The sequence below is a fragment of the Rhinopithecus roxellana genome, chromosome 5 (assembly GCF_007565055.1).
Source record: "Rhinopithecus roxellana isolate Shanxi Qingling chromosome 5, ASM756505v1, whole genome shotgun sequence".
Classification (NCBI taxonomy): Eukaryota; Metazoa; Chordata; class Mammalia; order Primates; family Cercopithecidae; genus Rhinopithecus; species Rhinopithecus roxellana.
In genome coordinates, this window is record NC_044553.1 from 159,402,007 (window position 1) to 159,472,085 (window position 70,079).

Consider the following 70,079-nt stretch of genomic DNA (forward strand, 5'->3'; position numbering starts at 1 on the left):
AAGCCCTGTGTTGTCTGAGGAGGAGAATGAGTTATTCTTGTTCCCCGCTGTTGGACAGAGCTGTGGATCTTGCTTTTCCAAAAGGGAGAGCAGCAAGGCTGTCAGGAGACAGAAGAGGCTGGGAAGACCTGAGCTCACTGGGCAGAGGACCCCTTGGTTCTGTGGCCCCTGAAGCGACTGTCTCAGTGGGATGAGGTTTTTGGGAAAGTGGTGTCTATCTCAGGGGAGAAGTCATAGCTTGAAGAACTCTCCTCTGCCCTTGACTTGCCCTACCTTCCCTGGGCTCTTTGTCATATTGTTTGTGTCAATAAGGGTGGATCTTATCCTCTGTTTGAAGCAAGAAAAGGAAGTATCTGAGTGGTTAGCCCTGAGGGAGCCTTTTCCTTTTGACCTTTAACATTTGATCTGTTGCCAGCGATGGCAGGAGGGAGATGACTCTACAGGACCTGGCATGGCAGGGCCCCAGTGCTGGACCTACTCGTCCTCTCAATGTCTCAAGTCAGTCACTTCCTTTGGGGCAGGGGAAGGAGGAGAATGACCTGGATGGTCAGAGATTGGCACTATTCAGTGCTCCCATAGAGAGCTGGGGCAAGTCTCTGGGCCTCTGTGAACCTCCCTTGAGGCATCTGTAAAAGTGGAGGATGGAAGCTCTGTTGGGCAGGATTTGGGGATAAAAATAAATTTTAAGAGGAGTCCCAAACTAGTAGCATGGGGAGCCCTAAAGAGCCCTGCTCTCCACTGGATGGAGAGCTGGCCCTTCCCAGGCCCCAGGAGGCAACACCGACTTTGCTGAGCTCCAAGCCTATTGTGGGCTCTCCCACACAGCCTGGGGCGAGGAGTGGAATCTGCTCAGCCCAGGCTGTGGATGGAAGCAAACTCCCCTAAGGAAGGTGGTATTCGTCTCCCTGGCCATTCCCAGTTGGAGTTGATTTGTTCCTTTAAGAAGGGGAAGGATTCTCGAGCACTGGAGTTTTCAGGTCCCTTCCCAGTCTTGCGAGTTTGCAAATGACTCTGTTTTGGGGGAGGGCTGAGACTGAAGGCCTGTCCATCTCCATCCTCTGACTCTGAGACTGGAGACTGGGCTTTAGGACCTGCAGAATCCACTCCATCACTGCCTGAAGCCTCTTGAGCACTTCTTGCCAGCCACATGTACCCTTTGAGCAAATGAAAAGGGGACTTGGGGATGCACAGATGTGTGATTGGGCTGCTTGGTGGCTTTGCAAATAGGATCGAAGAATGCTTTAGTCTCCCTATCAGTGATTTCAAGCCAGCGGTGGACTGCGGCTGGTGCACCGGGGCCTGCCAGTCTGCTCTGCTGTGGCTCAGCAGGATTCACTGTTGCTGCCCCACGGCCCTGAGGTCCCATGGTTGGTGATGCACAGGCACCCGGTGGCCATCACTGTGGGGTTGATGTTGATGATCTTTGGGCTGTGATTTGCGGTGTCCCTCCATGATTCCTGTGGCAGCGGGTCCGGAATGGCATGCTCCTCCTGGGTGTTTGCTGAAGAGTTTGAATGGAAGCTGCCACAAGCCTTTCTCCCGAGTTAGGGAAACTGAGAGGCCCCAAGACCCAGCTCCTCTGTGGAGAGTCAATTCGAACTGTGATTTCTGCATTGAGCCGTGTACACCAGAGAGCAGCTAGGGTACCGTGACGCCCCTTTCCTGAGCCAAGTGTGTGTATGTGTGTGTGTTGGGGCGGTGGCGGGGGCAGTGCTTATGAACCTTCTCACAACTGAAGGGAGAATGCTAACTTTCCGATCAGGAGACTGTGCGCAGATGACACCCCAGCTTCCTTTGGGGTTCTCTGTTATCTGTGTGGCCAAGAGCTCGGTTCAACTCAGTTCACTGGACCTGAAGTTTCCAGTGTTCCTGCCCTCCCAGCGGGCAAAGGGGATGGAAGGATTGTGAATCCAATTCAGCAGGGAGATGCCTCTGGCACAGATGCCAGGGCTGCTTCTTGCTGGGTAGATCTGTGCCTCAGTTTCCTCATAGGTAAAGCAGGCATGGTCAAGTACCTACCTCTTGGGTGAAGATTAAATGAGCTATTAATAAGTATAAAAAACTCTTCAAACCCTGCCTGGCGCATACTAAGTGCATGCTAAGTGCTGTGCTCAGTTTGCAGACTGATAACGCCGTGCTGGATGTCCTTGTCGCTCTGCATCTCTTTGCGCTGTGCAAGTATTTCTGTAGGAACAATTTCTAGGAGTGAACATCTGGGCTGAGACTCATGTGCATTGAAATGCTGGGTACATATTGCCAGAATGCCAACTGAGAAGTCACACCTAGTTAGACTGCAGACATAGTGCAAAGTTGATGAGAGAAGCTTCGTGGGATGGTGTGGCCTTCTAATGGTATCTTAAGGAACTAACAGAAGTTCCGCCGGAATATTTTGATATGGTCTCTCCCAATCCAGCCATTCCTCGGACCAGGTGGCTCCTGAGCCACCCCGGGCTGTAGGATGGGCGTGAGAGGTGCTAGAGAGTCACAAAACTGAAGTTGCCTGAGCTGGGGGCCTAAAGCAAACACAGCCTCCGCACACGGTCTTGCTGGGGGGATTTGAGTCTTGGTGTAGAGTGGGAGGGATGGGGAGTTTCCACTTTATTTAAAGGGAACATGAGTTCAAATGTGAATATCTTGATCTAAGGGAACACAGCTCAGCTTCTGTGCTCTGTTCAGCAGAAACTTTTACTTGGGGGCTTGCTGGCCAGGCTGATCTCAGATCTCTGGCCCAGGGACCCCTACCCCAGCCTGCCAGGAATGTGGCCTATGGGGATGAGGCCATCTTGACTTGGCACAAAGCATTCCTAGAAATCATTCAAACCCTGTTTCTGCCGTTCATTGCCGTCCCCTGGGTTCAGGACCCAGGTGCGGCATAGACTTCATCATATGCAAATGAGTGATGGTTTCCGCCGAGCGCCCCAGCCCCCTTCCCCAGAGATCTAAGCTGCAAAGCAGAGGGTGGCCCAGGAGGTGCTCCAGAAAAGTTGTAGGCTAAGCTGCTTCCTTCCTGCCTTCTGGTCAAACACATACCCTCACACAGTTCTTGTGCCTTCAAGTTCCTAATTCACAGAATACACAAGGACTTGGGATGCAGCCAGGAGGAGTGACCATGGGCTGCCCTGCGTCTCCCAGGTTCCTGGAGCTGTGTGGCTAGGGGCCTCTTGGAGCCAAAATAGTTTCTCATTGGGATTTCTGACCCATAGGCCTAGAACCCCCATTTCTCCTGGCCCAATCACTCACCAGGGAGGACATGGCACACGAAGAGTCAGCACGGCCACCAGGTTCCAGGCCCTTGTTACATCTTCGCCTTGTTCATTTGGGGTTGCTTATTTCAAGCCTTTCCCTCCAGGAAGCACTACCTTATGTTCTAAATAAGCCCCATGATGCTACGTGTATAATTTGAGATGCTATGATTGGGATGTGGGAGATGGAGCTAGCGCCTGCCTTCTTCCCCTTCCTGGCCCACATTTCTGTGGCCCTGGGATGGGCAGGAGGGCGCCTTCCCATTCCAGGTGGACATGCTCTTCCCCTTAGCACAGGATGGGAGGCCTGCGGAAACCCCTGCCAGGGAAGCAGTTACCGACATGGGAGTTGGAGAGGTCTCACCAGGGAGTGCTGGTGACCTTGGCCCCTTCCCCTTCTCCCCTCGTCTTCCTCCCTCTACCTCCTGCCACCACCCTCACCCTAGCCTCCTGCACAGCCTGGTGGGAGAGGGAAGCTTATATAAGGTTCCCTGGCCACTTCCTGACCTCCTCAGTGGGGATTTTCAGCCTAGGTCCACTCAGATTTCTACAAATTAGGGCCCCAGTATGAGCTGTGGAAACCAGCCCTAAGTCTGGGCCTGGGTCATGCCTGCTGTTCAGGGTTTACGGGAGGGCCCTTTGTATAACTCCAAAGCAGGGGTCTGGTATTACACACTCAAGCCTTTCAGGAACAGCTCAGGCTGGGCAACCAGACAGTTTTGCTTGGATCTCTGGGGCGGCCACGTGGCCATACATTCAATGCTCTGAGATGCCTTTGCCCTAAGCTAGACAGGAAGTGACTTACAGCTGAAAACAGGATTTGAATGACTTCTGCTCCAGGGAGGCCCCTCAGTATAAACAGTGAGAATTTCTGGGAAATGTACAGAAGGCCAGACTCGCGGGAATGGATGCGGGCCCAGATTCCCGACGCTCCCACTGAAGCGAGGGGTACCAGCTCTTCCTGAGCATCCCAAACCTCTGCAGGCTCTCCTGGTGGTTAAATGACAATGTCTTACTTCTCATTTCATCCTCCAGAGAGAGCATTCACTCAGTCTCAGGGCCTGGGCTGAGCAAGCTACCCATCTAAGCTCTAAGCAGAGGCGTGCAGAGTGGAGCCTGAACACACTAGGTGTGCAGTTCAGCCCCCTTGTTGGCTCTGAGCTCAGTGAGGCAGGGTGCTTGTCCCATCACTTGTCATTTTATCCCTGGCCATTGGCATGTAAAATAATGCCAGCCTTAGGCACCCAGGAAGTGTTTCTTGAATGGAATGAATGAATGGATAAGTAAAACAATCTGGAATTGTCTTTTAAAGTTGACAGAACTCAGGCTAAACATGCAAACGCTCTGCTGGTGTATTTTGGAGGAGCCCGTTCTGAGTGTGCCTGGCCTGGCTTCCCTGCCTATGTTCCCTGTGCCCCCTGCTCCAGAGTTCCACCTCCCTAGCCCTGGACCTTGACCCTTAATGTCCCTATTTAGTTGGGTAATGTGGGAGGCTTTTAGAAAATAGTCTGTTGCCAGGCACGGTGGCTCATGCCTGTAATCTCAGCACTTTGGGAGGTTGAGGCAGGAGGATCTCTTGAATCTGAGAGTTCCAGACCAGCCTGGGCAGCATAGAGAGACCCTGTCTCTTAAAAAAAAACACAAACAATCAAACAAACAAACAAACAAACAAACAAACTTGATGTGGTGGCAGGTGCCTGTAGTCCCAGCTACTTGGGATGCTGAGGCAGGAAGACTGCTTGAACCCAGGAGTTTGAGGCTGCAGTGAGCCATGATTCCACCACTGTACTCCAACCTGGGCAACCAAGTGAGACCTCGTCCCAAAAAAAGATAAATAAAAAGAAAACAGTCTGCTTTAGTCTGTGTTCAGAGCGAGTATGTGGCATAAATATCAATTTTCCTGTTTTTGCAGGGGGGAAACCTAGGCCTGGCAGGGTGAAGTGGGCAGGACCCTTCTCAAAGGGCCAGGGTGCTAGTAGCCACTATCCCTCCCCCACCACCTCCAGGCCCCCATCCCCCACAGTTCACGATTGCAAACGCAGCTTTAGGTTGGGAGCTGGTGGAGCAAAAAGGCCGTTCAAAGGCAGCCTTCATTTGCTTTTCCTTATCATCGCATGTGTGAGGGCAGCTCCGTTTACCTAGAGGCAGTCGTCTTTGAGCTCATCCTTTCCGCAAACACCTAAAGGGTATGTTGAACATTTGAGCCCCTGTCTCAGAGGGCGCAGCGTTTGCACAACATAAGCCCCGGCAGCTCAGTAGACGGGTGTGGGGGGTAGACTCAGGTTTCTGGGCGAAGCACTGAGAGCCAAGGTGACTTGCGGTGTTCTGGGATGACCTTTGGTGGCCTTCGGTCCCGTCCAGTGACCTGGGGTGGTGAAGTTACCCCAAATGGGAGGAAATGAACTCTGGGTAGGCTGAGGCTGCAGGACGTGTTGGCATGATGGCTGTAGAAAGTGCATGCATCAGGGGCTGGTGCACTTCTCGGTTGCTCTGAGAATCTTCCACTGCCCCGGCCTGGGATTCCCAGGAAGGGCGGGTGGTGGAGGCTGGAGAGGCGCACAGCGCTTGTCAGCCAGGCCTGGAGCTGTTCCTGCAAACAGGAGACTGATGTAAAGGTTCTGAGCTCTGCATTCTTGTGGAGTGGGTGGCACTGTGAGGCCTGCTCTCCTTGGGGCAGCGGGGGCTGTCTGCAAGAGGAGGGAGGATGCCACTTGGGTTACTGAGCACCTACTGCCTCATTTAACTTTCTCAACACCCTTGGGGGGCAGGTACTATTATCCCTGTTTTGCAGGTGGAGAAATTGAGGTGCGGAGAGGTGAAAGGATCCCAGCCAAAGTCAAGTAGTGGTATCAGAATTCAAGCCAGGCCATCTGAGTTTGGAGCCTGTGTTCTCACCCGCCTTGCCTGATGGCCTCCTCACTGCCAAATGTCCCATGCCAGGCTGCAGAGTCCCCACCCCAACCAGGAACAAGAGAGTCACAGGAAAGACGGCAGGGGCAGGCCAAGTGTCCTGGGAATATTTTTATCTGGAATATTTGTTTTCCCACTGAGCTTGTAAATGACATCTCAGATTCCACACTCTGAGACAGGAAGTCTTAAATAGGAAGACAGCACCCTACACAGCCCTTGTTGGCCACAAGAAGAGAGGGCGAGGGACCAGGCGGCTGTGTTCAGGTGGTCAGCCTGGGCTGCTGACGACCAGCGAGGCTCAGCCAAAAGGCCTGGAGTGGGCACACTTGTTTCTCTTTTCCCTCTGACCGATCATGGGGACTGGCGGGGCCTGTCCCCAAAACCTCAGCGGGGCGCAGCTGTTTTGCAAGGCATTTCAGAGGAAGCATTCAAGGCTGTTCCAGACTGTCCCACATCCGTGGGAAGGGAAGGGCAGCAAGGCACCCATGGCACAGGCCTTTGCTCATGGACCTACCTGATACATTGGATTAACTATTTTAATTTTTTTTTTTTTTTTTGAGACAGAGTATCACCCTTGTTGCCCAGGCTGGAGTGCCATGGCACGATCTCGGCTCGCTGCAACCTCCTCCTCCTGCGTTCAAGCGATTCTCCTGCCTCAGCCTCCCTAGTAACTGGGATTACAGGCATGTGCCACAATGCCTGGCTAATTTTGTGTTTTTAGTAGAGATGGGGTTTCTTCATGTTGGTCGGGCTGGTCTGGAACTCCTGACCTCAGGTGATCTACCTGCCTTGGCCTCCCAAAGTGCTGGGATTACAGGTGTGAGCCACTGTGCCCGTCCAAACTTTATTTATTTATCTATTTATTTATTTATTTACTTATTTTTGAGATGGAGTCTCGCTCTGTCACCCAGGCTGGAGTGCAGTGGCACCATCTCGGCTCACTGCAACCTCTGTCTCCTGGGTTCAAGTGATTCTCCTGCTTCAGCCTCCTGATTAGCTGGGACTACAGCCACCTGCCACCATGCCTGGCTAATTTTCGTATTTTTAGAAGAGACGGGGTTTCACCACATTGACCAAGCTGGTCTCGAACTCCTGATCTCAAGTAATCTGCCTGCCTTGGCCTCCCAAAGTGCTGAGATTACAGGCGTGAGCCACTGTGCCCAGCCAGATTGACTTTTACAAAATTACAAAATAAAATTTTTCTTCTTACAAAATCAATGCAAACTACATGGAAGACAAGAAGGTCTCTTCATCCCCACTCCATGTCATGGCTGGGGCCTGCCATGAGGACAGCACACGTTTTCCCCCATTTAATCTTCTCAACTGAAGAAGGTATTTTGTCCCCATTGTACAGATCATGACAATGAGGTTCAGAGAGGTTAAGCCACCTACCCAAGACCACACAGGTAGCAAGTGGTCTCGCATCTGCAGTCTGATCTTGGGGCCCAAACCTTCAATCACCAGGCAAGACTGCTGGTCGCCTTGCGAGCTGCACTCAGTGGTTTGAAAGAAAGACTGCAGTCAGCATTTGTGACACTGTGCTTATGGGGTGGTCAGCCCGCCCGCCAGGTGCACGATGTGTGGCTCGGTAGACTCTGAGCAGCACAGGCCATTGCATGGAGTGGCACTCGCCCTGCGCTGCCGTGTGCCGGCCTCTGTTTGATTCTCATGTCCTTTCAGCATCAGAAAACAGTGGCAGGCAGCGGTGGCAGACAGCGGTGGCAGACAGCGGTGGCAGGCAGTGGTGGCAGACAGCAGTGGCAGGCAGTGGTGGTAGGCAGGGATGGTAGACTGCCATGGTAGGCAGCAGTGGTAGACTGCCATGGTAGGCAGTGGTGGTAGGCAGTGGCAGGCAGAGGTGGCAGGCAGTGATGGTAGGCAGTGGTGGCAGACTGCCGTGGTAGGCAGTGGTGGTAGGCAGTGGTGGTAGACTGCCATGGTAGGCAGCGGTGGCAGGCAGTGGTGGTAGGCAGTGGTGGTACAGTGCCATGGTAGGCAGCGGTGGCAGGCAGTGGTGGTAGGCAGCGGCAGTAGACTGCCGTGGTAGGTGGAATGCATCGTGCTATCTCCCAGGTATTGTCACTTTCCCTGGACCCCTCATGAGCTTCTGAGTGACTCTATGAAGCAAGAGTCCCGTGGATTTGGGCTTTTTGGAGAAAGTTAAAGGAGATTCCTACCTTTGCTGGTACCCTCCTCTGGGCGTGGGCTGTGACATGGACATCAGCAAACTTAGGCTCAACGAGGGAGGATTGTGTGCCCTCTGGAACCCCTGACCACTGCCTCTCTGTGCACGGGCCTCTAATCACAGTGCATCTCCTATGCACCCTTGGCTCCACCAGGAGTTGGTGGCTTCTGGGTTAGCTCTGAGACAGAGGTATCACCAGGCTTGGCTCAGGGAGGCCGACTTGTGTGCTCTGGAGCCATCCAGACCCTGAATGTTTAAATTGAAAGTGCGCCCAGCATCGGCCCCCTTCCCTTCGACATTAAGACTTAAGACATTTCTAGTCCTTGTTGAAACCTAGGACAAATGCCTCCTCTAGGAGCCTCTTGGGTGGGGTGGGACTTTTTCAACTGTCAGCAATCTTTTAGTTAAAAAAAAAAAAAGAAAAAAAGAGCAAACTTTCCAGTCCTGTTCTACCTGGAACACATTTTCTCCTCTGGGGCCCCTCCCCAGGCCTCTGCAGTTCTCTGTCAACACAGCGAAAGCCACCCCCTCCCTAGCCGCAGGCAGTTGAATGGAGCAGTTCTTTGCTCCACCGAAGGAAATATTTCCATGGAGTTGGGCCAAGAAAACCCCTTGCTTGAATCTGGGGCTGGCCCACACCCAAAGCCAGGGGGCCCCGGGTCGGGGTGGGATGGGGCAATGTGGCTATCTTTTCCTAGTGTCAAGATGTGACTTCTAAAATCCCAACCCATGGCAGTGGTCTGCTTCACCAAGATCCCGTTCTTGGCCTGCTTTGTCTTCTCATAAATAGATTTCTCTAGGTCGCTCCAGTAGGAATGAAATTATTGAGGTGCACTTTTTTGGCTTTTACCAGCTTGGAATTTGTTCACCTCTGTGACAGGTTCAGGAGAGTCCTTCCAAAAATTGGGCACAGCTAGGGGACTGCCACTGGCACCCATCTCTGTGCTCACCCCACATCTACCACCCATGCATGAATGCCACTGTCCAGGAACTAGGCCTTATGCTATGCAGGACATGAATCCTGGGTCTCTTGATTTTTATTTACTTAATAAAAAAAGATTTTTTAATTGAGGTCAATAAAGAAGAGGCTAAAATGGTCACTTTTCTTGTACTGTTACATTAAAACGATTTTTTAAAAACAGTTATGTCACCCAGGCTGGCCTTGAACTCCTAGGCTCAAATGATCCTCCCCACTTCAGCCTCCTGAGTAGCTAGGACTATAGGCACATGCCACTATGCCTGGCTTTGGACTGCAGCATTAAAACACACACATACACTCTCTCTCTTTCTCTCTCTCTCTCCGAGGAATACATGCAAGTAAAGGAATTCGTAAAAGCAGAAAGGAAGAAGAAAAATCACTCAGAATGTATTCATCCAGCACAACTAATGGTACCATCTGGGGGCATTGCATTCCAGCTCTTTTTCAATGGCACTAGTTATAAAAAGTACTCCCAAAGAGCAATGTCCCCTGCTTGTCCACATACCACGCTCCTCCAGAGGCTGATGAGGAAAAGGGCAACTCTGCTGTTGAACATTTACTCTTGGGTTACTGTTGGTCAATGGGGAACGGCTGGAAGTCTAGCTAGCTCAAACACACAGATGCGCTGCCTTGAAACCCAGCAGTCTACCTGGAATTAAACTTCATCCTTGGCCTTCTGTGAAAGGCGTTGAACTTTATTTGTCTTTTAGTATCTACAATTTGGCAAACTCTTCTATGCAAGGTTGGGGCTGAGCCCAGAACTCTGGTTTTAAGGGGAGCAGAGTGTTCCCGGCACTGGGAGCTGGGGTCGGTGTGTTTTCTAGAAGAGCTGCTGTCAATTTCAAGGTCCCAGAAGATAGGCCTGGTGTGTTTGATCATTTCCTCCAAATCCTTGACTACTTGATGTCAAGCCTCACCTCTTATGAGAGGCAGAAGTTGTACTTGACAATGACAGGCTTCCCCTTGTCCCACAAGAAGGAAAAACTCAGCCCCATGGAAGACTGCCCATGTGCTCAACTGCTTCTCCGACTTGAGCTGAGGTCTATGGCAGAGTGGGAGGGGGTTCAGCAATGTTCAGGGGTTTGGATGACCAGTGGCTGGCACTAGAACTGGGGATTGGGACTGCAGTGGCAGTTTACATACGAGGATGCCCAAGCAGCCTCCCTATCCCTGCAGCCCCCTGGGGGGAGTGCGGAAGAGGGGCTCAAGAGATTTCTGGTGCATGCTAAATTTCAGGGATACGCGGAAAACTGGGACATTGGCTTAGAGGGGGAGGCACTTGGGGTTTGCTGTTTGTAAACGTTTGGAGTATGCTTTTTGAGAAGAGAGTGCGTTTAACCATGCCTGGGACATGGGTATAGGAGGACCTTGTCTTCATTTCCTGGCCGGCTCTTAGGAGGTTTGTCCCCTTGCCCATAAGTATGTACATGTGGATAGGAGGCTGCTCACACGGCTTTTGAGGGTTCTCAAGTATGAATTAAAAAAAGAAGAAAAATGTGTGCTTTGAATTAGATCTATGTGAAAAAAAAAAAAAAAAAGGCAGCGAGCTAAGCCATGCGTCTGGGACACTGGCTCGCCTCCAGGATTTCAGGAGAGTTGGGTTTCAGCATGCACAGAGAGAAAGTGCTCCATTTCTCAAACCTGGGTTTCCTTGTCTGTTTTCCCCTGTAGATACAAATCTGAGCCCTTGAATGGCCTTTCTGAGCGAGGAAAGCATGTATAGCATTGCTCAGATTGAGAAATAGTTCAGATCCAAATATTACCATAGGTTTGGCTCCTTCAAGAATTCTTCCACTGCTTTGGACCAAGAAATATTTAAAAAGTTAGGTTCTGAGCTCCAGAAAAGCCAACAAAAACATTTAAACATATGGATTTTTTTTAAATTGTGGTGAGACCATGTTCAGTGGAGATTAGTTTGCAGCAGTCTTTTCTTTCTTTGTCTCACATTCCCGCCCCCCCCCCATCATTTTCTTTCTTTCTTTTAGGAAGCCAGAAGGGTAAACATGTTGCCATGGAGTTCTGTTTAAAATAAAATACAATGGAAAGAAAAGCAGCATGATGAAGTAACCACATGGACTGCAGGATACACCTGATACTAATTACTGTCATGCAGAATGCTCTGGAAGACATTTGACTCGCCTGATGTATACATTCAAATCAAGCAAAGTAGGACTGGAAGACTCCTTGGGGACCATCTTGTCCAAGTCTTTCCTTTTTCCAGATGAGGAAGTAGGGGCCCAGAGAGAGGGAGGGCCTGGACCTCAGCCTCCCAGCGCGGAAGGAGAAGAGCCGGGATTCAAACCCATGGTGCTTTGTAGGAAACCCATAATTTCCACGTTCTTTTTCCTTCAGCTGTCAGTAAGGCCCTGAAATAGAAGAGTGGGGTTTACTGTGAACCTCGAAGGAGCAGGCTCAAGAGCCAGAGGGCCCAGAATAGGGCAGGACTGGCTTCTCACTGGGAGGCTCAACTTCCCGCAGGGGGGCCAGGCCTGGAGGGGAGAGACTGGACATTGGGCGTCTGGAAGTTTCTCCTTCTAGAGGCTCCAGGAGCACCCCAACAGAGGCCTGGGGCTCCCACCAGAACGTCAACTCATGTCCTTTTGGGGCTGCAGGGCTGACGCGGGCTGGCACTGTGTCTACGACAGCCCTCCGGGCCCCCGGGTGCGTGGCTGCGGATGCTCTCTGGCGGCCACCACAGTTCCCACGCGCGGAGGGTGAATGCGAGCCCCTTGTCAATACGCGCCCCTCGCCTCTGCCCCCGAGAGGCTAGCAACCGGGCCTGCCGACGTTTGATTGGCCGTGGGGGCCTGACGACAGGGGCTCCTGGTTGCTGATTGGCCCCGGCCAGCTCTGGCTGTTTCTTAGCTATTAATACTGTGGCTAATAAACGTTCTCCTGTTGACGCGGGTGCTCGGAGCCATGATTTTTTGAAGCGTTCTTGACGTCTGTGGCTGATGCGGGCGTTTCTGCTGTGCAAGGCCTGCTTCCGGGGCTCTAGTCCCTGGGGTTCCTGGCAAGCTCCACAGGCTGAAAAGGGGGTGTTTTCTTTCTCCCTGAAAGAAAACGCGTTACCTGACATATTAAAGCAGCGCCCCACGAGGACCCCAACGTCCCACCTCTCTATCTCCCCAACAGTGCGCCTGTTTGTGCAAAAATGAGCCCCCTGCTCGCCCTCCCAAGGCTCAGCGTCTCCAGTGACCTGACGGTCAATGTTCACTTCCCTAGTCATTAGCTGTGGACGTAGAAATAGCCTTTCTCCCTTCTGTTCAGCCCCGGAATCTCCCGTCTGATTTACAGTCACCTCGTGGGATCGTTGGGCATGGGGGGCTCCCTCTGACGCCACTTGAGCCCCCCAAAGAAGTGCGGGGGAGCGGTTCTGACTTGATGCCCTCGTTGGGGCCTCTCTGCTGTCCTCTTTGGGGCCCCTTGCTCATCCTCACCCGCTTTCTGTCACCGGGCACTCCATCCTTGTCCTCCCGGCTGCCACCCACCTGTCACCCTAAGATAGATCCTCGGTCCTTTTCAACAGCATTTTGACCTTTGCGAGAGGACATTTGATTGACGGCCCTGCACGCTCTGCCATTCAGAGCCGGGCAGAGCTGCCGAGGGCTCCCACCTGTTAGGGATTAACTCTCATGTGCCAGCCCCGGAGCCGAGGCCGCGGCGGGGCTCGGCGCAACATGTGTCGCTGCCTGTTTTTCGGGGTGGTGGTGGCGGTGGGGCTCTTTCAAAGGGCATGTGTGTGGGGATCACTCCAACTTTGAGGAGTAGCCCAGGCATCTCCACATGGGACACAGTCCGCCCTCTAAAAGTACTTTGCTTAGAGGGCACGACTCCTGTCTGGATTCTTATTACAACCCTGGTGTGTGTGCAGGGGGTACCCCTCGTTAAGGTGGAGGAAACGGACCCCGTGGAAGAGCAAGGGGCATAGCGGGTTCCGTGAACAGGAGTTGTAAGCGGCAGAGCCCGGGACTCACAGCCAGGTTTTTCTGACTCGGAGACGCGGAGCTCTGTCTCCAGTGTCAAAGAGAACCAGTCAGAAATGCATGGGTGGGCTGGGAGGGGGTGACAGCCTCCGGCTTACATCTGGGAACCAGTTATGTCGCCCGGGCGTTTTATTTTCCTGAACAATAAGAGAAAGCATAATTTTCTTTCGCTAAGCCCGCATCCTCCGATGGATGTTCCGAAACCGCCAGGTGTGGAATCTGCGCCCCGACAGCCCCACCTTGGCCCTCGGCCGCCTGAGGACGGCCAGCCCTCGGGACCATTCCCCCCACACATTGTGCCCGAATTCACCCTGCCTGGCGAGTCGAGCTCACGCAGGGAAAAAGCACCCGTGACCACAGGGTGTTGGTCATGGCGGCCAGGGGCACTGCGGCAGAATTTTTTCCTCCCTTCTTTGCTGCAATCTGGGTGCGGCTAGAGCAATTTGTCATAGAATCTGGGGGGCTCATTTTTCCGGCCAATCACTTTTAGAGAAATGAGCGCATTGCAGCAGAATGCGCTGACGTCAGAGACCACCCCTTCTGCGCCTCCATATAAACCCCACCCAGCCAGCCCCTAGCGCAGACGGCGGAGAGCGGAGAGGGAGCGCGCCTTGGCTTGCTGGCCTTGGCTGCGGCTCCTCGGGAGAGCTGGGGCGCCCACGAGAGGATCCCTCACCTGGTGAGTGGTTGGCCATCCTTGCTGCAAAGGATGTGCCAAAGGAAGACGGCATCCCCTTCTGGGATGGGCTCTGTCCTCCTGGACACGCCGAGAGCCTGATCCCGGGTCCTACTGCTGGAGGCGGCCACTTCGCCTGGTCCCCGAGTGTCCGCAACAAAATTTTCAGAAGGAAAATCTTGAGGCACATTTCCCTGGGGGGAAGTCAGGGCTCTTCTCTGGGGGGTCTAGTCCTTGAGGGTGGGCTGGGTGGTAGGGACTTCAGAGGAGTGGGAGGAATCAGACGGAACCCCTCTTGGATTCGGGTGTGTGGCAGTCACTGGGGGGCGAACCCCGGATTTCCTGTATTGGAAGCCGCCTCTAGAATCGCGTTAATAGTGGGAGATATGGCGGCGATGCCTTTTGCATGCCCCATGAATTAGGGGGGGAAGCACCCGAATAGAAGGGTCTCCCGGGCATATTTGCCTTGCCAGCTGTTGGCCAGGTTTTTGGTGGATCGTGGGCGGGAGGAGTGGAGGTTCCTCTTCACGAGGTTTTCCGAATCCAAATACACAGGTTTAGTGCAGTGTGGACCCCAGGCAAAATGTAGAGTAAAATTTCTACCCGATATCATCTGGTTCTGTCCTGATCAGCCACTTTCACAGTGGAGAGAGATGGCGCCCAAGTGCAAACCTGCCAGTAGCCCCCTAGGATCAGTCCCTGCGGAAGGGGGTCGTGGGATTGGGGACACAGGCAGAATAGATGCAGGGGGTGGGTTGGGGCAGAGAGACGGCCGTATCCTTGGGTCTGGGAAGAGGGAGGAGAGAAACGCAGAAAAGAGGTGTGTTGCTGGGGTCTGGATGCTGGGAGCTGGGGATGGGGGGCCGCGGGGGTCTTCAGAGCGTTGCGTGGTGGTCACTCGAAAATCCTGACATGTTGCAGGCTTGGACTTTTGGTCAAGTTGCCTTTTGCCATTTCCTTTGTCCGAGTCAAGCCCCCCGAGGCCGCCCCCTCCCACCCTGGGCTGGCGGGCCTGGTGGGGGCGCAGGCGGGTGGCTACGTGGCAGGTTTCTGGAAGGTTTCCTGGCTGGCCGCGAGAGGGCGCTGGCGGCACTGCGGAATTTTGGGGGGCGGGGTGGGGAGGGGAGGTGGCCTTTGTTCTGATGGAGGGGGTCGGGCGCGGGATCCACTGGAGGATCCTGAATTCATTTACCCAAGAGGGAACAGTTTCGAGACCCCCGGATTCACTGAGGAGCGGCCGCAGAGGCTGGGGTCGGCCTTGGCGCCGTGGCTTCGGGTGTCGTGGAGGCGCACAGAGGCACGTTAGTTGATTTCCAGTGGTTTTTTATTTCGGGGGTCTTAGGAAAGTGTTGCTTATTTGAGCAGGATGGAGAGAGAGGCAGTGACAAGGTCAGTGAGGCGCCATCACGCGGGGTCTAGAAATTGTTGCTGTGGCGAAGGAGGGAGGCACGACTTTTAGGGGCGCGATGTCGACGCCTGGGGGCGAAGGCGGGGAGCGGCAGGGTGGCCCCCTTTGCGTTACTTTCCAGCGATGTCACAGGTTCTGTCTCTCGTTCCGAGACCACCCACATGCGTGACAGCGGTGTCTGGAGGACTGGGTCTTTCTGACTTTAGTGAACGTGTGTTTAATTAATTGGATTGCCGAAGGTGGGAGTTGGGATTTCTGCGTTTCCCTGTAGCAGGCGGAGCGGCGCTCCAGAGGGGCCTGGCGCGGTCTGCTGGGTGACCCACGTTCCTCCGGGGCTGGGGCCGGGTGACTGGGGGCGCAGGAGGCTCCTGGTGCGGGCGGGAGGCGCTGTGCCGCGGCCACAGGTGGGCTCTGGCTGGTGTTGACTGGAGAGGTGTCGAGGGGGCGTAGCGACCTGGCGCGGTGGCCTGGGGTGGGCTGTGGAGCCTTTCCTAGCCTGAGACCTGCTGGGCACCCCTTGTCCATCCTGGCCCGCCGGCGCGGGCGGGGGCGCCGCAGGTGGCTGCGCTCCTGGGTTACGGTGCGGGCCGCGCGCCCCCTAGCGGTGTGTGCCTGCCACGCTAACTTGGGTTTTGAGTTGCGCACGCGCACACAGCTAACACTTGTGACTTGTCAATCAAATCATCCTTACCCCCTCCCACTCCTCTCCTCCACCTCCCATTTCTCCTCTACCTCCGCCCTTTCTCATTTCCTCGTCCCTCCTCCCCCTCCTATTTTTCTTCTCCCTCCTCCCTCTTTCATCTTTCCTCTTCCCTCCTCCCGCTTCCCCCCTCATTTTCCTTATCTCTCTTTTCCCCTCCTCCTCCCTCCTCCCGCTTCCCCCCTCATTTTCCTTATCTCTCTTTTCCCCTCCTCCTCCCTCCTCCCCTCTCCCTGACCCCCCTGCTTCCTCCCTCCATACCCCTCCCTCTTCCCTCCCAGCCCCTCCGTAAGCCTTCCTCACTCCTCCCCTTTGCCACTCCTCCCTGCCTTTCCCTCCGCCTGCCCGCTTTGGCTCTCTGCTGTTCCGGTGCTGGCCATTAGAGGTCACGAAGATGGTTTCTAACCTGCCGCCCTCCCATGCCATAGGGTCTCTCCTCAGGGATGACATCATACGTCCACCTCCTTGTCTTCAAGGACCACCTCCTCTCCATGCCGAGCTGCTACCAAGGGGCCTGCTGCCCATCTACGCCTTATGGTACCTCAACCCTCCTGCTATTGGTTCATATTCAACATGCTGGGTAGAATCTCCCAACCCCGCCACTGTCCTTGCACCACCCCCAGACCCATTAGCAATTAAAAGACAATTTTAAATTTTAACTAATCAGCTTTAATTGTAATTAATTAACTTAAACTGTAATTATGATCTAGGCTTGGGCTTTTAAGCAGGTTCTCTAACCTTTGATCAATTGCAGAGGGCACTAGGAGCACGGATTCCTGCATCCCACCAGCATACAAAGCAGCCACCGACTGACCCCCAGGACCAGGATGGCAAAGGATGAAGAGGACCGGAACTGACCAGCCAGCTGTCCCTCTTGCCTAAAGACTTAAACCAATGCCCTAGTGAGGGGGCATTGGGCATTAAGCCTTGACCTTTGCTATGCTCATGCTGTGACTCTGAGTACTTTCCTATAAGTCTTTGCTTGTGTTTACCTGCTAGCAAACTGGAGTGTTTCCCTCCCCAAGGGGGTGTCAGTCTTTGTTGACTGACTCTGTCATCACCCTTACGATGTCTTGAATGGAAGGATCCCTTTGGGAACTTCTCAGGAGGGGGACCTGGGCCAAGGGCTTGACCAGCATCCTGCTGGCAACTCCAAGGCCCTGGGTGGGCTTCCGGAATGAGCATGTTACTGAATCACCAAAAGCATGCCCCACCTGTCTGGAGATCTTTCTGTCCTTTTCTGGGGAATGGGGTCGATGGGAGCAACCTCCTAGGGTTGTTGTGAGAATTAAATGAGCTAAAAGAGACCTCAGGCAGGATCTGGCATAGAGGAGGTGATCAGCAAATGTTTGTTGAAAAGGTTTGGCAGGTCAGTCCCTTCCCACCCCTCTTGCTTGTCTTACTCATCTTATTTATTCTCCAACAGCACTCCAGGCAGCCCTTGTCCACGGGCTCTCCTTGCATCAGGTAGGGGCTTTGCAGAGACCATCGACGGGCTGACTTGAGTAAGAACACGAATTATGCATGTGGCCATTTCCAGAGCACTTTCTATGTGACATGAACATGTGATTTTTATGTAATACGTGTATGTAAATGAGGCAGCCTCATTTCCAGGTGAGGATGAATTTGTTAGTATTGATTTGTGTAATTTAAAAAAGCTGAAAGGAAGAGAGGACCCCCCCCCCCGTCCCATGGGGTAGGACTTACATTTACATAAAGAAACTGAAACTTGGGGGGAGGTGTAAGTATTTGGTCACATAGCTGGCAAGAGAAGGGGTTGGAGTTGGACCCAGGGTGCCACGCTAGCTGCCCTCACCCCTGTTTCCCTTCTGGCCCAGCATTATACTAAGAGTCCTTTTATTTCAAACCAAATGTTTGACAATGGGACAGTCTGTTTGAAATCCCAGCTGCCTGGGGTGGTCTTGGGGGTCTGGGTGGCCCCAGTGCTGGTACCATGTGCTGGCTTCACCTTTTAATAATGATGTGACCTTAAACAAGTCGCTTAACTTCTCTACGTTTCAGTTTCTTTCATGGTCTAAATGGAGATTAAAACACACACACACACACACACACACACACACTGACACACACTCTCACACACACACACACACACCCGTGTATCTACCCCACAGGGCGCTTTTGAAGACCAAATGCTGTAACTACTATGAAAGTGCTTTGTAAATTGCTGTGGAAATTGCAAGCTACTTAACCACCCGAGGCTGTCCCTCCTCGCTCACATGTCCAGCCCTATTCTCCCTTAGTGAGAACAGCACTGAGTAGGTGCTGTGTGTGTTTGTGTTCAATTAAGAAATTCCAGAATAAATAAAAATGAATTAATTCAACAAACATTTTCTGGAGCACCAACAATCTGCCCAGTGTACCAGGCTAGGTATCTGGTACAAAGATAATGAAAACAGTCTCTTGGAACCTAATTGGGGTCCTCATTTGACTAGGACTTTCTTTCGTCCCCTTTTAAGCCAACCAGTTTTGTCCGGACAAGACAAAAACAACTTGGGCTGCTTTAGAGAAGCCCAGCTCGGTGTAGACAATAGCTGCCCAGCCTCTGAAAGGGGCTGATTGGATTATGTGGCAAATGGAGGTGCAAGGATGACTTGGACGGTGACAAACGAAGTGGGTGGAGACCTGCTTTGAGTTAATCCAGGCTATTAGGAGGGGACCTTTTGTCTTCCAGAGACTGGCAGCTTTTACCAGTGGTTTTTACATCCTTAATGTTCAGGACGAATAATTTATGGTCAGTGAAAATCCAGGCCCCAGTGAGATTCGAGTGGGCTGTAAAATCGAGAGTCCTGCTCCCAGTGAGTAATGGTAGTGAATGTTTCACTTTTTGCAGCCGTCCATTCATTTGATCCTCACAACTCCCTGTCCTGAGCCAGGGCTGGCCACTGCCACTCCCAGGGAAACAGAGGCTGTCAAGAGGCTCTGTAGTTTGGGCCCCACTGGATCATTGAACTCCTGTTCCCTGAGTTCTAGAGGAAGAATTGTACCTGTCTCAGTCCCGGCCTCCTCCAGAAGGCCTCCCTCTGCATTTCTGACTTTGCTCTGCCCACAGCCTGGAGCCTCCCAGGTCCCTGCTGTCATCTTTTCTAGCCACTACAGCCTCTGTCTTTCCTTTCACAGCCAAGCTTCTTGAAAGGCCTGTCTACACTTGCTGTCTTCCTTCCTCACCTCCAATTTCCTCTTCAACCCACTGCTTCCTGACTCGCTCTACTCCGTGGAGGGGCTCTCACAAAGGTAAAGACTTTTCTGTAGCTTAATCCTTGTCATGTTTTCGGCTCATGGACACAACGACACATTTTCATGCCTTCTCTCACAGGGCTCTGCGGCTCCGGTTCACTTCTGTGTCCTCACGCTCCCCTTCACAGAGACGCCTGCTCCCCCTTCTCTCATTCTTAGCGTCCCCGAGGAACTTGCATACCCAGGTCTCTCGACTTCTGGACCTGCTTCTTACCATGCTGTCTTAAGCAGTCAGGAGTCGCTGACCTGGGTTTGAATCCTAGTTAAATTACTTAGTGCTGAGACCTTGGGATAGGTAAACTTTTCCAAGCCAGGTTTATCTCAGTTTCAAAATAGGGTTAATCATCTTTATCTGGCAGGTCAGGTGGGATGTCTCACAGGTAAGCACCAGATGCTATTTGAAGGGCTTGAAGCAAAGTCAATAAAGCATTCATGAGAAAAATACAACTGGAGGCACCGCTAGATTTTCGTATACATCAGGTTCCCATGGGGAGGACTAAAGAGAAGAAAGAAGTGGAAAGGGAGGGGCGTGGAGGAGAGACAGGAGAAGAGAATAACTAAACAAAGGCATTAAAGACACAAAACAAGGAGGAAAGGGAGACTTGGAAAATATTAAAAGCCAAAAACACATCCAAAGACGGTTTCCCCTTACGTTAGGTTGGCCTAAAAGAAAGCAAACGGGAAGAAGGGTTTAAATTGATTATCCCAATGACAAATCCCAGGAAGCTTTCACATCAAATCACCCTATTTTGGGTTTTTAACTCCTTCCATTGAGTTTAACCTCTTTACCTCCCACATCCTGGTAAAAGCTGCCCCCTCCCCACCGCCCCCTTCACTGGTGATTAAATCCTGAAGGTACACGAAGTATTTCAGTGAATGAATGGTAACAGAAGAGGCCTCCCCTCCCCCTTACCCCGGCGGTGTTTCTCAGTTTTATTCCACTTTCCGTCCTTTTCCCTTAATGAACACAGGGCTAATCTTGGGCCTTGTCGAAGGAAGAGGCTGCAGACGTTAATGAGGTTAGCTGCTGGATTCCAATATTCGTCGCATAAGGAGCCTTCTTTGTCTGCGAAGGAAAAACACACTGATTATCATAATGAGGTGAACTGGCCACGCCGGGCCGGGGCGATGTGGCTTCTTAAGCCACACTTCTAATTTTGGTGATGGAGTCGACGTTTCTTTTGCTCCTCATTTAAGTCTTTGCCTCTGTCCCAGTGCGAAGTCCATTCAGTGGGGTTGAAAGTTGCAGGCAGCTTTGAGAAGGGGGGCTTTGGACAGGGTTGCATTGTAGAAAATGGCTTTGTTCCATCCTTTGCGCAGAGGGAACTGGCCAGAGCATTCGTTCCCTCTCTCCAAGAGCTGAGGACCCGGGGGCCACTGGTGATCAGTTCCCAACTCTAGCTCTCCTCTGACTTGTCTCAGGACCCACTGAGGACATCCCAAACTCACTCAAGATTAACAAGTGGTAGGAAAGTAGTAACTCCTAGGCATGGCCCTAGGGGAGTGACTGCAAAGTGAGTACGCGTGGAATGCCTAGCCAGGTGAAGAAGTGAATATATGTTGGCATCCCAGAGGGCCCCCCATAAGAGGGCATAGTTTGGGGTTCAGATTTGACTCCAGCAGACTGTTGAAACTGGGACACAGGAGGCTAGTGATTAGTCAGGATCAATCAGTGGAGAGGAGATTAAAACTCACATCTGGGAATGTGGCATCAGAACTTGTAGTTCTTTTTTTTTTTTTTTTGAAACAGAGTCTGACTTTGTCGCCCAGGCTGGAGTGCAGTGGCGTGATCTCAGCTCATGGCAACCTCTGCCTCCCAGGTTCAAGCAATTCTCCCACCTCAGCCTCCTGAGTAGCTGGGATTACAGGTGCCCGCCACCACAGCTGGCTAATGTTTGTATTTTCAGTAGAGACGGGGCTTCACCATGTTGGTCAGGCTGGTCTCGAACTCCTGACCTCGTGATCCACCTGCCTCGGCCTCCCAGAGTGCTGGGGTTACAGGTGTGAACCCCCGCGCCCGGCCTGTAGTAGTTCTTCTTTTGCCCCTTAATATCCTCACCCACATGTCCTGTACCCTAACTGAGCCCTCATCCTCTTTTTGTTCTGATCTTTGAGCTCCCTAGAGCCCATAATTCTTTAGAGCAGGTAGGTCCTGAGTCTGAAACATGCCCTTATTTGTCCCAAGCTCTGGACATTTCTCACCCCAAGGCAGATCAATCATGATTAGATCACTCCAATTAAACTTAGGCTCCAGTCGGACCTTTAGCCAAATGGAAAAAAACTAGGGGATAAGGCGGGTAGTTGGAGCAAGAAAATGTTATTGGTTGAAACCTTATGGGGCCTTCCTTCCTTGGTGAGTCTGTTGGCTAATGGTTCTCCGACATCGTGAATTAGAAATGGATACTGTTTCCAAGTTAGCAAAACCAACTCTACCCCAGTGCCCCACGAGAAAGAACGTGGAAGGATCTTCCATTGGCAGGTTGGGGCAGAAGCCTGAGGCAATCTTTCATCCCCTTTTGCCAAGGTGAGACTTTCCCAGTGACCGTGATGTAGTTGGCCACTCTGTCTAGGGGAGTGTTCAGATTACGGGTGGACTGGGGTATAGACCTCTGAAGCTGAGATCACACGAAAACCTGGCCTCCCCTGCCATGTAGCTGTTGGAGAGTAGAAAAATAGAGCATTCCTGATTCTAAATGGGAAGACTTTCTTCAACAGTAACGAAGAATCGATGGCACCCTCCTCACCCTCAGATACACGGCAATCATTAACATACAGGCCCCAAAGCCACTGTCAGTACTGCAGTAGCTCCTGTGGACAGTCAAAAGCCTGGAGAGGGTGTGGAAGAGAAATCAGTTAGCCCTGGGCAGGTTCTCTGGGGTTTTGTGCCCAAGGCTCCTGTAGCCTTAACAAACTTTTAAAAGTTAACTCCCCACATCCCCATCCTGCTTGGGTTTCTGGACTTTTCTGAGGCACTGGCAGAGGGATCTCATTGCTTCCTTGAGTGTAGGGGCAGCCCCTTTAACCTGGCTCCTTGAGTCACTGCTTTTTCTGCATCTGTTGCCTTCTTCCTCGCCTGTCCTCTCTCTCAATGTCTCCCTCTCTTTGTCCCTCCCCAATTCCTGACCTGGCCCTCCTGGGGTGCCCTTGGCCAGCCCCGTGCTTCCTCAGGGTGTCCCAGCACCAGCCTGGCACAGAGTGGGGCTCAGTTAGAGTATGTGGGATGTAGGGTTTTGCCAGGTGAGTGGATGGAAGGACTCGACCACCACAGCTGAGCCCCCAGGTGGGCCACGCGAAGAGTTCTAGGTACAAAGGCTGGAGGGTGGAATTCATTTTTGAGAGGGGTGTGAGCAGTTTCCGACCCCGGCCCCACTTGAACGGGGGCCTTGCTGGTCGCGTCCTTGCATTCACCTGCGCGGCCATCCATCATCCAACAGTTGATCCTAACTGAGCACATCCACAGCCCTGGCTCTGGCCTGGGCACCTGCCACCGTAGTCCATCCCTTGATGGCCTCTGTGTCCCCAGGAGGGCGGGCCGGGGGGTTGCCCCAGGGGCTGGAGCAGTGGACTCTGGCTCCGTAGAGGTCAGGCTGGAGGGTGTGAGGGCAGATTCAAGCTATCCCCAGGGCTCTGCTCTGGTCGGAGCCAGCACCTTCTCCCTCTCTGCCTTCTCTGCCCCATCCCTGATGCTGAGCTGTTCTGGACCCCGGCCCTGAGTCTCTCAGGACCAAAGTGGGCATGGGAACAGCTGTAGTGTGTGCCCCCGGGCTTTGGCCACAGGTCTCCCTCTCGAGGTGTGGTTGTGACTGCGACCCTTCCCTTGCCATGATGCCTTCCTCCCCCGGGGCTTGGTCCAAGCTCCTTAACCCTCTAGTAGCTGCTGGGGCCCGTGTCCCATGCGGAGGACCAGCAGGGGAAACCTCCAGGGAGCATCTGCAGGCTCTGCCTCTGCCCAGCTGCTGACTTGGCTCTCCCTGGTGGCTCTCCAACGGCCAGGTTCCTCACCCACCCGGCACTCCGCTTGCTCTGTCTCTTGAGGTGGGCCTGACCCACCTCCCCTTCTCTGCCTCAATCCCTGGGCTCCAGGGCTCAGCTCCACAGCCCTCTGCCTAGCAGTCTGGTTCTCCCCGCCAACCCCATACCTGTGGTCACCTGGCCTTCCTGACGTCTGAGTATCACTGCCCTGACCCAGGAGCCACTCCCACTCCAGCTGCCTGTTTCCAGCAGGTTCCCAGTGCCCCCGACAAGCCCCTGCTGGTGTCTCCATCTCCTGCCAAGCATCCTCCAATGCCTCCTCCTGTGGGCCTGGCCTCCGGGCTATGGACAGACTCCTCTCCCTTCCCAGAGACCCCTCGTGATCGTGCCCTGGTGGGTGTTGCCCCTGCCTGCCTTTGTCTCCGCCATGGCCCTGAGAGTCCTGGGCTCTGCCCTGCCTGGTCCCTTGCTCCCCACTCGGTTCTGGGTTTGCGGCTGCCTCTAACCCAACCCGTTGCTTCTTTGCACCTTTTCCTGTCATTGGGCATCCCCCACTAGTCACCCCACTCCACTGAAAAACAAAAAACTGCAGGTGAGGCCAAGCCCCGTGTCTTTCTTGGGTGTGTTTGGCTTTTCCGGGATGCTTGTCTTGCCATGATTCTAACTGACTGCCCTTCCCCAAGGCACGTGGGCCGTGTCCCGGCTGGGTTGGCTGAAGAACTGCTGATGGAAGCGGCGGAAGAGGCCCCGATGGGGCCCACCACCCTGGACCCAAGTCTTCTTCCTGGCGGGCCTCTCGTCTCCTTCGTGGTTTGGGGTGAGTTTCTTGCTTTCTTGAGACACCAGGATTTTATTAGCTCAGCTCATGTCTCTCGTCTCTGATCAAGAGTGTCAGCATTTAATCTGGGGAGGAGGCACCCTGCCAAGGTGAATCCTCTTCACATCAGCCCAAGGGGTCTGGGGGCCGGAGAGCTGCCCGGAGTGGAGACCCTTGCTATACCCAGCAAGCAGGTGTGGGGGTCCACCCTGGCTGATGGCATGCTGTGGGCCGGCGATGGTAAGTGGGGAGTGTCCACCTCCACTCTAGACCCCCAAGAACGGCTCGGGCCAGGCACACAGGAACCCTCAGTACGATTTTGCTGAACACATTGTCAGAAGGGATCCAGGGGGCACTTGCCCTGCCCACACCCGACCCAAGGACCCATTCAGAGAGGAGGAAATAGGAACGCTTGCCTGCTCCTCAGCTAGGAAGACATATTTTTCCACCAGCCATGGCAGCGTCACTCTCTGCGAGAACAGTGGTTTCTCACACGTGAGGCTTTGATAATGTCCTTGAATCAAATAGTGGTTTTTGAGCAAGTTCTTCTCTTTCCTCCTTTCCTCACCCCTGAAATTGCAATGAGATGGGAATGTTTTTGTTTGTTTAAATAAAATCAGCAATGGTCGACAAGAAGAAAGCAGGGGATTGGAGCCACACAATTCACTCGAGGACTCATCATTTGTTTATTTGTGTTTTACTAATTCAAGATGCATCCGGGAGCCGCCCAGGGCTCAGGCTTGGGGTTATTCTGGGGTGCCTAGGGTTGGGCTTTGCACTAAGGACCAGAGGGTCTAGTTGGGTGCCCTGGGAGCACCCATGCAGCAAGGTGGCTTGCACGGCAACCAAGCAAGGTGTCGTGGAGGGCAGGAGGCTCAGGGTTGCATGTTGGACGGCCACGCCAGGGTGAAGGCTGGGCCAGCAGGAAGAGAGGAGGCTCAGCTGAGGCCACTTTCCTTTCTGGTTCCCAGGGACTGATTCTGTGGCTCACTCAGGGCGATGGGGTGTTTTTAGAGCCAGCCGCCCTGGGAGGCAGTGTCAGGATCCTGGCATCCCTCATATCTGACGCCCCTGGGGCGGCCATTGGGGTGAATGAGTGCAGTTAGACTTCCAGAGAATCTGGGTGGGCGCTGAGAAAGTTCTGAACCATGGGGTGAGGCTGGCTCCATTCCCCTAGACATTTATGGAGCCTTGAGGGGGCCCTAGCACTGTCCTTGGCCCAAATGCCAATACTCCTCACTGGAGACCCACACATGGGGTCTCTGAGAAGGAAGTGGATGAACAGAGCTGCACACCGAGTGGGACCCAGCCTCTCGTCCTCAGCCGTGTGCATGCATTAGCGCGTGTGCAGTTCCCTGCCCCCTGTCCCCCGCTCCCCACCCCCCATCCCCACTGCCACCCCCACCCCCGGAGTATCTCTGGTTTCCAGCGCAGCCTCCGTAATGCTCTTTAATCAAACAGAGGATTTGGAGACAGCTCTTCTGCAGCCCTGCCCTTCTCCCCTGAAATTGAAATGGGATGGGGATATTATTTTTAAACAAAATGTGGCAGCGTAGGCAGAGGGGGCAGAGGCGCTCTAACCTGGGCTGTTGCCTTTGTCTGCTTGTTTCTGCTCTCTGGAGAGCCCCACAGCCTGGAGAGACGGGGGGAGTGTGTGCCCAGGGCTAAACCCAGGGAGGGGGCCCAGGAAGGCTCTGCCCTGTGACATTTACTCCAAGGCTAGCATTTGCTGAGCCACCTGCAAACACAGTGATGTGGAGAAGAGGCCTGGGAGGGGAGGTTTGCACAGGGGCAGGATGCTGGGGTCCTGGGGGTGGGGATCGTGTCCCAAGCTTACTAGAATGCATTTGAGTAGCTGGTCTGAGCCAGATGCCATCAGCTCCTGGACTGGTTTCTCAGGGACATCTCAGGACTTTCCCAAGGTGGACTAAGCCCAGGGGCAAAGTCAAAGTGAAGGCCAGGGGCACACAGGCGAGGCCCGGACAGGATCAAGCTTCGGCAGCCCCTGGCTCTCAGGGGTTGAAATGGAACCCTCTTTGCACTAGTTCTATTTCAGGTGCTCATGAGTATTTCAGTCTCAGGCAAACACGTATTTGGGGGGTTTTGTGTGTCACTAGGTAGAAAATAGGTAAAAATATACCATGTTCTCAATTCAAGAAGTTGAAACGTGACTTACTATGTCAGCCTTGCTGATGATCTTCTCGGGAACTGTTGAAAGGCCATTATTATTATTTTATTTTTTTTTGAGGCGGAGTCTCGCTCTGTCGCCCAGGCTGGAGTGCAGTGGCGCGATCTGGGCTCACTGCAAGCTCTGCCTCCCGGGTTCACGCCATTCTCCTGCCTCAGCCTCCCGAGTAGCTGGGACTACAGGCACCAGCCACCTCGCCCGGCTAGTTTTTTTTTTTTTTTTTTTTTTAGTAGAGACGGGGTTTCACTGTGTTAGCCAGGATGGTCTCGATCTCCTGACCTCGTGATCCGCCTGTCTTGGCCTCCCAAAGTGCTGGGATTACAGGCTTGAGCCACTGCGCCCGGCCTGAAAGGCCATTATTAAGTGCTGAAAGACACGATCATTTTCAGGAAAATTCTATTTTGATGGATTGGCCAATGCCTGAGCCATAGTGAGGAGAGATGAGACCCTGTCTGACCAGGCAGTGAGCCATAGAGGACCCTGTCACCTCGGTGGAGGGCGGTGAGGGGTCTCTGGCCATTTGTCATCGTGCTAAGTGGTTCCTGGGTCTGCCTCTAGTAGGACTCTTCGGGTGCAAGTGTCAGGGTAAAGATGGTGGTCTGGTCTGGAAACTGGCTCTCCTCTCGCACCTGCTCACTCTGGGTGGCTGGGAAAGGAAACCAAGAGGGCAGCTCAGGCCTGAGCTTGTAGAAAGGAAGAAAATGGCCCCTCATTTGCCCACTCGCCCCCACATCCTCTCACCTGCGAGTTGCTCATTGCTGCTTTCAGGGCCCCTGACCTCATGCCTCCTGAGTTGTGATGCAAACCCCAAATGTATTTCCAAGTACATTTCTCCAAATAATGTCAAAACCTGGCAAGACTTAAGGGCAACAGGATGCATGTGTTTCTTATTCTGTCATTTACATGAAATAAATTAAATGTGTTTTTTATGAGCAATCTGACTTCCAGAAAGAATGGAAAGGAATATCTACCCATCTTTAATGAGCTTGCTAATGAATTATTCCTTGCAAAGAGGAAGGGAGCTTTCCACAGAAGGGGGTGTGGAGGGAGACAGATTCAGGTCCCAGAGGGTTAAAGGGCAGTGGACAATGTGGAAGCCAGCATTGTGAGCTGCGGCCGGAAAGCCCTGGGTTGCGGGAGCGGCTTCTTTTTAGGAGACTGGAATTAATGAGTTGTGAATTGTCCCCTAGGACTGGTTCCCCCTCCCAGCTGTTTCTCTGAGCCCTGTCCCCTCTTCCAAAGGAGGAATAAGGAAGTCTAGCCTGGTCTCCCATCCCCGATTTGAGCGGATGGAAAAGTCTAGAAAAGAGGTGTACCTTTCGAAACGAGGCCTCTCAAGTGTGGGGTTCCTGGTCTGGAAAGGAGAAGGATGAGTCTGCGGTAGGAGACGGTCTTGTATGGAGCCCATTCAGAAAGCGCGGTCCCACACCTGGGCTGCCCACAGGTTCTTGGGGAAGTCTAAGGAAAGAGGAGCCACAGAACAGGCTTGCCTCCTTGGCATGGATTGGGTCAGTGTTTCAGAGCCAGGAAAGGTGGGAGTGCAGAGGGCCCCTCGGGGCTGGTGAGGAGCATGCGGCCCCTCCCCTCCCACCTTCCCTCCCAGGAGCCCTGCAGGCACCGCAGCAGGACGGCACATTGCCAGAACAGGGGTCCCAGCTCCAGCCAGATCCAGTGGACATGGAGAGACCCCTTATCTGTGCCAAGACGAGCTCTGCGGTGCCTGAGAGGCCCATAGATCTGGAATTCCTAGGGCCTTCTGGGTTTGAGTCAGGTCCTGAGGCCAGGGCCTGGGCCCCAATCCTCACCCTGGAAAACTGTGGTCACTTTACTCAGGACAAACTGTGATGAGGACTTGGGACATATCTGTCTGTCCTCTCAGCTCCTGTCACCCCCGAGCCCTTGGCGATCGTGGGCGGCCCGTGTACAGAGCAGGTGCTGGGTCGCTGGGGCCACCGTGGGCCTCTCGACATGAGGGCCTGTGTGTGAGAGAGGAGTTCATTAAGGGACAGGATGGTGGTGGAGGGTGTAGCCATGACTTTCTTAATTGCTCTCCAATTTCTTTGAGCTTAAAAATAAATCCAGATGGAGAGTTCTTAAGTCCCCTACCCTGGGAGAAAGGAAGGCTGCCCACCACCTTCGGCTTGCCTCTACTCTGAGCAGTGAATAGGGTCTTTGGCAGGGGCTTAAGGAGGAGACTCTTAGCCTGGGAGCTCCCAGGGCCGTTTCAGATGGAAACAAAGGCTCGGGCCGAGAGGAATGTGGGGGAGCCCCCCGTGGGGAACAGCCACCTGGGGATCATTGGGAGGGCTGAGCGTAGATGAGTTTTCCCAGGTCCTGTGAATGCGCCTTTTCAATGGAAGGTGCCTTTTCTTCAGATGAAAAGAAGAAAACGTCAATTACCTTCCCCTGAAACGGAGTATGTGTGTGTTCCCTCCCAGGGATTGCGTGGGGCCCCTTGCCCTTGTGTGTGTGTCAGGAGCTCCAAGGCTGCACAATGACGCACTTAACCAGCCACCGGGTTCGCGCGACCCTGGGATGCTCACGCTCTCAGATTCTAGGGATTGATTTTGAAAGTTTCTTAGCAAAGGGGAATCAGAGTGGTTGTGCCTGTAAACAAAAATTTGATCACCTGGGGCCTGATGCCCGACATATAGTCAAAGAGACAGAATGGGGCTGCGGGGAGAGAGGTCCGGGATGGAAAGTTGGGGAAGGAGGACAGTCAGGGGCCAAAGGTTGACCACATGTCTGCTCCAGCCTCCTCGCTCACAGCTGGGCTGTTCCTTCTGCCACTCCAGCCCTTACTCTGGGCCCTCCTGGGAGTGGACACAGAGTGATTCTGTACTCAGGAAGTTGGGGGTAGGGGGCTCAGAAATCCACAGGGCTGCTGTTTCATGGTTAGGGAGGAGAGGAGGGGGTCATCATGGCCCGCAGGGTTGGTGGGCAGCTGCGAGAGAGGGGACCCTTTGGGTTAGAGCATAACTGTTTGCACCCCCACTGCCCCAGACTGCTGTAAGGGTGGGGCCGCTGCAGAGGCACCAGGGGCAAAGTCCCTGCCATGACAGGAGTGGGGCCCAGTCTCGGTCTTGGCTGGTCACTGACTTTGCTGCTGCTGGCTTCCGAGCCTCATTTGTTAAACTGGGTACCAGCCTGTCAGTTCTCCATATTCTCCAAGTCAGAAGGAGCCTGGGAGGTCAGTGCTGGAAAGCAAGGCCCCTGTTTCACCAGAGTGGGTCTCCACTCACCTCTTGGCTGGTCACACTGTCGCTACTCGGGACTTGCCAGGTGGACAGAGGAGAGAGTTCTCAGCTCTCTCCCGCAACTCGGGAGCAGTCTTCCAGACACCTGGTTACAGTGTGTGCTCAGCCCTGACTGTGGGTGTGACCTTGGCCTCTGTCTCCAGTCCCCTAGGCCTCAGTTTTCCCATCTACAAAATGGGCGAGTACAGACCCGTGGTTGTCCAAGTGGCCTTGGCGCTCCGGCAGTCTCGGGGTTTCTTTGGGCCTCCCTGGAGGTCATTTGTGGTTTGTTTGCTGGGTCTTTGGAGTTGTTGGGATTTTGGGGGTCACTGGTCCACTGCCCCCTCTGCTTTAGAGATGGGGAAACCAGAGATCCCAGAGGCCCGGAGCCTTGCCCAAGGTTGCACAGTGAGCTGGCAGCAGGCCCTGGAGGTGAAACTCCTGCCAGTTGCCAGCTCCTGCGTGACCTGTGTGGTCAGGGGGTCACAGTCACCGGTCATTAGTGTGAGTCAGAGCCTGAAAAAGGTTCCCAGGGGCTGCCGCAGTAGCTGGGGTGCAGGGGTCCCGTTTTATGGGGTATTATTCCAAACAGGAAGGCTACTGGGCTGGTCTGGAACACCTTTTTGGTCTGTAGAGTGACTCTTGTGTAATGAGACTTGTGGCTTCAGAACCAGGAAATGTTCGTTCCCCCCCCCCCCCCCCCCGTCGCCCGTGGCTCACTTTGTGCCTTTTGGGTCCTGAGACCCTCGCCAACGCCTCTGTTGGCACTATGGCCCAGTCAACTGAGAACTTCCTGAAAAAGCCAACAGGATGACAACTTCTGGAAAAGTGATCATCACCTGCCTGCACTGGCTGCCCATCTTAGACTCAGCTTTGCAAACATTTCCAGCTATCTCTTTGTGCTGCAGTGTGTGGTAATGAACAGCTCACAAAACCTCGGGTCGGGCCTGCACCTGGTTATTACCATGGTGGGCTGCAGCTTTTGTTTTGTGACCTTGGTTGCTACAATACCTGCGAGCTGAAATGAGGAATCGAAAAATTGCCAGCTTCAATTAGACGGGCAGACTGCTTTCCCAAGGCTGCCTCCGCCACTCCATCCATTAACGGTAAACAGGCACCAAAGAGGCCCTAATTCTCTCTAATTGCCCACTCGTGAAGCAAAGAGGTGAAATTCCAGGAAGAGGCATATGTAAACATCCTCTGTAACCTGACCAAGTAAAATTAGAGGGCTGATGGGGGCCTGCGAGAGAGAGAGGGGACACGATTTCAAAAGATGTCCCAATTACCTCTCCTGTTTTCATAAATGGGTCCGTCATGTCCGGGGCCCCAGCCTCACAGAGGCACAGGAAATTAGCTCTGCGAAGAGCTTGCATTTGTCCAGGGAAGTTGTAAGGGGTGGTATTTACTCAACAGGTAGGAATGATGAGATCTGAGGCAAGACTGATTATTTGGTAATGACAGGCTCTATTTCTTGAGATCAACATTTTAATAAAAATCATCCTTTTAGGTCTTTTTCTGTTTGAAACAGCCATAAGTTATTTATACCAAAGACATGCCAGATCAATTAGGTGCTGTTTGCCTCCAGAAAAGAGTAACTTCTAAAATCCTAAGATGCAGAACTGGGGTTTTCTAATCCCATTAAGCTGTGGAGGATGGTTTTGGAGTGTTCACCAACGCTTTCTGCGTGGGTCATGAGCTCACTGCACGCACTTATGAGGTCTTTGATCAAATGCTTGTGGCAATTACTCCTCTGGACTCTATAAGGAGGCCTCGTGTTTTTCTTTGGTTCCAGACAGTGACTCATCTCTGCAGCTTTTCTGACATTTGTTAAGATTCTAGCCCAGCACTGCGTTATTAACACATCACAGCAAGCCCAGAGCTGGCACACGCAGCTTTTAAACCAAGGCACGAATTTGCCGGGACTTCACTGTAGCAGAGCAGCCCGGGGTCTGCACACAGAGTTAATTAAGGACAGTCAGGGACTCTGAGGGTTCATGGGGTCCCTGGAGCAGAAGCAGGAAAAAACCCAGATGCTCCTTCCTGCTTCTGATTTCCCCGCTCCTATTAAAAACACAAAAAAGAACAAAGCAAAAACAGCAACAGCAAAACAAAGCCCTCGGCTCTGATTCCTGCGGGAAATGGCAGTGCCTTTGGTCTCGCTGTGTGTTCTTGGCCTGAGTCTCGTTGCCACCTTAAGGCGTGGTGATGGTGAGAGGCCACCCCAGCCACGCGCAGTCTCGGAGGGAGGGTGGGAAACGGTCTCGAGTGCTGGTCAGTAGATAATGGGTGGTCTGGCAGCCTTTAGGTAACCGAAGCCTGCCCCTCAGTCACCCATGCACTGATCACTGCTTCCCTAACACTTACTTTAAGACTTCTTGTTTCTTGGTTATCAAATTAACCAGTTACGGCAAAACAGGGTTTATGAAGGGCCGGGCCAGGGAAGTAGAGTTTAGGAGGACTTGGAGGCAAGAAGTGTCCCCTGTGCCCTGGCTGGGTCTTGGACATCCTGGCTGGAGACATGGCTGACTGGGAATAGAGAGGCAGAGGCAACAGGGGTGGCCCAGATGGCAGGGGTGGCTTGGAAAGATCCCTGAGAGGCCTGGGGACAGGTGGTCTTGGGAGTCCCTGAAGACCTGCAGGGGGGCAGGCAGCTGGAGTCAGGTATCTCCCGAAACCTTTTTTTTTTTTCTTTGAGACAGAGTCGTGCTCTGTCGTCTAGGCTGGAGGGTGGTGGCGCGATCTTGCCTCACTGTAACCTCCGCCTCCCGCGTTCGAGCGATTCTCCTGTCTCAGCCTCCCGAGTAGCTGAGACTACAGGCGCGCACCACTACGCCCAGCTAGTTTTTAGTAGAGATGGGGTTTCACCATGTTGGTCAGGCTGATCTCGAACTCCTGACTTCAGGTGATCCACCCGCCTCGGCCTCCCAAAGCACTGGGATGACAGACATGAGCCACCCCCCTGGGGCCGGGACCTACGGTCTGTGGTTTCTGCCTTCCCCAGTTTCCCCACATCCCTCTCATGGCCTTTCTGTTTCCTGGGTGGCTTTGTGGTGGCGTCCCATGGTTTTCCCCTGGCTTCCTATCTCCACCTGTGCCTAACCCAGGAAACAGTCCCTATAGAGGGTGTTTTCAAACAGACCTTGGCCCTGTCCTCCTCCTGGCTCAACCCCTGGCTGCCCCATCACCCAGCTTGCCACGCTGGTGGGATCTCAGCCGTCTCAGGCTACCTTTCTATGACACCTCCTCACCTTAAGTAGACTCTGAACAGATTTTAAGAGCTATTCATTCAACACATTTTTTAAATGAATAAACTGCTTTCTTTTTTCTGTGTGGTTTTCAGTTTACAGAAACACTGGTGGGAAAGTACAGAGAATTCGCAGACCCTGTCCCCACCATCTCCCCTCTCACTCACGCGTTGTCTCCGTGTGGTGTGGTCTGTTTGTTCCAATCGATGGAATAACTCTGATACGTGATGAACTAAAGGCCTTGGTTCATATCATTAGGGCTCACTCTGGTGCACATCCTGTGGGTCTTGACAAATGTGTCATGATACGTGTCTGACATTGCTGAAGTCAGCTTTTCGTAAAGCTTCAAGGCTTGGGAGTATTCTGAGCCACGTTTGGCCCAGCCTGCTGCCCGATTAAAAAAGAAAAAGCAAAACAAACAAACAAAAAAACAGGTTAAAACGTGAGGCAAGTCTTGACACCGAAGACTCAGTGTGCCCGGCCATGGTGCTTCCCAGTGCCTACCGCAATGTGAACAAAATCGCTGCAGTGGAGTTGTCTGTCCAGGCGTACGATGTGTGTGCCATGGTTTTGGGAAATCCTGCCCGTAAATAGCCCTGCAGCCCTCTGTGGGCTGCCCTCCTGGCTATACCCCGCTTCTCTGGTCTCCTCCAGGGCCTGGCATCCTGCTAACCAACCTGGGCACCCTGCTTCTTCCAGAGCACAGGTTCATGCCCTGTCTTCAGGGCCTGGGTCACTCCCCTTTCTCATCTATGCAGTGCCCTAAGCCTTTGGGTCCCACAGAGCACGACTTAGGTCCATGGACGGCACCAACCCAAGTCTGTTCCATATTTCCACTCCTGACCCTTCTGCTCCATAGGCAGCTGGTGGGTGAGGGGAGTGAGGAGAGAAATGCATGGCTTCTCCAATTCCACACTTGCTGGAGGTTGGGGAGTCCCTGCTCCAGGCCACCCCCTGCCCCTGCACCCCGAGCTGTTGGCCTTATCCACCCTCCTCCTCCTCGCCAGCCTGAGTGAGGTTCCACTCTGTGACCTAATGCCTTCTCCTTACAGCCGAAGCCATCACCTGGATTCCTACGTGGGAAGGGACCTCGGACGTGGGACCCCAGCCCCCCTCCAGCTCGAAATCGTAAGTGGCTGGAGTGTAAAGAGCACACACATGTGGCCTTGCTGCTGAGGGTGGGGCCTGCCTCCTGGAGCACACTGCCAGGCGGACCGCGTGGAGGGTCTGGCGGGCACTGGTGGGGGGGGGGTCTGTGCACGGGGAGTTGGGTGCCCATCGAGTCAAGCCAAGTGCAGACCTGGGGGCTCCTGTTTTCTAAGACGGGAACCCCCAGCCTCCTTGTGTTGTCTCTGTGGCAAAGGAATTCTATAGGCGGCTTCAAATGTCGGACCCCAAAAGAATTTCTTTTTCACTCTTCTAAATGAATGGCTCTTTCATTATTGAGTCTCCCTTTGGCTCTTGTGCCGCAGGGCAGACTAGGATGGAAGTGCCCTGTGAGCTGGGGGGCCTTCAAAGGGCCAAGGAGAAAACGCAGGCCGAGGGACCAGCCTTCCAAATGGGCTTCGAGCTCCAATGACCTCCGCTCACCCCCTCGAAATGTCTGGAAAACATAATGGGCAGATTTTCTGTCTTCAAAGTTTCCGGCTAAACCTCTTCAAGTTCTTTATTGTTTGGGACTGAGACACTCAGCCATGGTAATGGGTAGTTTCTTTTGTATTTGCCTTGAAAGGCCAAAATATTTTTATATTGCCACAGACAAAGCCACCTATTTAAAAATGAACTCCATGTCCGTCGTTTCCCACCAGGAGACTATGTACCATGTGTGTGTCTCTATGTATTCTGGGGTCTTGAAACAGGTTTCTCATGGGGATGGTCATTCACCACGATCCAGAGGGGCAGAACGGGAGGTGCTTGCCCTGCCCAGGGGGCCTGGGGAACGTGGGCCCTCATCTCAGATCTGCCCCCAGTACGTCTAGGATGTGAGCCCCAGAAGGGTCTGGGAGTAACCTTTACATTCACTGTGTCTCTGCTCTGCATCCGCCATTCGTGTGTGTTTCCGGACTGTGGGCTGTGTGTACCTTGGTGGGTGACTCAGTGAGAAGAAGCAGGGATGCCAAAGATACTGTGAATGTTCTGGGTTTCTTGTTGGTGCCGAGAGGTTGTTTCACTGGTATCTGTTGCATTATATAGTAAATGGCTGGAGGATGAATGAGTGAAGCAAGAGAGAAGAATAAACAAGTAAACAGGTGAAGAAGTCAGCAAGCCAGGATGAGAGTGTGTGGACACAAGACCGTGGTTCATCCGCTTTGACGCCCAGGCAATCAATATATACATAGGAAAAACCCGTTGAATCACTAAGTAATAGGGCAACACACAAAGCAGTATCAGGTGATCACAGACTAAGGGATATGTGTCATTCAAATATATGCCTCTGACATTTGACAATGAAAAAGAACCTAAATAAAAGAAAGAATGGATGCACGAGTAGTGAAGTACAGAATGAGACGTAGATTTTGAGGCCTGTCAAAATGAAAGGATGCAAGTTAGGGAACAAGTGATCAAAAGGGAGAAGGGAAGGATTTTTTTTAAAAAACCAAAACAACAAATAAAAGATAGAAAGTTAAAAAAAAAAAAAACTAGAGGATGAGTAACTCTATAATGAGGACCATGTCAGACTATTGTAAGCTATACGTTAGGACTAATACAAATAGTATATGCTCCTGGCATAGAAAAATAAAGAAACCACAGAGAAAGAGTTCAAAGAATAGCAAAGAAAGAAAGAGGATCCAGTGGGTGAAATATGAGAGTGTGCTTTTACCAAAAGTTATCTAAGCCTGAGCACTTGAAGTCTGCACAGAAATAAATCAACGACAAAAGAAAGAAAAAAGCCAAAAAGTCTATATTGCATGTGTGGATGAATGAATGAGCAGTGAGAATGCAGTGCCAGGCGACACGGTGTCGTGAGGGGTTTTGAGTCATCCAGTCCTGGGCACTGAGGTCTGTTAGATGAAAGGATTATGAGAAAGATAATGTGGATAAATAAAGAAATAGGAAAAAATGTAACAAATGTTAAGTACAGAAATACATTAATGGGTGATAAATAAAGATGTAAAAGAAGGCAATGTGATAGGTGGTGGCAAAAGATCATCACAAATTAAGGGCTATGGCTGGTCCACTTCTAGAAAACCACAGGCTATCCATTAAATAATAAACATCTAAGTGAACAAGTCAGTGAGTATCTAAACAGATAAGGATGAGGTGAATGAGAAGACGTGGCCCCATGGGTCCTCCTGATGAGGGTGTTGGGGTCCCCCCTGGGCACCCCAGCTGCATGAGAATGAGGGACAGGAGGTATGGAAAGCTGTGACAGAAGAGAGAAAGGAACAGTAAAAAGAAATAACAGCCAAACAGATACATGGGTAAATCCACGAGAAAAGTTAGGCTAGGACTTGTCATAAGGGCACCTGATTCTACTAATAGAGGAATAAATGTCAAACAGAAAGAGAGAAAGCAGGAAAGAAGGATGCTATGAATGCAGGAAGGAAGGAATGAGTGAGACATGGAACCGCACGGCCAAGGATGGGCGTTTGCGGGTGGCTTTATGATGTGTACAGCCACTCCATGGCACTGAGCTCCGAAGACAGAGTGCAAGAGAGAACGAGTGAGAGAGTGAGAGAGAGAGAAACAATAAAAAACGGGAAGAAATGTGAAAAGGGAGAAAGGAAGAGAGGTAATATATTAAGAAATAAATACATGCATGCAGATTTAAGACAGAGCCATGCTAGAACAGGAATGAAAGGCTGTGTGAACCAAGCAGGCCACTTAATTGGCATTGGTGCTGCTGGTGTGGTCTGCCACCTACTCAGCTAAGGGACGGCTCAAAGCATACACATGGGAGGGAGGAGTGGGGCCACAGACAGAGGGCCCATTAGTTGCAGATTATGATGTATCCAGTTAGATGCACCTGCTGTCTAGAAGTGTAAAAATAAGTATTTACATAGAAAGAAAGACTGAATGGATGCATGGCGAATGCATGAATGAATGAATGACAGAAGATTCGCACTGACCGATGAGGAGGGCGTTGTAGACAAGGGTGAGGGTCATTGATCCTGGGTGCAGCTCTCCAAAAGAATGACAGAAAGAAAGAGGGAGTGGTGGAAAGAAACAATACGGTGGGAAAAGATGAAAATGGAATAAAAGGAAGTGAAAGAGATAATAAGTAGATCGAACAAGCTGATCAAAGGGGGCTGGTTTAGCACAAGCCATCCGCATTAATTCAAATCTGTGGCTCTGAAGTTTGTTTTCAAAATGACCACAAGTGAAAGACTGAATGAAAGAATAGATGCATGCATTCCATAGGAACGCAAGAAAAGGAGCGGGGAATGGAAAAATTGGAAGAATGAGAGAGGGAGAGATGTAAGAAAAGAAAATACTGAAGTAGGCCTATGAACGAAAAGGCACTTCCTGGACAAGCACTGAAATATAATGAGACAATTTTATCCATTAAATATAATAAATAGTAAACATTGAGGTTAATCAATCAAAGCACAAACACCTGAATAGAGGAGTGACTGTCTGAATGAATGAGAATGGATGATTTCCCTATCCTCTGCACTCAAGACCCAAAAGAAAGAAAAGAGAAACCAAGAGAGGAGAGAATATGGAAATGTATGACAGGATGTGTATAAGCAATACCAACATATTGAATGAATAAATAAAGACATAAATATGTGGGAGAGCGGACCGTGCAAGGACAAAAACAGGAGAGAAGGCAGCAAGAATTATGACTAATTCAAAACTGGGTTCCTAAGATAGTTAAATAAATCCTGCACCAAATCCCCAGGGAGAGGAATTAACGAACAAAAGACAGCCCCACGCGGACCGGTGTGCAGAAGGCTCCGGGAACCGCAGATTATAGTTAATCCAATTCTGTGCACCTGAGGTCCATAAATAAAAGAACAAATATTGAAATGAAAGAATGACAGAAAGAATGAATGGACACATGAACGACTGAATTAGAAATGGAAATGCCTGGCACAGCCAGGAAGGAGCTGCCCATGGGATTCTCATTCATCTCACTCCGGGCACCTGGGGTCCATAAGCATGAAAAGAGGCAAGAATAGAAGTGTCAGGGAGTCACAGATAGAGATAAGGAAAGGCAAAAATGAAACTAAATGAAAGCGAAAGGGAAAATAAAGAAAAACCAATAAAAAAGAGAACGAATATGTGGGTGTATCTGTAAGAGCAGGATCTGTTAGGATTAGTCATAAGGCTGTCGGTAATCCTGAAGATGGATGAGATAATCCAGGCCCAGGTTCCCGGGGGAGGGAAACTGGAGAAAATATAAAAAGAAGTGAAAAAGGAAAAAGGAAAGGTAATAAACAAACAACCAAAATGATAAATGGATAGTTAAGGGAGGTTGTCTGAACAGGGATTATAATTAGTTTACATACGTACTCCTTAAATAGATAAATACATTATACCTTTCAAAGAATAAATGAAAAATAGAGAGACATACCTGGCTCCAAAACACTGTACTGTAATAAAATAGATGCAATTGAGGTTCATAAATAAAAGAATAAATACTTAAACGTAGAAGGTGACTAAATGCGGGGAAGAAAGATTGCAAATAAATACATGGGCCAAAGATGTTTGTTTTGCCCGTGGGGTTTTAATTAACACAATTAATAAGGAAAACAAATACCCAAAATAAGAAAGGCGGACAAATGAGTGAGTGGATGACAGAGTGAATGGTGCTTGATGAAGGAGCAGTAGTGCTTCAGAGACCAGCCTGAAGGTGATGATCGGGAGCCCTGATTCATTTGATTCTGTGCTCCTGACTTTATAAGAACCAGAGGGTGGCTGGGAATGGTGGCTCATGCCTGTAATCCCAGCACTCTGGGAGGCCGAGGTGGGCGGATCATGAGGTCAGGAGTTTGAGACCAGCCAGTTTGAGATCAGCCTGGTCAACGTGGTGAAATTCTGTCTCTACTAAAAAAACACAAAAATTACAGGCGTGGTGGCACGCGCCTGTAATCCCAGCTACTCGGGAGGCTGAGGGAGGAGAATTGCTTGAACCCGGGAGGTGGAGGTTGTGGTGAGCCAAGATTGCACCACTGCACTCCAGCCTGGGCTACAGAGCAAGACTCTCTCAGATTTTAAAAAAAGAGAAGAAGAAGAAAGAACCAGAGAAATATAAGGAAGGGTGAGAGAAAGAAAGAAAGATACAATTTGGGAGGCAATGAATAAAGAATAAAACAACAGTCAATAAATAGGACTTGTGAATGGAAGCCTTTAGGCCAAAGGTTATGATTAATTTCAAACTATGTTACTGACGTCCATAAACAAAGGACTCAGGTCTAAATGAATGAATGAATGACTAGAAGAAAGGGTGGTAGGAAGGTAGGAAGAAAGGAAGGAGGGAAAAAGGGAAGAGAGGAAGGAACATTCTTTCCAGTTCTGTGTTCTAGACAGTGGAATGAAGTGGTCCCCAGGGAGGGTGGCTGTTGGCATGTCATGTGCTTGTCACATGCACTTGCCCTGGCTCAGGAAGACCCTGGTCTTGGGGTGCTGTTGCCCTATCTTGGCTGTGTGGGACATTTCACTGCATCGGTCTCTTCCTCAGTTTCCCCATCTGTAAACTGCGAGTGGCACCAGCTGCCTACTTGGGTTGACCTTACGTGTCCCTGTTGACGGTACCACATCTATGGCCTGGATAGGCAGGAAGGGCTTGGACCCTGGGCCCCGCATGAAGGTTGCACGAACAAGTGGTGTGAAGCCTGGTGGGTAGCTTGGCCCTTCCCTGGGCATGGGTCACCTGTGCAGGAGGTTTTGCCCGCCAGGGGGCAGCAGAGGGTAAGGGAGCAATAGGCCCTGGGCCCCGCCTGCTGTATGCCACCCTGGGTGTGGCGCCTACATCCAGGGGCTGGTGCAGGGAAAGGCCAGAAGGTGGCCAGGGGCACCTGAGAAGGGGGGACCCAGAAGCCCCGGGACCCAGGAGCCCTGGGCAAGCCACCAGAAACCTTGTTCTTGCAACTCTCTGCAGAGTGCTCAGGCCACCCTCTGGCCTGGTCTTCCATGGGGCAGGACATCCAAGCTTCTCAACTCAGGGTTCCCTGGGCAGCAGGTGCACCTCAGCACCCCTGGGGTTGCAGAAGTGGTCTGGGGACCCTGGCTCCCTTGACATGCCATCCCTAGAGCCTGCTTCAAGGCCTCTCTGTCTTCTCAGCTGTTTCACAATGTGTTTTGTAACTTGGTGGGATCGCGTTTCACTGTGTTGAGGTTGCCTCTTCTCTGACTCACCCTCCGGGGGACTGCAGGGGCAAATCTGGAGAGTTGCTCATGCTGAAAGTCGTCCCCCAGGGCCTCCCAGGTTCTGTTGAGTCTCTTTTCTCTGTAGTGGAGGAAATGTGCGTAGTTCTGTGTTGTGTGCATGTGTTTGTCTGTAAAAGCAAGGACCAAAGTCTCCCTTGTTGACCTCTCAATTCCTATTTGGGACATTTAAAAACACTGGATTCTTAACAAGTGCCTGGAGCAGTAGGAGCACAGCTTGGATGGACTCAGGACGATGGCAGGGAGCACGTGGGAGGCAGGGGAGTGGGGTGGGGCCAGGTGGTCTGGAGTGGTGGGGGTGGTGTCATGTTCAGTGTGACTCTGTAGACACTGGGTGGGATGGGGGGTGTGGGTGCAGGCATGGATGGGGCTGTTGCTCTAGCGTGATGCTTGAGGTCTGAGCTGATGGCGGCAAAGTGGGGTGCTCAGGAATCAAAGCTATGGGGTTATAGACAGGATATGAAGGAGGGAGGAAGCAAGAAGAAGGGGGTGGTTCTCACGCTTCTATCTCCGGCCGAGTGGATGGCAACAGCATTTAGAAGGCGGAGGACATGGAATTCATGTGTCAGGAGCCACCTTCTGAGCCTCCAGTACCACGTGTCAGGGCCACATGAGCTGGGCCTCGTGGGCCTGATGTGGTGCTGGGGCCTCAGGGGTCTGCTCTTCTCCTCTTTCAGAATCTGGGGCTCCAGGCTCTGCCTTGGCTGGACTGAGGTCTGGGGGTGCACTTATTATCCCTGGGGACGCCTGCTGAAGCTTCTCCTTGACAAGCCAAGTGTCGCTGTTGGATGAGGATGGGGCGGGAGGGGCTCAGGGCAGAAGAAGACCAGGAGGGTCTTTCAGAAGAACTCATGTACGGCTGTTAAAAAAAAGTCAGCAGAGGCTCAGGAAGACTTACAGTGTGCAGAAGGCGGGGAAGAGAGGGCCCATTGCATGCACCAAGAGAAACTGGAAGGAACAGGTGACTTTGGCTGCTAGGAGAGCCTTATCCCAACATCTAGGGGCTGCCCTGATGGCTCACAGTGGGTCGAACTGAGCCAATGGGAGAAGCTCTGGGGGTGGGTGGTACCCTGGAGGGTAGGTGGGTTTGGGTTGCATGAATTCTCTGTGTCCTTTTGGAAATGCGGAGACCATGAGGGGGCATCAGGGCTCTTAGGGTCTTTGACCCATAAGAGTTTTGCATCTGGAATTGAAAGGGTCTTTAGTTCTGGGATGCTGAGATTCGGGATAGGGTTCCTAATGGCACAAAAGCCAGGGATAAAATGTCTTTCACGTGCTCCCCACCCGGTTCTTTCTGAACCAGACCCACAAGGTCCGAGTTGTGATCCTAGTGCTCCTGTCTGGTTAGGGCCTATCTTTATGTGTTCGTTCAACTTTTAAAAATGAGAACAAATTCTGTCTCTTGACATTGTCGTTTGCATGCACCCCACACACAAATCCTTTCCTGGTGACACCAGGAGCCACAACTCTCCTCGGCCTCCTCCTGTGACTCCCAACTCCCTCCTTGGGAAGCTTGGCCTCAGGGCCTCTGGGACAGACAGGCCACGAGTCCCCCTGCGTCCCGTTGTGTTCCTAATGTAAATGGTGTGGATGACATTTGACCTAGAGCAGTGGGAAACGCATCCACCACTCAACATTCTGACATGTCACCCATTTTACATTCTTACGGGCATATTTTTTTAAAAAAAGAGTGTCTATTTTTTTTTTTTTTTGAGACGGAGTCTCGCTCTTTTGCCCAGGCTGGAGTGCAGTGGCCAGATCTCAGCTCGCTGCAAGTTCCGCCTCCCGGGTTTACGCCATTCTCCTGCCTCAGCCTCCCGAGTAGCTGGGACTACAGGTGCCCGCCACCTTGCCCGGCTAGTTTTTTGTATTTTTTAGTAGAGACGGGGTTTCACCATGTTAGCCAGGATGGTCTCGATCTCCTGACCTCGTGATCCGCCTGTCTCGGCCTCCCAAAGTGCTGGGATTACAGGCTTGAGCCACCGCACCCGGCCAAGAGTGTCTATTTTTTAATGAGCATCCCTTCTTTAAAAAAACCTAATTGCCATTAATCACCACATACACTTTTTTTTTTTTTTGCATCCTGCCCCTTCTGTTTAATATTCTGTCATCAACATTTTCCCTTGTTCCATTCATCTTCATAACCTCACTGGCTGCGTTGTGCCTTGTTGAGTGGCTATGGCATCATTCACAGAACCTTTCGGTTATTCTTATGTATAACCACCTTTTAAAAATATTATGAATAATGCCACAACTAACCGCTTAGAACACCCTTTTTTTCATTCTTAAGAATTATGTTCTTCCACCCAGAAATTATCATTGCTTCATTACAGATCAGTTTCCCCTGCTAGATTGTGAGCCCCATATGGGCAAGGAGCTTATTGAATTGGCCTTTGTATCTCTGATGCCCAACATGTTGTAGACTCTAAGTAAATGATGGAAGAGTGGATGGAAGAATGGAGGAAGGAGCGAGTGAGTGAGCAGTTCGGCTGATGGATGAGAGGGGGAAGGATGGGTGAATACATGGATTGGTGAGTGAATAAATGAATGAATTTCCTTTGGTTAAGTCCCTTGAAAGAAAGGCTATGCATCTTTGTATGGATATTGATTAATTTTAGAAGGCTTACAGCATTTTACAATGTTCAGTAATGTATGACTATTTAATTAAGATCTGGCTAGTTTGTCTCTGTTCTAAAGTACTTTGCATTACTTTAACTTGCATTGCTTTAATTACTAATGACGGGCGAACACTTTCACCTATGTTTGTCAACAAATTGTATTTTCTCTTCTGTGAACTGTTTGTCCAAGCCCCTTGGGTCATGGCTTTCGGAAGAGACTGGTCCCAGGTGTTCTTGGGATGTAGGGAGCCCTTACCTCACTGGAGACATTCAAGGAACCAGCTAGGTAGCCCTCAGGGAAGATAGTGTTTAGGAGATTCCCATGGTGTGGGGTTGGCCTAGGTGGCCTTTCAGGTTCTTTACAGATCAGTTTCCCCTGCTAGACTGTGAGCCCCATGTGGGGCTTTGCTTATTAGGATTTGCTTGTCCCTGGGAAGTGGGTGATGGGGACAAGGATACCTTCCATTGGCAGGTGGAGACACTGCAGGCTGGACCTCCTGGGGGTACTCGTGAACTCTGATCTTGCCCTCCATAAAACCGCTGTGGGACAGGAATAGCTCTCTGAACCTCCAAGGTCCAGACAGCCACATCCTAGCACCCTGTACGATCAGTTGGTGGCCTTCCCACCAGCCCAGTCTTTGGGGTTTAACTGATGAATGGAACATTTTGGATCAGGACTGATGGGAGAATCCCCTTTTATTTTTCTTCACCTGGGGCAATTACATTCCAAGGAGCAGAATAAAGGGCATGTTCTGCCCAAAGCATCAGGGCTTACAGGTCAGTCACAGCCCTTTGGGGAGGGCACATCACCCAAGGAGGGCTCGCCCTTCTTTCCAGAGCATCCTCCACTCTCAGCAGAGCTGCTTTTGCCCACCCATCCCTCTACTATAGCACTGAGCACTGTTTGCCTGTGTCAGAATCACTCACCCACATGTTTAGCTTGGTATCCAAGCTTGGGAGGCCGACGATGACTTTCAACATGAATTGCTCCATCTACCCATCCATGCACCTGGCCTACTTATCTTGACCCCGTGCTTTTGGCTTTTTCTTCTCCTGAAAGCAAACCCTTTCATTTTGGGTGGGCTGTGTAGTGCCATGGGCTGTGGTTATGAAGCAAACACCTTTTCTTGTAGCTCCTCCTCTGGGGTTACTGCTCTGAGCACATCCCAGCTGGATCTCCTCTGCCACTGTCACCCACGGCTTCTTCCCCATGGTGCTTTCCATGTGTCACACACCACGACTATGACCCAGGGTCGGGGTCCTAGAGTAGCCCTGGGCCAAGCCCTCCACCCATGAGCAGGGAGGTCCTGCCCAGGCCTCGCCTTGCCTGGCACATGGTCCCTGCCATGAGCTTTGCGTTCAGCCTTTCAGCTTCCTCCACCAGACGGCAGTGGTTGTAACTCATCCATTCATTCCTTCATTCCTTCCTTCATTCACTCACAGCCAATAAACATTAAAAAAAAATTAGCCAGTGCTATAATGAACATTTTGGTAAAGGGGCCGTGCTTGTGTGTCGGTGACAAGGTGAGATCCCTGAGTCAGCTCAGGCTTGTAGATTCGAGTTCTGTTGCAAGTTTCAGTGCCCCTCTGACTTTGTCCCCTGTACAACTAGGTTGATTAAGAATCAGCCAACTGTGTTCCCTGGGTGCTCAGAAATCACAGCCCATATATCCTCGAGAGGCCAAAATGAGAGCCAGGGGTTCCGAGATGAGTGGCTGCTTCTGGCTGTGAGCAGGCTTTCAAGTCATTAGAACACTCTGGCCTTTCCTGGAGGTGATCTTGGAGCCATTCCTGCCCCTTTCAAGAGGAGTTAATGCCCAGCTCTATTTAGAGAAAATTGGGGGAGATGATTGCTCATGTGGGTGATAAGAATCACCTCCCATGCAGGGGTCTGCATAGGACACTCCATTGGCAAACCTGGGTGTCCAAGGCACGTGGCATTTTGCAAACTCTGGGCACAGCTCCGAGGTGTCCTGCAGGTCCCAGACCAGGTGAGAACCCCCTGAGTTCCTGCTGCCTGGGTAGGGGGTGAGGCATAGGTCTTGGGGGTTCGACCTGGAATTCTGAATGTTATTCATTGCATTGGAGAGGAAGGAGAGTAGGCAAAGCCAAGACCCTGGAGCTGGACAAACTTGTGTGGTTTAAAGTCACTATGAGAGCTGGAGTTGAGCCTGCATTCTGGGGAGGACTGCGGCACCTACCTCGCAGGGCTGTTGTGAGGAGCAATGTAACCGTCATTTTGAACTGTGATTCTGGAAGGGCGGTGTGCGTGTCCCCGGGGGTGTGCCAGGGGAGTGAGGATAAAAGGCCAGGGAGACAGCCTGTCTCAGGCAGCTGAGTGGGAGTGTTTATCTCTAGACATGGAGGGGTGTATGGTGGGACAGGAGGAATTTTGGCAGGAACTTTCATGCTAGGGGTTTGGGGGACTCTTTGGGCAATGCCCCTGGACCCCCCGGGGGTACGGTTCACGCTCACCTCTGAGAGGCTGGAAACGCCTGGCTGTGCTTTCTGAATGCTGTGTGCTTCCTGCCTCTGTGCCTGGCCTGTGGGCAGCACCTACTTCAAAAGGCCCCTCTGGGTGGTGTCCTTTTCCCCAAAATATTAGGCACCAGCCATCAAAGACACTGCACTGTCCCTTCCTCCACCCCTCCCCCAACTGACAACTTCTGGGCTCGAGTGCCAGCAGGCTGGGTGCCCAACACAGTGCCTGGCGAGTGGTAGCGCTTGCCTTTCTTTTCTGTTGGATGAATGGATAGCTAATGAAATTGTAACCAATGACAAGCCTTGATGTTTATAACCTTTACTAAGAGATGATTATTTTGCTCTTCATGAACCTGTTAACAACTGCCATATTGTATCTTACGGACGTTTGTATGCCATGTTTGAAGAGCAGGAGCCTTGTTTCGGCATCATGTGATGGAACTTGAGCTGTCTGATGAGAATCTGTGTTTTGTGTTAGAAAGAGCCTGGGCCTTAGGATCTGGCAGACCCAGGGGCCACTTCATTAACCCTTTGCCTCTTTGACCCTTGGTCTCCTTTTCTCTAAGCCATAGGTCACCAGAAAGCCTACCTCACAGGGCTGTTGTGAGGGCCAAGGGTGGGTGCGCTGTAACAGTGCTGTGCAGATGCTGGCTTTCCCTGGGAATGGACATATGGTGGGGTTTGTCTTGAAAGCATGAGTGATGGCTTTACTAGTCCTAAGTGAATAAAAAGTCAGCCCTGACCTTACGCTGGGATTGCATTTCCCACAGTCAGTGGCATGTGCAAACCACTGGCGGAGCAGCCTGCAGGTGCTTAGCTATGTGGGCCCAGAGTAAATATTTGTTTGATTGATAAGTGATGGCTTTTTCCTTCCTCAGAGGTTACCCCGCCCCCCGTTCCACCATGGGCTGCTGCCTCTCCCCAGCAGGTTGTAGCTGACAGGGCCGTTGTGCTTTGGGGTTTGCTGTACCTGTCGGTGCCATGAGGGGACGGTCTGTCTGCTTGGAGGGGCTTCTGCAAACATTCATGTATGCCCCTGGTTTTGTTTGTTAGGGAGGAGGAGTGGGGGTGACCAGGAGAGAGGATGAGGAAGGGGTTCTGGGTGGCATCCTTGGGGTACTAACCCTCCCTTCACCCTGTGCTCTGAATTTCCTCACGGCCCTTTTCCTTCCCTGGCAGAAGGTGCAGAAGGTAGGCTTTGCCACCTTCCCTGGGTCTGGCACCAAGCTTGGGGGTCTTGTACACTTTCCCTTCTCTAACTGGGATGTGGGCCCATTTCCTAGATGAGCTTGCTGAGACTCAGGACAGCTGGTATCAGAGCCAGGACTTCCCAGTCTTGCACAAACAACCTGTGCTTTTTTGAGTCCACCAAATAAGGCCTCCTACCTGGTCCGGTTCATCCCTGCCAGCCCCCAGCAAATGCAGCCTGGTGCGTCCCCACCCCTGCCAAGTGCCCAGGAGTGCTCTGGAAGAGGAGTGCAGGGATGAGGAAGGAGGCTGTGCCCTCCAGGGGACTCAGCTGCGTTAGAGGAAGTGCTGCTGCGCTGGCGGGGGTCTCTGGACATCCCAGGCAGGGGTTGTTTCTGATCAGGGGTCTCTTCACCAGACCACCGTATTCCTTTTCCAGCCCTCGTCTCTTGCATGTGGGAGTGCAGTGTTTGGCTCTTACACCCCACATTCCAGCTGGTGGGGGTTTGAGCTGGGTGTTCCTTCTGCTCCCCACTCCCCACTCCCCACTCCCCACTCCTGGTCCCCACCCCATGCAAGGCTCCCTTGCCCCCACTCTTTGTCTCCAGCTTTCACAGCCTTGGTGGGCAGGCACCTGGGCCCCTTGCCGCCCCGGGTCTCATCCACCTGCCTCTTTCTCAGCCTGAGCTTTACTGTGAGATCTGGGAGTCACACCTTGGTCCCTGCCATGCCTGCCCCCAGGAGCCCCCACATGGGTCTCCTGATTCTCCCCTCCCCTGGGCTTTGCTAAGGAGCCCTTGCAGCGTGGCCTTGGTGTCTGCCCCGTGCCCATCCCCTGTTCTTGAGAACCTGGAAGCAGAGGGGGCCCCTCCTATTGCTCCCAAGGGGCTCCACAGTAGGGAGGCCCTCCCAGGAGATTCTGAGTCTTTGTTTAGGTATCTATTCCTGGATGGGGCTTGGGGTCCCCTCAGGCCAGGCCTGTGTGTGACCTAAGGCGGGGGGGGGCGGGGCTCTGTTAGACACCTAGTGTCCCTTGGAGTTGGGTGGGGCTGGGTCCCGGTCTCCTGAGGGCGGGTGGGGAGACAGGCTCAGGGAGATTTCCGTGAAGCTGCCCTTGAACCCCTGCTCTGAGGCCTGCACTGCCCTGACCCTTTACACCCTGCCTCCTGCACTAGTAGGCACCTAATAGATGCTTGCCACCTGTGGAGGGCGGGGTTTATTTAAATGGCTGGAAAGAGCCGAGTGGGCTGGTTGGCTAGTGTACGTGCGTTTGTTTAAGAGGAAAGGGTGTGTTTCTTGGCAAAGACTCTTTGGAGGAAACTCTGAACTGGGGAAGGGTCTCTACCTGTTCTGGAGCCTCACTGCCCCTCCTGCCAGTCTGGGGACAGGCAGTCACTGGTGGCTTTCCCCCAGTGGAAACACAGTATTTTGGAAATATTTATATCTAGGATAAAACTTCATCTGGACCAACATGTGTTTGTTGGTGTTGTGGCCCAGGTGATTTTGAGAATGTAGAATACATTTGGCAATTTCCGAATGGAGAGATGACCCACTCCTCCGCCCCCCATGCCATCCCTGAGGCTGGAGGCCTCAGAAGCCCCTGCCTTGGGAGGAGCCTGTTCCACCTGAGAAGGCTTTGTCCCCACCATTGGTGATAGTCAGCGTTGACCCGTGAGGCACCTGCCAGGTTTGCGATGCAGCCTTAGGTATCCAGAAAACTGGGGGTTGAGGGGTGGGGGGATCAGACCCCAGAGCTTGATTCCTTTTGTCTGTCTCACCCCCGAAGAATGGTGCATGGGTACCAGGTAGGTTACTCGAACCCCCCTGAGTCTCGATTTTCCCACCTGTTAGAAAGGGGGTAATTCATGACAGTGTCTGCTCAGGAGATGGCTGTGACCCCGAGAATCCTGGCTGCTTGCCTTAGGCTGGCTCATGAGACTCAAGGTCTGGATTCAAGGCCCCCCCCAACCCCTTCTGACTGTGTGGCCTGGGCGAGTTTGCGGATTTTAACCTGGAAAGCGTCACACTTGCCTGGCACGGTTATTGTGGGATTCAATGAGATTGTTTGTGTGAAATAAATGCTTTGTGACCTGGCACACAGGCGCTCTCACCCCGGCTCTCCTGGTGGGCTCGGACCACTGGGTACTGACCGCAGAGGCCCTGTGCTCCCTGGAACTATCTGCACTGGTCCCAGGGACTCTTAGGCAGAGTGGAGGGCAACGGGGGAAGCACCAGCCCGCTCTGGGGAGACAGTGGCAGAGGGAAGGGTTTGCTTTTAAATACAGAGACTCAGCAGGTTCAGATGGGAGATGATCAGAGGGGAAATGTTTACAACCTTCAGGAGGGGGAAGAGTCTGAGTTTTAAGAAAAACACCAAAGCTGGATAGGTTGAGCAGAAGAGCTGGGGATAGCATTTAGAAAGGATGAGAGTCCTGGGTTCTGGGTTATCAAGGTGAGAGAAATCAGGGGTTGCCAGCTGTAAGTGGGCGTCAGGACTAGAGTGATGCTTCCAGAAGTTTCTGCAAGTGGGCAGAGTCCAAGTTACGGCAGGGTACACCGGAAGTTGAGGGACACTAGGTAGACGGGCCGGGCTGGTGGCTGGGTGCTCCTCTCACCCTCCATGCTGCTAGGAGCCCCTGAGCACGGACTTGCTCTCCTCTCCCTCCCTCCTGGGGCCTGCCTGTCTCTCTGTGAACTCTTGTCGGCCAGCGAGGCCGGGAGCAGGTGGCCTTCATCTGCAACTGTGTCTCTCTCAGCCTCCACAGCCACGGGGACGCCCTGCACCTATTCCCACGGGACAGGCTGGACCCAGAGACTCTGGACCCGGGGCCTCCCCTTGAGTAGAGACCCGCCCTCTGACTGATGGACGCCGCTGACCTGGGGTCAGACCCGCGGGCTGGACCCCTGCCCACCCCACAGGAACCCCGAGGCCTAGGGGAGCTGTTGAGCCTTCGGTGTCTGCATGTGGGAAGTGGGCTTGTTCACCTACCTCACAGGGCTGTTGTGAGGGGCGCTGTGATACGGTTGCAAAGCACGGGCTTGGCGCACTCCACTGTGCTCTCAATAAATGTGTTTCCTGTCTTAACAAAAACAGTGATGGATGTGCTACTAATATAAGGAGGGGCGAGTGTTGGGCGTCCTGTCTCGCTGGGCAGTGTGATGGGTGGGAGGGCGGGGAACCAGCTTGAACCCCACACAGCTGCCAGCACCCTACCCTGCCCACTGGGCTCTCAAAGGGGAGGGTGGCTGTTGGAGGTCCGGAGGTTGACACGTGCTTGGATGAACTAACGTCTCTCTGGTCCCCTCCTTCTCCTGATCGTGGGATGCCAGGCTTCTTTCCAGAAGGGACTGTACAGGAGGAGGTGGGAGAAATCTGGTTTTGGCGGTGGAGAGGGGTTCTGAGTTGAGCTCACTGTGTGAGTTCCTGGAGCCCCAGAGAGGAAGCTCCCCTGGGGCTTCGAGTCTTCCTCCTCCTCTTCTCACATTCCCCAGGGCTGGGCGGAGTGGTCATCATGCTTGACCTGATGTTGAGCGATGGCCAAGATGGCCCAGCCAGGCTGGGGCTAAACTCATTCCTCAAAATGGCTCCTGAGCAGGGCTCTGTGTATAGGCTCCTAAGCAGGGCTGCAGAGGTAGAGCCTCAGACCCATCGCTGCCCGCAGCAGGAGTGCTGGCTGAGCCCGGGAGGTGAGCCTTCCTCCCCCCAGAGTGGCTTTCTGTGAGCAGCCTGTGGCTGGGCTGAGTGGAGGCACTGAGGGCAAGGGGCTGAAGGGTGCTAGACCTGAGTCAAGATGGATCCTGAGTCTGCACACCTGGCTTTGCTGCAGCAGATGATAAGGACATGCTCCCTATGGGGAAGGAGAGACCGACTGCTTTTGCTGCCACAGCCACTATGGCCATCACAGCTACCACGGCCACCACCACTACCACCACCATCACAGCCATGGCCGTCACTGCCACTGCCACCTCCTCCTCCTTCTCCTTCCTCTTCTCCTCCTTCTCTTCTTCTTCCTCCTCTTCCTCCCTCTTTTCCTTCCTTCTCCTCCTCCCTCCTCTTCCTCCTCCTCCTCTTCCACCTTCTCTTCTTCTTCCTCCTCCTCCTTCCTCCTCCCTCTTCTTTTTCCTCCTTCCTCCTTCTTCCTCCTCCTCTTTCTCCCTCTTCCCCTTCCTTTCCTGCCTTCTTCTCCTCTTTATTTTCCTCCTTCCTTTTTCCTTTCCTTCTCCCTCCTCTTCTTTTCCATCTTCTTCCTTTTTCTCCTGCTCCTTCCTTCCCTTCATTTGTTTCTCCCTCTTCCCCCTCCTCATCTCTCTTTTTCTTCTCCTTCTTCCTCCTCCACCTCCTTCTCCTCCTCCTCTCCCTCACAGGGAGGTATCTCAAGAGAACTGCAGGCAAGTCCAGCCGTAAGTGCACAGGACTGAGCATGGCCCCTTTGCTGAGAGAAACAACTGCCTTGGGGATCATGGCCATGACTTCGCAAAGGAGACCTGACCCAGCCCCTGATGGAGATGGTGACATGGATGGCGCTGAGTGATGACCCAGGCAGCAGTGAGAAGAGGAGGAGATGACCTTCAGAGTGCACCCCACCTAGATGAGTCAGTCTGTGCTCAGCCAAGACCAGGCTGAGAGTCCAGGAGAGTCCTGTGTGGTGAGCAGAGTGTCAGCCTTTGATGAAACTCAGGTGTCCAGAGCAAGCCACCCACTGGTGTTCCAGAGCCACGATCCCAGCTTCAGCCTCTGTTGAACCTTGGGCATTCAGAATGAGCCACCCGATTTTTGATGTCCCAGAGCTAAGACTCAGTTCCAGCCTCTGATGATGAAGCTCAGATGTCCAGAAAGAGGGACCTCCTTGATGTTCTAGAGCCAGAACTCCAGATCCAGCATCCTATGATGCTCAGATGTCTAGAAAGAGGAACCTCCTTGATGTTCTAGAGCTGGGACTCCAGATCCAGTGTCTGATGTTCAGATATCCAGAAAGAGGGACCCCCTTGATGTTCTAGAGCCAGGACTTCAGATCCAGCATCCGACGATGCTCAAGTGTCCAGAAAGAGGGACCTCCATGATGTTCTAGAGCCAGCACTCCAGATCCAGCATCCGATGATGCTCAGATGTCTAGAAAGAGGAACCTCCTTGATGTTCTAGAGCCAAGACTAAAGATCCAGCGTCTGATGCTCAGATATCCAGAAAGAGGGACCTCCTTGATGTTCTAAAGCGGGGACTCCAGATCCAGCGTCTGATGCTCAGATATCCAGAAAGAGGGACCCCCTTGATGTTCTAGAGCCAGGACTCCAGATCCAGCATCCGACGATGCTCAGGTGTCCAGAAAGAGGGACCTCCATGATGTTCTAGAGCCAGGACTCCAGATCCAGCATCCAATTATGCTCAGATGTCTAGAAAGAGGAACCTCCTTGATGTTCTAGAACCAAGACTAAAGATTCAGCGTCTGATGCTCAGATATCCAGAAAGAGGGACCTCCTTGATGTTCTAAAGCGGGGACTCCAGATCCAGCGTCTGATGCTCAGATATCCAGAAAGAGGGACCCCCTTGATGTTCTAGAGCCAGGACTCCAGATCCAGCATCCGACGATACTCAGGTGTCCAGAAAGAGGGACCTCCGTGATGTTCTAGAGCCAGGACTCCAGATCCAGCATCTGATGATGCTCAGATGTCTAGAAAGAGGAACCTCCTTGATGTTCTAGAGCCAAGACTAAAGATCCAGCGTCTGATGCTCAGATATCTAGAAAGAGGGACCTCCTTGATGTTCTAGAGTGGGGACTCCAGATCCAGTGTCTGATGCTCAGATATCCAGAAAGAGGGACCCCCTTGATGTTCTAGAGCCAGGACTCCAGATCCAGCATCTGACGATGCTCAGGTGTCCAGAAAGAGGAACCTCCTTGATGTTCTAGAGCCAAGACTAAAGATCCAGTGTCTGATGCTCAGATATCCAGAAAGAGGGACCTCCTTGATGTTCTAGAGCGGGGACTCCAGATCCAGCATCCAATGATGCTCAGACGTCCAGAAAGAGGGACTTCTTGATGTTCTAGAGCGAGGACTCCAGTTCCAGCCTCCAGTGAAGCTCAGAGGTCCAGAAAGAGGGACCTCCTTGATGTTCTAGAGCCAGGACTCCAGGTCCAGCCTCTAGTGAAGCTCAGATGTCCGGAAAGAGGGACCTCTTGATGTTCTAGAGCCAGGACTCCAGTTCCAGCCTCCAGTGAAGCTCAAAGGTCCAGAAAGAGGGACCTCCTTGATCTTCTAGAGCCAGGACTCCAGTTCCAGCCTCCAGGGAAGCTAAGATGTCCAGAAAGAGGGACTACCTTGATGTCTTAGAGCCAAGACTCCAGCTCCAGCCTCCGATAAAGCTCGGATGTTTAGAATGGGGTCCTCCTTGATGTTCTAGAGCCGAGACCTGGCTATAGTGCTTAATGAAGCTCAAGTGTCCAGAAAGAAGTGCCTCTTTGATGTTCCAAAGCCAGGATTCCAAGTCTATCATTTGATAAAGATCAAGTGTACAGGAAGAGAAACCTCCTTGATGTTCTAAAGCCAGGACTTCAACTCAAACTTTCAAAGAAGGGCAGATGTCCAGAAAGAGGGACCTCTTTGATGTTCTAGGGCTGGGACCCAGCTCCAACATCTGACAAAGCCCAGATTTCCAGAAAGAGGGAACTCCTTGATGTTCCAGAGCTGAGGGACCTCCTTGATGTTCCGAAGCTAGGACTTTAGCTCTAGCTTTCGATGGAGTTCAGATGTGCAGAAAGAGGGACCTCCTTAACCTCTGACAAAGCTCAGATGTCCAAAAAGAAGAGTCTCCTTGATGTTCTAGAGCCTGGACTCTAGCCCTAGCCTCTAATGAAACTCAGATGTCCAGAAAGAAGGACTTTCTTGACATTCTAGAGCCAGAACTCCATCTCCAGCCTCTGATGAAGCTCAGATGTTCAGAAAGGGGGACTTCCTTTATGTTCCAGAGCCACGACCCGCTCCAACCTCTGACAAAGCCCAGATGTCCAGAAAGAGGGACCCCCTTGATGTTCTAGAGCTGGAACCCAGATCCAGCGTCTGAGGAAACTTAGGTGTCCAGAACTGGTGAGAAAATCTCAAGGCTGTGGGCTTCCCTGGGCAGGGATAGGTGTGACCAAGTTTGAATTGAGACTGGAGAGGGCAGACAACACTCTTCTGTGCAAGGGTGGCCTACAGCATTTCTCAATAGTGACACTAACATAAAGACGGGTCCCAGTTGCAGAAGGAGAGATGTGGAGAGGGGACTCCCTGTGAGAGGAAAAGTATTAGGAAGAACATGGCAGCAGAAATCATGGATTGCAGATGGAGTGCCTTCGATGAAGCCTGCCTGAGGGCGTGTAACACTGCAGCAAAGCACCATTTTATGCCTTTTAGTTGTGCTGGACTCATGGCTGGCCACACACCAACCTTGACCCACAGGGCTGCCAAATTGGCTGGACCCTGGAATGTAACCCAAGCTAGTTTCTGCGGCTTAGCTCCTCTCCCAGTGGAAGGTGCTAAACCCCCCCACTTGCCAGCCCAGTGTAAAGCTGCAACTTTGGGGTGAGTCAGATCTGGTTGCCTCCTTCTAGCAACGGAAGTTCACCTAGGTTAGGACTGGGACAGGGTCAGGCTATCACAATTGGGTGTGAAGACAGCATGAATGGCAAAGGAGGCCCCCAAATACCTGGGGACATGGATGCTAATGTCTCAGGTGAAGCTGCGTTTGGGGCTGGAGCCCTGCCCTGAGCACCTTGACTCTACCACTTGCCCTCCAGGAGCTCCATTGACACCAGACTGTCCATTAAGCTGAAGAGAGATGGTGAGTAAAGAAATAGGCCAGGAATACTGGCTTGCTCGGAAGCCATAAGAGCATTATAGGTAGACAGAGTCCAAGTGATGAAAAATGTAGACTTGGGGAGGAGAGAGTGTTGAATGCTATTTGGGATGTTTGAGCTCTGCAATATCCAGATTGGGAGAGAATCTGATCTCACCAGTTTTGCCATTCAGACACAGCTATGAGAATGGATCCTAGAAGATGATTTACTTCATTCAGCTGGAGTCTGGAAGAAAAGGGAGCAGCTAGCAAGAATTCTTGAAAAACACACCCTAATGATGCCACATCATTCTGGTGATATTTCCTAGAAACTCATTAGAACTTGGAACTATGCAAACAAGAACTTCTTTGATGAGTAACTGGAACTCGAGACTTGGGATTGAATGAAGGAGAAATGTCATATTAGAGGACTGCGCCCCCGCTCCCCACCCTCATTTGGCCAAGTTATTTTAGGAAATTTCCAAGAACAAGCAATTGGAATCACTCGTTGCTGATTTCCTAGAAGTCTCCACAACAGATTCTGAAGCCAAATGCAAAATGGGCGGGCCCAGCTTGTGAGGCTTGTGAAGAAAATGTGACTCCTACTTTATAAAGTCGTTGACCTCAGGGAGCAAGACTCAGAAGTAGAGCTGCGTTAGGGAAAATGAGAACAGAACAGAAGGTCTAGATGGCCAGGCAGAGCCCCGTTGCAAGGGCGAGCCTTGAGATGACTGTGGGCCCTCCCCTGCTGGCAGCCACAGCTTGCCTCAGACTCACCCCTCAGAGCCTGCTTCTCCGTCACTCCCTTTGTCCTTCTCCTGCCCATCAGAGGGATATTCTCCAGCCTCCTGTGTTGCTACCTGGCTTCCATGGGCCGTGGCCTGAGCCAGGCTGTGGGCTCCAGGTGACTGTCCGTGAGGTATGGTGAGCTTCCTGAGTGGTGGCCACTTGGCAAAGTGGATCCATCGCAGGGAAGTGGGCGATTACTGGGGGAGAGGAAAATCATGGCTTTCTTCCTTCCCAGGAGGGGCTGAACTGGGCTCCCAATTTCCCTGACACTCCCAGCTCAGCTTGTAGAGGAATCAGGGAATGGAGATGCCTTGGGCTGCAATTTTCTTTCAGATGACTGTAATTTTCCCCTCTTATCCTCACCGGTAGCTGCCGTGGGACAGGGGCAGGCGGGCGCTCTGAAAGCATTTCCTCAAGCTCCCCTTCAAAGCAGGGCTGTTCTCACGTGCCTACCAGCCAGCAGGAGGTTGTGCTTCTAATTGTGACCCCCTACTTCTCAGAAGACACTTCGGACTCCACCCCCACCTCCATACCCAACAATGCCGTGCAGCATGTCATTGACTGAAATGGAAATCCAACCTGGCCCTCGAGGGCCTCAGTGAAGCCAGTCCAAACCACAGCACATGATACCCTCTGCAGAGGCCGGGCTCATGAACGGCCTGGGTGGGTGGAGGTGGGTTGAGGGGACAGGGTGGGTAGGGTAGGGAAGGGCAGGAGGACAGTGACCAGCTGGTCCAGAGAGTCCTGCCAAATTCAATCCAGATGTTACTGGATTAATCAGCCAAGGAGGGGGAGCCCCGCCCCCACCCCATGGAGACATTGATGAGCCCCATGGGATAGCTGTGGCTTTCCAGGCAGCCCACAGACCTACAGCTGCCTGTCAGCAGCCAGGGCCTTCTGGGCAGAGCGCCTCGAACCCCAAATTGCCCTGGGAGGGTGGGTTTTTGGTGTCAGCTTAGTTCAGCTCAGCCGGCTTTTATAGAGCACCCACTGGCTGGCTCATCGGGGTGATGCTGTCGTGGGGTAGATGAGTAGCAAGGCAGATGCACAGGGTTGGGTGCAGGCAGCACTCCATGGGGGCGTGCACGGGGCCCCTGCTTTTCAAGCAGAGGTGGACTGAAGGCTGGGCTTGCAAGGGGGTGGGCTGGGGTGGGCGCTGGCAGGGAGTTCTGAAACATTACCTATATACCTGCACTTTACAAAGCACTTTATACGTTTGCCTGGTGTTGGCTGATGGTGCAAGGAGTGAGTGGAGATGCCTGTCTGTGGCCTGGGTGCTGGTTAGTACCCCCATGTCAGGTACAGAGCCTGGGCTCAGAGTGGGCAGAGGCTGTCCTAGGGATTCTTGAGTGTCTATTGGCGGACTGGGATTCCCTTCCTGGGAGCAGGGGGGGCTCTTCCTGAGATGCTATGGCTGGTGGCCTTTCTCCCCCAGAATCACAGGGCCATATGCTAGAAGGAAAGACCTTGTGAACTCCAGACCTGACCTCCTGGGACCTGAGGTTAGTTACCCAGGTGGGGATTTGCCTCTCTTGCCCTTTATTTAGAATTGGCTGTGAGCCCCTAAGGGCCAGGCCTTAGCCAAAAGCCTGCACGCAGCCCGGTGCTCCTGCAGAAGTGCTGCCTCTGGAGGGTTTCTGCAACTTGGGACTCCTGGCAGTGGGGCTAGTGTCCCCCACTCATCCCTGCTCCTGCACAGTCCCCAGCACTAGGTGGGCACCCTCTAGTGTGGAGTGAATGGGCTCCTATGCCCATTAGCCCCGGGTTAGGCTCAGATGTATGTATTGAGCTCCTGTTATGGGAGGGCTCAGAGACAGGGACCCCTGGCCTGGGAGGGGGTAGCTGTGTGCCTATGTGTGGGTGCGTGTGCCTCCATGAGCCTGTGTGTGCCTCCGTGAGCCTGTGAGTGTGTGAGCATACCTGGTGTGCATGTGTGTGGGTGCATGTGCCTGCGAGTGCATGCATGTGCAGCTCTGTGCTTGTGTGTATGTGCGTGGGTGGGAGACAGATGGTGGAGAGCGACTTGGAGTGGGCAAGAGTGGATCTGTCCCTAAGCCTAGAGCACCCTGAGTGCCGATGCCACATCCATATCCTGCCCCCAGACCTGCTTCCTGGAGTCACCCATGTCTATACCCCCTGTGGCTTTGCCCACCAGTCCATCTGTGTGTCCAGGTCTGCCTCAGTGAACAGAAGAGTGAGAGTCTTGGCCCTCGAACCCCTACTATTCTCCGTCTTTCTCCACCTCCCCCACTGCCTCTTCTTGGCAAAGCTGGAGTGAGACCTGGGCTGAGGCCAAGGATGGGCGTACTGTGCCCCCATGGGCTACAGATACCATCCTCTCACCAGCTCTCCCTCCTGTGTCCTGGAGTGGAACCTATCCCCATTGCCCACTCCTTAACCCCTACCCCCTTGTCTGGGGTTCTGGCCATCCCCCCACCCCCACCCGCTAGTCTCCAGCTTCCAAGGCAGCTCCCAAGACAATGGGTTGAATAAGGGGCAGGCTGGGTCCTGTGCCTAGCCCCTCAGCTCCCCCAGCCGCTGCATGGGGCATCTGCTGCTCTGTGGTGCTGGCTGGGGAACCTCAGAACCAGATGGGACCTCCCAGGCCTCGGCCGCTGCATCACGCTCTGGACAGGGCCTTGGGCCCGGACGACGCCTGTGCCTGTCATGCCCTCTGGCCAGATGCTGTACCTTCCACCCAGCCTCCAGGTGAGTTCTCGCCGTGCCCACGGTGCCCCACCCTCCTCAGCATCCAGGTGATGTACCTACCTGAGGTTCTGAATGCAGAGGGGAACTGCTTACCTTTGCACTGCATATTTATGCACTGATTTCAATGGAAGGGTGCCCAAAATGACATCAGGCTTTTTCTGAAAAAGTCTGTTTTGCCCGATTGGTTTGCCAGTGAGGTTCAGAGTAGACAAATCAAAATGAGCTGATTCCACACCTCTGAGGTTTTGACAGGTACTCCATACGTAGCATTTGTCACATTTATATGCTGTAGTATATGCCAGAGGCCACCTCATTGCAACTTTGTAGACTTCCTATTAAGTTTTATGGCCCGTTTAAAAATGGGCTATGGGATGGGGAGATCCGTGGCTTTCCAAAATCCCTTCATGGGGTCTGCAAGCAGAAATGTCTGCTGCCCCCTGTTCCGGGGCACGCCCCGCTCCTCACTGGCAGGGCTCTCGGGCTCACTGATTGTTCTCTGAGCTTCACACACGGCTGATTTTCTGTTAATGCAACTGTGTGAGTTGGGCAGCGGGGGTGTCGAGCCGAACGCTGGGCTGGACGGGAAAGGCTCCTGCTTCATGTCCCACCTTGACCCTCAGAGGTTTCCAGGCCCAACTCTTGGGCCCTGGCTTCCTCCTCTCCCTCTCGTCTTTGGGGGGTCCATCTCATGCATGTCTGTTACCATGGACTCCATCATCACGGCTCCCATCACCTCCATCTGGCCTTTGTCATCCTGGGCACAGCATCTCATCTCTGGCCATCCCAGCCTCCATCACCCGCCTCACCTCCATCATCCTCGCTTCGGGGCTCATTCTGGCCTCCAGGGCTTTGTACATGGTAGGCTTTCATTCATTCGTTTGCACATTCGGTGAAGGTCTACTGTGTGCCAGGCCCTGTGCCAGGCATCGTGTAGATGGACGTTGCCCTTGTGAGTGCACGCCTCGGGGAGACACACGCCAGCCGGTGGATGGCAGGAGAGCCTGGGCCAGGGCTGGGGTTGGGGTGTGGGTGTGGGCATGGGCGCAGAGGAGGGCGAGCTGCTCTCCAGTGGGGTGGGGTCAGCTGGGGTGGTGGGCAGGGGGTGGGGACGCAGGCTCAGCTGAGGTCCCGCTGTGTGGATCCTGGAGGGAGAGATAGCATGTCCCCTCTCTATTCCCCATGGGTCATCTCAGGAATGGCTGCAGGAGTTCAGGGGTCCCTAGATCGTTCCCAAAGTCCTCACTCCCAAGTCCTTGGCAAGATTCCTGTGCCCTAGGAGCCTTCTGGCACCTGAACTCTGCCACCTGGTCTGTTGGTCAGCCTCTGTGCTGCTCACCTTGGTGGGTGTCATTGGATTGTTAACAATGTACGTTTTGCTCTAAAATGATGGTGATTGAGGATGGGAATTATTTTGTCTATTGATTTTAATTTTTTTTGTGTGTGAAGTGTTTGTTGTGAAATATCTATTTTGGAAGATTTTAGGTGTTGGAAAGCACCCTGTGATGCCCTGGGGTGAAGGGATGTGGACTCCCAGGGACAAAACAGTGGATTCTGAGGTCCTCAGGGGCACCTCCCTTTAAGGACTGGGGCACACTCAGTGTTCGGGGGCCTCTGTGGTCTTTATAGATGTCCCATGTTTGTTAAGGAAATGTTACTTTTGCTGGATGAACTTCTGAAAAACGTTTAGAATTGTTTATCTGCATGTTTTACTTCATTCAAAATTAGAATTGGTGGCATGTAGATATGCTTCTGGGTCTACCGAGATGAGGCAGGCCACCTGGGTCTCCACCTTCAGCTCAGGACACCCATAATTCCCCTGGTAGGGGCTTGCTTCATTAGATGTTCACAAGGCTGAAAAGTGTCCCAGCCTCAAGTGTCACGTGGAGCCTTTCACACATGCATCGCCAGGAGCACCTCCTCCCCATCACTCTGACCCCGCCCCACACTAGGGGGGATGTGTCACACTAGGCTCCTCTTCAAGTCATGTGTCACATGAGACCTCCCCATGTGTCACTTCCAGTGTCACTTGGAGCCTTTGCCCCTCCAGTGTACCACTTGAACTGTCCCCAATCCATGTGACACACCGAATCTCTGTATCCCACTGAGTTCCGTCTGCACTCATGTGTCACACAGTTCCACCCTCATGTGTCAAGCTGAGTCACTCCTACATCACGAGTCACAGAGAGGTCCTATCGCCTCCCTTGAGCCATCCTGAGAACCTCCTTTCTCCGCTTTGTCCCATGGAATCCTCTTTTACCCAGGGTTCCTCCTCAGCACCTCATCCACCTGTGTGTCCCATGGAGCTCTCTTCCTCCACCGGGGGTTCATCCTCAGCTCCTCCTCCTCCCATGTGTCATCCTCAGAGCTCCTCCTCCCTTGTGAATGTCCCATGGGGCTTCTCCCCCCATGTGTCATCCTCAGACACTCCTTCACCTGTGTGCCCCATGGAACCCCCTTCTTATCTCATGTGTCATATTCAGCACCTTCTCCATCCTGGTGTCCCATGGAGCTCCTCCTCCTTCCATGTGTCATCCTTAGCTCCTCCTCCTACCTGTATGTCCCATGGAGCCCCCATCTCTTCCCATGTGTCATCCTCAGCTTCTTCTCCCTTCCATGTGTCCCATGGAGCCCTTTTTCCTCCCATGTGTCATCCTCCGCTCCTCCTCCCTCTCAGGTGTCCCATGGAGCCCCTCCTCCTCCATCCTTGTGTCATCTTCAACACCTCCTCCACTCATATGTCACATGGAGCCTCCACCCATGTGACACAAATAATTTGTCATCTACTTGTATCACACTGAACTTATCTTTCTTAAGGGTGTCACAGCAAGCCCCACTAATGTTGCAGGATGCCCGTCTCCCACTCTTGCTGCACACTGAGTTCCTTCCACCACTTAGGTGTCACTTTGAGCCTGTCCTCTGCATGTGTGTCACCACGAGCCCCACCCATTCAGCTGCTCTGTGAGTTCCTCCTCTAATCATGTGTCACACATGGAGCCTCTCCCCACACTCATATGTCGTACAGAGTGCCTCTCCCCATCTGTGTATCACACTCTCTCCAACATGTGTTACTGAGAGCCCTTCCCTGACTCATGTGTCACCTGGAGCCCGTGTCCCTATCCATGTGTTACACCGAGTTCTTTCCTGCTCATATGTCACATGAAGCTCCTCCTCGACTCACAAGGCACACAGAACCCCCTGCCCATTTGTCGAATGGAGCCCCTCACCCCATGCATGTATAGCTTTGAGCCACTCTCCCACCCAGGTGTCGTACTGAGCTCCTCCTCCACTGACGTGTTGCATGGACTCCTTGTGACTGTTGTCACACGGAGCCCCTCCCTTCACCCTTGTGTCTCACTGGGCATCTCTTCCCAACCATGTGTCCCATGAGATCCTCCCCCACCCACATGTCACACGAAGTCCCCTTTCTTGTGTTACTCCAAGTCCCTTCCCTCATATGTCACACAGAGACTCTTCCCACCTACGTGTCGCACCGAGCCCCTTTTCTGTTTCACATTCCACCTCTCCTTCACTCATGCGTCATGAAGAGCCCTTTCCCTACTAATGTGTCACCTGAGCTTCTCTCACATGTCACTCGAAGTCTCCCCCTTCCCATGCATCACCCAGAGATCTTCCCCCCACCCAGGCATTGCCCTGAGCCCCTCCCTTACTTATGTGACATGGAGCCCCTCTTCACACCGTGTGTCACACAGAGCTCCTCACCCTCTCATGTCATAATTAGCTCCTCTCCATTTCACAGTGGACGCCTCTCACATGTCAGAATGAGCCCCACCCCCCACTCATGTGTGACACTAAGGGTCATATGTCACATGGGGCCCTCCTCCACTTATGTGCCATATGGACTCCACCTCTGTGGGTCACACGAGTCCTTTTTTCCCTTCATTTGTCTCACAGAGCCCTTCTCTTCACCCATGTGTCACACTGAACACCCTCTCACATAACATGGAGACTCTCCTCACTCACGGGACACACAGAGGCCTCTTCCATCCATGTGTCACAATGAGCCCTCCTCATGTTTCAGAGGGAGCTCCCCTTCCTATGAAGGGGCATCTCCTGCACATGGATGTCACCCATGTGTCATGACAAGTCTCCCTTCATGTGTCACACCCAGCCCCTCCTCCACCCATGTGTCACATCCAGTCTCTTCCCATCCGTGTCACACCCAGCCCCTCCCCCACCCATGTGTTACAGAGTCTTTCATACATGTCATGCAGAGCTCCTCCTCTACCCATATGTCAGGTGGAGCCTGTCCCCACATCCAGGTGTCTTGTTAAGTCTTTTCCCCACCCATGTGTCACACCAACCTCCCTCCACCCATGTGTCACACGGAGCTCCTACCCCACCCATGTGTCACACCAACCCCCTCTCCACCCATGTGTCACACCAGCCCCCTCCTCCACCCGTGTGTCACAACAACCCCCTCCTCCACCCATGTGTCACACCAACCCTGTTCCCCACACGTCACACCAACCCCCTTCCTCACACATGTGTCAACACCAACCCCCTCCTCCACCCGTGTGTCAGACCAACCCCCTCCTCCACCCATGTGTCACACCAACCCTGTTCCCCACACGTGTCACACCAACCCCCTTCCTCACACGTGTCACACCAACCCCCTCCTCCACCCATGTGTCACATGGAGCTCCTCCCCCACTCATGTGTCACACCAACCCCCTCTTGACCCATGTGTCACACCAACCCCCCTCCACCCATGTGTCACATGGAGCTCCTCCCCCACCCATGTGTCACACCAACCCCCTCTCCACCCATGTGTCATGCCAGCCCCCTCCTCCACCCATGTGTCACAACAACCCCCTCCTCCACCCATGTGTCACACCAACCCCCTCTTGACCCATGTGTCACACCAACCCCCCTCCACCCATGTGTCACACCAGCCCCCTCCTCCACCCATGTGTCACACCAACCCCCTTCCCCACACATGTGTCACACCAACCTCCTTTCCATGTGTCACACCAACCTCCTCCTCCACACATGTGTCACACCAAGCCCCTCTCCACCCATGTGTCACACCAGCCCCTCCTCTTGTGTGTCACACCAGCCCCTTCCTCCACACATGTGTCACACCAGCCCCCTCCTCCACCTGTGTGTCACACCAACTCCCTCCTCCCCCCATGTGTTACAGGGAGACCCTCCTCCCTCCATGTGTCTGTCAATCTGAGCCCCTCCTCTACTCATGTGTCACTCTGAGCCTCTTTCCCACCTCCATACCCTCCCCTGACCCCTACTTCTTAATCCTTAACCCTGTTCCCTAAAGGTTTCCCTCCATGGTCTCTTTCAGAGAATTTTATATTATCAGGTCATTTATTCACAGATATGTTTTGACCACCTACCACGTGCCTGGCTGTGTGTCCCTGTGAATGTGTGTTGGTGGTGTGGGTGGCTGGGGAGTGTAGGACAGGGCAGGCAGTATGGTGATTGAGAAAGATGTCAAGGAATAAAGGAAGGTGTTTTGGGGGTACATCTTTATTGAGATGTAATCTGCATACACACAATCCACCCATTAAAACTCACAGCAAAGTGTGTCTTAGTTATTCAGATATCTGCAACTATCGCCATAATCAGTTTCAGATCATTTTCATCACCCTCAAAAGAACTCCAGAGCCTTCAGCTGTCACCCTCACCCTACATGCACACCCCCCAGCCCTCAGCAACCAAAAATCTACTTTCTGTCTCTGGGAAATTATTTAAGTGCCTCTGGACTTCATGCGTCCTCACTGAGTCCCCAGAGGTGCCTGTTGCAACCCATTTCACAGATGTAGAAGGCAAGGCTGGAAAAGTACCAGGGAGTCAAAGCAGTGGATGGGTGGGGTCTAGCACCCGCTGTCCACTCACAGGCCTGGGCCAGAATCAGACCTGCCTCCCCTTTCACTTCTCCACCCTCCAACCCCTAGCCTGGCTCCACAGTCACCTGGGGGCTCTGTGGGGCTAAGGGAGGCCCAGGCCCTGGCCATAGGAGGAGGTAGGGCAAGGCTGGGCAGGGGGGGCAGGTACCCCAGTGCTGCAGGTGCCCAGCAGTGGGTGGCACTGCCTGGGCTGGCTGTCCCTTGCTGTCACTGCTCTAACCACTAGCAGCAGGCGTCCCCTCTGCCATCCGAGCGCTTGCACTGCGCTTCCGGGAGGAGGGTTGCGGCCCGTAGTCAGTAGTTGGGGGGTGGGAACGGCTTCATACAGGAGTTGATGCACAGTTATCCAGCTCCTATATGATGCCTTTCTTCATCCCCTTCAACCACGCGCAGCCCCCGGACCCTCCTCTGCACCCTTGGCTGCACGGGGACGCGTCCTCAAGTCCGCTGCTCTCCTGCCAGCCTCTTCCCGGCATGCTCCTTGGGCTCTTCTCTCTCTCTTCCATAGCTCTGTGAGTTCCTGGAGGGGAGGGCCTGGGGCTGGGCCATCTCTGAGGCCCCTCCTTGGCAGGGAACTATGCCCCTGGTGGGACACGCCCCTGGGCTGACTCTACAGCCAAGGGCAGATAGGCCAGAGTGGGAGCTGGGTAGCCCTGGGGCTTCTCCCACTGAGGAGCTGGGGCTGTGCTCCCACATGGAGCCTTCCAAAGGGACCCGGCTCACAGGATGGACGGACAGACCTTGGACAGATGGTGCCCCTTTGTGCCTAGGGTGGAGGAGGTGGGGCTTTGACAAAGCAGGGCTGGCCCTTTCTGTGCCCCAAGAGGAGGGTCTCCTCGAGGGGTCTCTGCCTCTACCCAGGACTCTTTCATGACCAGGAGGCTGAGGCCCCTCACAGGCGGCTTCTTACTCTCTCAAACCTGTTCTGGAGACATTTCCCTTTTCCCCAAGGATTCCCAACTCTGGGTCCCCAGAAGCTGTCAGCTGGACCCTCTTCTTCTGCTGTGCCCACTCTGCCCAGGCTGGGTACCTGAGGGTGCCCAATGGCAACATGAGCAGGGGGCATGGCGGTGGCGCCTGGTTCTTGGACCTCTGTCTTCTGCCTCTCCGACTAACTCAGGTCCTGTGCATGGCAGAGGTGATCCGCACCAAGCCCTGTGATACTGGCATCATTAACCCCATTAACAAGCCACGACAGCCAGCCCAGGCATGAGCATCTGAGCAGCAGGGCAGCGAGTGTGGGGAGAGATGTCTTGCAGCAGCTGAGGCCATTAGAGAGGACAGGAGGGTGCAGGAGGGAGCACCCTCTTCCCTGCCCTTCCCACTCACCTCCCATCTCCCCTTCCTCACCCCTCCTCCCCCATGCACCCCTTCTTCCTGCAGGAGGGAGCACCCTCACCCCTGCCCTTCCCACTCACCTCCCATCTCCCCTTCCTCACCCCTCCTCCCCAATGTACCCCGTCCCTTCCTGCAGGAGGGAGCACCCTCACCCCTGCCCTTCCCACTCACCTCCCATCTCCCCTTCCTCACCCCTCCTCCCCAATGTACCCCGTCCCTTCCTGCAGGAGGGAGCACCCTCACCCCTGCCCTTCCCACTCACCTCCCATCTCCCCTTCCTCACCCCTCCTCCCCAATGTACCCCGTCCCTTCCTGCAGGAGGGAGCACCCTCACCCCTGCCCTTCCCACTCACCTCCCATCTCCCCTTCCTCACCCCTCCTCCCCAATGTACCCCGTCCCTTCCTGCAGGAGTGAGCACCCTCACCCTGCCCTTCCCACTCACCTCCCATCTCCCCTTCCTCACTCCTCCTCCCCAATGTACCCCGTCCCTTCCTGCAGGAGGGAGCACCCTCACCCCTGCCCTTCCCACTCACCTCCCATCTCCCCTTCCTCACCCCTCCTCCCCAATGCACCCCCTCCCTTCCTGCAGGAGGGAGCACCCTCGCCCCTGCCCTTCCCACTCACCTCCCATCTCTCGTTCCTCACCCCTCCTCCCCCATGCACCCCCTCTCTTCCTGCAGGAGGGAGCACCCTCTCCCCTACCCTTCCTTCTCACCTCCCATCTCCCCTTCCTCACCCCTCCTCCCCCGTGCACCCCCTCCCTTCCTGGTCTGCCCCTCAGCTTCCGTGGTGTCAGGATGGGTGTGCTTGTCTTTGTCAATCAGGCAGATGGCCGGGGTCTGGGCGAGGCTTACTGCTTGGGTCTGAGGTCAGTGCTGACGGGCTTGGGGCGTAACTAGGGTCTTGTCGGCCCCGCAGCAGGGCTCTGGGTCGGTGGGTGGAGCTTGGGAGTGGGGGTGATGGCTTCTCTCTGTTGTCTTTCTTTTTTTCGCTTTGGGAGCAACCAGGGTCACCAGGTGGGCAGGAGGGGACCTCACATCTCTGCCCTGGGCAGATTGTTAAGAGCTGGCCAAGCTCCTAGCACAGGGGCCTGAGTCCGAGGCCCTAACTGGACCTGGGATTGCCCGCAGGAGGGATGAGCAAGTCCGGGCCCAAGCGGTGAGTAGCCCTCAGCTGCCTGGGTGGTGTGCTGTTCCAGAAACTGGCCCTGTGCGCACCAGAGCTGGAGGCTGGCACATTGGGGATTTCATGGAGGTGGGCTGGGCCGGGAAGGGAGGTTGTTGGACAAGACTCAGCAGGGGTAGAGCTCAGGGCTCCCTCCATCCCCTGACATCAGTGACCTGGGGGTGGGCAGAGAAAATGGGTGCATTTGGTTGTGGCCTGCCAGGTCCCGTGGGCCTGTGTGCCTGTGTACGCACCAGGCCGGGCAGCCTGCTGTTCAGAGGAGTTTTCACCTTTTTTTGTGGTAGCCACGATGTCATAACCCAACATGACATTTAACATTAACTTTCCTTTTTCTTTCCCCAGGAGGAAAAAAGGTTTGTATTATTTTTCTTTCAAACTTTTTATTTCCATAGGTTTTGGGCAATAGGTGGTGTTTGGTTACATGAGTAAGTTCTTTAGTGGTGATTTGTGAGATTTTAGTGTACCCATCAGCTGAGCAGTACACACTGAACTCAATTTGTAGTCTTTTATCTCTCACCCGCTTCCTACCCTTTCCCCCGAGTCCCCCGAGTCCATCGTATCACTTTATCAGTAGTTCTCCCCTGAGCCTGGGGGCTGCCGCTCTTCTCTGTAAGCCAAGCCCATTCTGGCTGGATTGGGCGGGAGAGCCAAAGAGGCAAGGTCATTGCTGTCTGCTGGTGTCGGGGGCCGTGGCCACTCTAGCACTGGGAGCCCCCTAGTCAATATGTGTGTGTGTGTGTGTGAACTGCGGATAAGTACGTTCACCTTAGTGTGTGTCTGGATTCCCCCGCTGTAGGGTGCGGGTGATTATGGCTGGTAAATTCTCTGTTTGGCTTTACCCTGCAAGGTAGTCCTGTTTGTCCCTCCACCATTTTTTTTTTTTTTGAGACAGAGTTTCACTCTTGTTGCACAGGCTGGAGTGCAGTGGTGCGATCTCGGCTCACCGCAACCTCCACCTCCTGGGTTCAAACGATTCTTCTGTCTCAGCCTCCCGATTAGCTGGGATTACAGGCATGTGCCACCACACCCAGCTAATTTTTTGTTATTTAGTAGAGATGGGGTTTCTCCATGTTGGTCAGGCTAGTCTTGAACTCCCGATCTCAGGTGATCAACCCACCTCGGCCTCCCAAAGTGCTGGGATTACAAGTGTGAGCCACCGCACCTGGCCTTGCCCCTCCACCTTTGATGGCCCAACAGGCAAGGATGATGGTCCTCAACCGTCCTGGCTGCAGGGACATGGGGACTGCCAATCCACCCCACATTTACCCCGGGGGGCCCCTACCAAGCAGGGACAGAGGTTTGCCATTGAAGTCCAGCCTCTGGGACCCCCTGGGGTGGCCTCCAGGTGACCTGATCTAGGGACCCTCCATTACGACCCCAGGCTCTATCCCAAGGTAGTTCACTTCAAGGAACTTGGGAGCTCCAAGAAGAATGTCACCTGGGAACAGAGGGGTTTTTAGGAATCAGTGGCCCTTGGAGACTGGGCATGGTTATTCTGGAAACGGCCCTCTCTCTCACTACATCCCCTGTTTGATGATGGGAAAACAGGCTGGAAGATGGACAGCCACTACCTGAGGTCACCCAGCAAGTCAAGGTTGGGGCCTTCTGGGGCCAGGTCACTAAAGGGGATCTGCACCTCTTGCAGCCGAGCCCCTGGCCTTAACGCATGGCAGTCTGTCTTGGGTTGCCGTCAGAGGCAGAGTGCTAGGTAAACAGACAGACAGACAGACAGACACGGTGCCCTTGAGCTCCTGGAGCTGCTGTGCTGTTGGCTGCTGTGGGGGTCATTGCTGGGCCTTGTGACTGAAGGCGGAGTGGGTGAAGTGGCCCAGGCGAGAGGACAAAGAGCCACCAGGAAGGGGCCTCCATCCTGGCTCTGTCCTCAGCTCCTCTGCAGCCCATTCTGGGCCTTGATGTCCCCAAGTTTACCTTGGGAAAGTGACATAAGAAGTCTGCAGATGGGGCTGGGAGCTCTGAGTGCCAGCTGTGCCCCGCACTTTATTCCTAACTCTGAATCCTCACAGTAGCCTTGGTGGGTTGGAGTGACAGATGAGGAAACCGAGGCTGGGCGAGGCCTTCCTGCAGCCCGCCAGTGGAGGGAGAGAGAATCCCAGAGGTGTAGCCCCTGCCTTTGAACCTGGGGATCCTGACCATGATCTCCCGGTGCTGCTCTCAGGGGTAGATTCTTCAGACAGGTGGATGGTGGGTGAAGGCCAGGTGCTCCTGGGGACCTGTGAGAGCCCCTGTGTGGGGCTGGGCAGTGCCGTGCAAGGAAAGAACGAGGCTGAGCCTGCAGCGCCAGCCTTGGGCTCCTGTGGGGTGTGTCCTTGGGCATGGGCTCCCCGCTGTGTGCCCAGTGGTCCTGGTCGACAAGGAGTAGGAGCAGGAGGCAGAGCCACACTGGCTGGCGGCCGTTGTCTGGAGGACAGAGTAGGGTATCTTCCATGTGGGAGCTGAGAACTCTGGGGCCAGGTGGAAATGGCTTCCCTAGGGGATGAGGCTGCTCCAACTCAGGCTAGTCAGGTCCCTGCAGGGCCCCTGAGCTTTGAGCCTGAGATCTGTTGGGTGGTCTCATGGTGTGTCTTCAGGGGCAGGTTACTCATCAGGGAAAAGAGGGCAGAGCTGGTGTGTCCTGGCATGGCGGGCCTGTGTGCACGGACCTGGTGTGTCCTGGCATGGGGGAGCCATGTGCATGGAGCTCCAGTGTTGTTGCCCCCCTAGCTGAAGTTCAAGGTCATGCTGAGAGAGGCCCACGGCTCCTTCTCCTCTGTGTCCTCACGGAACTCTTCCCTGTGGAAGGGTGCTGTGGGACGGGGGTGCTCTGGGAGGTTGGAGGCCACTCCTGGATAGGTGTGACCCATGGCCAGGAAGAGGGGTCAGCATGTGCTGGACTGTGGAGGGGGAGTTCAGAGTGAGTGAGTGCCGCCTGCCTTACCTCCCTGACTCCCTGTGGGACCCCTGGCAGCCCCCCTACCCAGGTCAGTGCCAACACAAGAACCCTCACAACAACCGTTTGGCCACTTTGGGAACAGCATGACCCTCTGAAATGGGACCCAGGCCTTTTCCTCTCGGAGTGGGGGTTAGGAACTGCTTGAGACCAGGGCTTGTGGACCCTGCAGTGTGGGGCTCAGACTGCACCTCGTTTCTCACATGGCGAGGAGGCCAAGGCCAGAGGTGGGATTTGGGTTGCAGGGCTCCCTTTTCTCCAACCCTTAGGAGAGTCAGCCTCCACTCCCCTGCCTCCCACTGCCCTGAGGCACCTTTTCTGTCCTCTCCTCTCTTTGACATGAGCCTGTGGGGGGTGCACATCCTTGGTGGCCTCAGTGGTGGTGGGTGCCTTCCCATGGCAGAAAGAAGTGCCCAGAGTCCTGGTTGGGGCATCTTCAGGAAGGTTGGGGGAGGTCTGCAGCCCATGTGCCAGGCCCCCAGGGGCCGTTTCAGGGCAGAGCGTTTCTTGCCCCCACCCTTCCTGCCCAGTCCACTTGCTCCCTCCCCCACCCCGCCTACTCCCTCCCTCCTCCCATGCGTGTCCCCTCCCCTGCCTTTCCACCCACCACCTCCACTTTTAGAACAAACCCCAAAGTCAGACAGTCTTTTATTTTGCTTTAATTGAAGAGTGCAAAAGGATTGGGGGGTGAGAAAGCTCGGGGTGGGGAAGGGTCTTCTCCCCGTTCAAAGCAGCAGTGTGGCTAGAGCCTCTCCGTGACTCGGCATGGTCCCCTGGGTGCCTGTGTGCCTTCTGGGACCCCCTCCCTTTATGGGGGGCCCCTGCACTGCCCAGTGTTCAGTGTTGGGAGGGGGAGGTGCCCCAAGGCATGAAGGGACCCTCTTCGCCATGCAAGTCTGGTAAGTGGCACTGGTACGTCGGGATGCCCCAAAGAGCGGCTTTGTCCAGGTAAGTCCAGAGCTCAGGGCCAGAGGAAGGCGGGGTCAAGAAAGCTGAAGCA

General features: G+C 53.3%; 1 long non-coding RNA gene across 3 annotated transcripts; it reads left to right on the forward strand.

The window, feature by feature from the left end:
• The first annotated feature begins 13,871 nt into the window (after positions 1-13,871).
• Positions 13,872-49,512, forward strand: LOC104654450. Of its 3 annotated transcripts, none has more exons than XR_004057251.1 (7): positions 13,872-13,981; positions 16,515-16,623; positions 16,841-17,553; positions 19,225-19,338; positions 23,997-24,130; positions 33,852-33,927; positions 49,178-49,512. It is a non-coding gene; the product is annotated as an uncharacterized LOC104654450 (long non-coding RNA). The 3 variants fall into 3 exon arrangements; XR_746839.2 differs by having other exon boundaries at positions 19,225-23,706; positions 49,178-49,506; XR_746838.2 differs by having other exon boundaries at positions 19,225-23,905; positions 49,178-49,505.
• The last annotated feature ends 20,567 nt before the right edge of the window (positions 49,513-70,079 follow it).